This window comes from Typopeltis vanoorti, chromosome 5 (assembly GCF_054136105.1).
Source record: "Typopeltis vanoorti isolate ZY-2024b chromosome 5, IOZ_Tvanoo_1.0, whole genome shotgun sequence".
NCBI classification, from domain to species: domain Eukaryota; kingdom Metazoa; phylum Arthropoda; class Arachnida; order Uropygi; family Thelyphonidae; genus Typopeltis; species Typopeltis vanoorti.
In genome coordinates, this window is record NC_143553.1 from 73,379,980 (window position 1) to 73,452,068 (window position 72,089).

A 72,089-nucleotide genomic window follows, 5' to 3' on the forward strand; every position below is an offset into this window, starting at 1 on the left:
AACATTTTTAATTATTTCAAAAATGTAGTTATAAAGACATATCTGGCTGTGTATGAAGATAAAGAAGACAAGATATTTAGAACTAAATTTAATGAGCCGAAACATAAGACAATAAGAGAAAGGTGTTGAAAATAAAACTCAATTATGTGACCTTGAAAATTAAACAGTTTCAGGAAATTTCTGTATTGCCAAACTGAATATATGAACAAATTTCCCGTTACTATGGTCTTGGTGCTAAAATCTTAGTGCTGAAGCATTTGTGTTAACAGAAAACATTTTCAATATTTTCACTTAATACCTTACATTTTGGGACATTAGCAAGTTAATACTGATGTATTAACTTGCTAAATGTGGTTGAATACTTGTGTTGCATATGCATAATAACTGTAGAAAGATTTTTCCATTTGTTACAAAGATAATTATACTATATTCATTTTAATCATTTTATGAAAGCATAAGCAAATAAAGCTTGCACATAAAGAAAGTATCCTTATGAGTGGACTAGTTGTATATAGAGACTGTTGACTTCAGGTCAATTGCCTCAGCATTCCATAATACACAGTAACATTTCCTTTCAGACATGTATATTGCTATGCATTATGGGAAAGGTCACTATCCAGACTGGTTACTCACTACCTTTGGGGCTTTCCTCATAGGCTTCAGTATATCTAGTTGTAATTCATTCGATTGTCGTTAGTGGTTTTCTTTTATCCTTGAGCCTCATTGTAGGAGTTTCTCCTGCTTTCTTATAGATTACCTACAAGTCATCTGGACATAAAAACTTGACCGAGGAACCTGAAAAAAACAAGTTTATTTGTGTTCCCTCTTTATAACACAGAATAGGCAGTCAATGCCACAGTTGTTGAAATCAACAGTCACCTGCAAGGCTTATTTCTAAGTGTAGTAACCTGATGATAGATGGAAACTTATACCTTACGGTGCTTCTGTAGATGCTATAGGTTAGTTGCTCCTTTTTCTGAACTTGGTGTAAATGAAATGCACAAGTCACTTGTAGTCAGAGGCAATGAGCTGAAACAGAAGTAAAAGGGGGTTTGACTGTTTCAATGGAGTTACACATTCCAGAATGCACTGTCAAAGTTGTAGCATTCATCCAACTGACTGTGAGAAAGACATCGCAATGTATATCTTTTGCTGTTATTAAGATTTCTAAAAGCAATTTTGATGCTATAAGTTAATGGAAGAGTTAATAAGTTAATGAAAATCCAAGAAATTTTTTGTAGATTGTTAAGTTGATACCCTTGCATTGGGTCTGATGATGATGTTGCATAGAAGAGTGCAGTACACTGGTACAACCGTCTGCAGTCAGACTTCTATCGCTAGTGATTCCAAACAGGGGTAGAGAGAATCCTAAGTAGTATTTGATTAGTATGCTAAAGACATGAGTGGATCCAGTGCTTTGCAGATGACTTGTAATATTTTAAGGACTCACAAGGCTGTAACTTCCTTGATTTGTGGGTAGAGATAAAACCTTCACCTGTTTTTGGAAGTTCCAGAAAAAGTTCAGAAGTCTTCTGTATAGTACTCCTTGTTCCTCAATATTTGTGACATGGAAGGAAGGATTATAGTTTTTAAGACAGTGACTCTACTATAAAATGATGTTGTTCTGCTTTCCAAAGCCTATTACCAACTCTTATCAAATTATATGATGTGTCTGCAGCTTAGCATTTCTATAACGACATCCGTGGAATTGTTATGTGGACTTCAACTATAGGATCAAAGTTCTGAGTTTGGTCTTTTCAGGATTGGCACACAACTTTCCAATGCTGCTAAACTTTTCTGCTAGGTTGAAAAAGCAGTAGATGGAATCTGGATCTCTTAAGGTTAAAATAATATCAGCATAAATTATGGTCTTTATTTGCTGTAATGCTAGCAGAATAGTAATGGCCTCTGATGGCTGAACAATTTTGAATCTATTGTATTAAACATTTTACTGCCAATGTGAAAAGAAAAAGGCTGAGAGGACATCCCTGTGACTCCTCTGTGTACCAGGGGGTCCAAACAATGTTGTTGCTTTCCTACAGACTTTAAGTATAACTGTGGTAAGTCTATGTTCATTTTACCAGGTATGTGATGGAGGTATTCATAACACATGCTATCAAAAGCTTTGTTTAGGTCAATTGACAGTAGTACATAGGAGCTGTTGCTGATTAGTAGTGTGTGTGTTATATCTCTAATGAGAAATAGATTAAATTTAATCATTCCCTTTGGAACTCCATATATTGGTATGCTTCTGATCCTCCTGTATATGTTTATTCAGGTGTTAATGATTTTCATGAAGACTTTATAATCTGTGTTAGTCAAGGTTACGGTTCTCCACATTATTAAGCCTTTGTCTTGTTTAGGAAGGAGTATAGTGTAACATTCAAATTGCTCTGGAATGTCTCCATCTGTTAATGTATTGTCAAAATAGTATGACTGAGAATAAAAAATTCCAGATGATATGGCAGACCATTTATTCCCACTAAATCAGGACTAGGAACCTTGTTCTTTTGCAGCTTTTGAAGGTTATTATGATTAGATGTTATGAATTGAACCTGTCCTGAAACACAACAGAATGGTGTTCTGAGAAAACTTGAGTGGGCCATGTTATATTATTTTGCAGGGGGATTGGAAAAGAACTATTTATATCAGGAGGCAAAAGCATTTAAGATATCCTTCGTATTTGTGAGATCACTAGTTACAGAGATATGTTTCGTTACTGTCTTCTTGTGATTTGATCATTTGTCTAAGACAGTAGAAGGGGTATCTGCAGATATCTCAAGTGCAGCCTGGTCTTGAAGTTATATTTATCAACGTCTTCTTTACAGTTTACTTATATTTCTGCAGTGTCTTCCTACTAATGCCTCTACAGTTGATTCCATTTCTCTGCACATTCATAAACCTTATTTCATATTAATTCATAAATGCCAGCCTAGTTGGCTAAGTAGTTAGCATATCTCTAGCCAAAAGGCTGCGAGTTCAAATCCTGCCATGGGCATGGATGTTTATAATTGTGAAAATATTAGTGGTGGTGGTTGGCAGTAGTCGCTCAAATACTAATTGAGTGGTGGAAACAGTTGTAGAGTTGGTACGCTCCCTCAATGAGTCTTTGGACTCCCTGGAGGTGTAATGTAATAAGAATAAACAAAGGACTATCAACAAAGGTTGCCTTTGTTGTTAGTATTGTTCTCCCTCATTGAATTAGGCACCACTTTACTATTATTTTGAAGGAGAGCCAATTTCCCCAATTCCAGTTGATCGAGGTTCTACTGTGCATAAGTTATTTAGTTGTTTTCTAAAAAAGCTCAGGAAAGTTTCCTAGTATTCTCTAGGATTCTGAGCAAGTTGCAACCTCATCTTGATCTGTGGTGCTAGTTCCCTGGATCAAATTGATATAGTAAACATAATTGACATCACACTGTAGATTAGTGTGTGTGTGTTTGAATATCTAGGCACACTTGTGTCACTGAACCAAGCCAAGTCATTTCCCTGTCACTTGGTTTTTTCCTCCCTCCTGTTCCTACAAATTTTGAGTTCTGATTAATGCTGAGATTCCAATGCTAATCATTAATTTTTGTACTGACTGATAATTTTCTGTATGACTTTGTCCAAGGTTGATATTTCCTCATTGGACAATTTTTTTTTTTTTTTTTTACTAATTTCCCTCAAGGAGATTTCAAAGTCCAGGACAGTTGTATTGTGGAGATTTGAGATCTGCTTCTCCCTCTATTTGAGGTCAACTGATTGGATTTACAAGTCTTTGCCCTCTGTAATATAAAACTGTAGCTCTGTTTCTTCTCTTAGGGGAATTATATTTTGGATGATTGATTCTTTGTTGCTAAGATTTTTAATGATGACATGTAAACCTTTGATGCTTTTGAGAGCACAGCAAGCAGTTTTAGATTTATACCCCTCCCTCCCTTCTCTATGGAAAGCTGATGATTGTAGGACTTCATTTTTGATATTTTTTTGTTGTGCTCATTATGGTGGATGACTAATTTACAAGCACCTTCATATTCTCATCATGATGAGAGGAATCTTAATATGGGCTTTTTCAACTGAAGATGAGTTAGCTGATCTCATATGGAGGTAGCAGGATTTTTTCTCCCACAAACTCAGGTGTTTTATCCTGTATATGAGCAAATCAGCCAAGAACACACACAATCCACAGACAAAAAAATACTATTTGTGGCAGCTGGTAGATAGCATTGTGTGTTGATAGTAGTAGTAGTAGTAGTATCATTATGTGCTGTTGTTGGAGGATTAAGTAGGGGAGACAGTAAGTTGGATGTAGCGAAGTAGTATGCCCTCCCATTGTGGGAAGACACACTACTTCACTACACCAAACTCATCTCTTCTTGATTTTTATTTGCTAGCTGTTAGCTTCTTATTTTGTCAAACTTCTTAAAATCAATGTATTTTATGAGAAGCTAATTTTCTGCTAATTTAGTCTGTACTGATTGTAATGAAGCTACAGGTTCTTTTCTTTTATCTTGTTCTTCAATATCCCTGGGAAGAGAGAGGTACATCCTCCATACTAGGAGCTGCCAGATTGGTAGTTTCATTTGCTGAGGAAGTTTCCTTTCTAATGTTCTCTAGGATAGTTTTCTAAAAGTGTGTTTTTTTTTCTTTTGTTTTCCTAGCTCAGGAAACTCACCATCTGTAGGAATCATATTTCTTTAGATAAAGAGATTGGTTCAATTGAACCTCCAATCTTCTCTTCATAGGTTAAATGTGGGCAGGTGTTAACTTTAAGCATGTTCAGGACATTGTCCTGAAATGTGCCCTACTTCTTAGCACTGAAACATTTTGCTCTGCCCAAGGCAGTCTGTGCCTAAATGGTTCAAAAGCACCGCAATGCAGACACTTCTGTAAAACACTCAGGCAAGTGACTACCACTTGAACTAACCCTATATACACCAAATTGGGGGCCTGCTGCTTCATTCATTTCCACAGAAAAGGAAATGCTACCTGATTTCCACTCTTTTTCTAATAGACATTCTCTTCATATGTCTAACTGTATTTATAGAAGACTTTGTAAACAATCTCACAGTTATCTGTACATTCTGTTAGGAATCTCTCTATTCTCACTATACACTACCTGACTCCCAATTATTATAGAAGTAAGTAATCTATCTTACACAGGAAAGCTGAAGAGTTAATCTCTTATGACAAGATCATGCACACTGAACCTGATAACGACCACTACCAGGTCTGAAGGTAAACTTTGGACATCTCTAATTTTATTTTGTTTACTGATATCAAAATCAAGAATTTTTCTCTGGGGAAGAGAAATCATGTAATCTTTCTGGGTGCTGAAAGAAAGTCTGTGAGGCCTAAATGTTCTCAACACTAGTATTTAAAAGGAGAAATAATCCCACACTGTAATAGCACCAGCAGAAGAAGAAAAATTCCACTCAGAGAATGAGCCCACAAATGTACAAAATAGAAAATTAACACTAAGAAAATGCTTTTCCCCAATACAGAAAGTGAGCAGAAGTGAATAGCAATCTACAAGGCAAAATGTGTCTTAGCCAGAGGACCGGAAAACATAAATCTGTAACCCCACAACAACACAAGTCACGATAAAGTGAAAGAACTTACCAATCTGAGAGAGGGGGAGCAAAGAGGCAAAGCCAGCTGACTTTAGCTGCTGTGGTGATAAAAACTACAATGATAGAGAAGCCCAGATAGTGAGATCTAGACACAGGAAGATACTGAGATTAAATCAATGCAGAAGTCATATTTTCCATATATAAGGTAGTAAAATTGGTATATCATCATATTAAAATACTATGAATCGAAGGTAGTTGTTGAAAGTTTTCCACTTAGTTGCAAAGTAAATTATAGAAGAAATTATATTATTTTTTCATTTTAATTCTTTACCCAAGCATAAGTAAATAAAGTCTACATGCGAAGGATATTCACAACTAGACCACTTGTATATAGATGCTGTTGACTTCATCTGAAAGAAAGTATTCTGTACATTATGAGATACTGAAACAATTAATATGAAGAATACTTTATTTCAGATGAAGTCAACAGCATCTATATACTGTTGGTTATTCACGACTAGAATATAAATTAAATAAAAACTCTCATATTCCCCCAAAAAATTATCAGACATAAATCATGACATATTCACTTTCATAATACACACAAATCACATATGGGCAAAGAGTGCGAGATTCATTCAAAATGTTTCACTGTCCCATATGCACCATCTAAGAATAGTGAAGTATGGTCGGTTATGTTTCTTGTTCTATTGAAGAATGGTTCCATCATCCCCCTTCCCAATGCACACACATTCCTGGAATATTCACATGCCTTGAATAGTTTAGAAGTGAAAATCTAAAAGTGAGAGAAACATTCTTTGACAGAACAAGAAACATAATTGGCCACCCCCTGACCACTAGAGGATGAAAATTTGTGCATGAATGATCTACATGGGATTTATATCCTAATAATGCCACAGTGCCTAAGGTGAAATAGTGAAAGCTTATTTAATTACCATTATCTGTGTTACAAGTAACCATTATATATTTAAGTGTGGTATTTTACATAATATAACATTAATTGTTCAAAAAACACATCAACAGAATCCTCCTTTTTTTTCTTCCTAATTATTGCTCACACATGGCAACATTGTGTTATAGATTTTGTGCCTCTTTGTATTATTGTAAACATAATGATGTGGCAAAATCTGAATTATATAGGATATGCAGATATGCTTGATGCTGTATTCAGTGATATTAAATACTGTATTATAATGAGTTACATTTTGTTTTTAGAATTTTTTTTGAATATCATATTGGCCAGGGGAAGAAAACCATATAAAATAAGTGGATATTGGATTAAGGGTCTTGGATTTGGTCATTTGACACCTAAATGAGGTGTCAAATCATCCACCAATTGGTGAAAGTGACCATGAGGTGATTACCTGGATGGTTGCCAGCAGTGCAAGGATCCCTGTGAGAAAAGGGTATATGTGGAACTACAAGGGGGGGGGGGGGTGATTGTGAAGAGCTCAGGAGACAGCTTGCAGGTGTAGCATGGAATGAGGAGTTAGCTGGAAAAGAGATCAATGCAGCTTGGGGGATTTTCAAAAACTATCTAGTAGATGCAATGTCTAAATGTATTCCAAGGGTGAGAAAGTTAAATAAGGTAGGTGTGAGATGGATGAATAAAGAGATTAAGCATGCGATACAGAGAAAAAGGGCATTGTGGAGGCAGCATAAGAGAAGTGGAAGTAACCAATTTCATGAGGTCTACAAAGACCAGGCAAGGAGGGTGACTTGGTTGGTGAGAGAAGCTAAAGAGAGGTATGAACAGCAGTTAGCTAATGAAGCCAAAAAGAATCCTAGGGAGTTCTTTTGGCATGTAACCAGCAAAAGAAAGAATGATTATGGAAGGATGACATTGATTGGAGGAAATGATATAAAGACAACTGTTGCAGAATGTGTGGTGGAGATACTTAATGAGCAGTTCATAAAGATCTTTCAATCTTGTGAATGTGACTTCATGGAGAGATTGAGAGCAGTTGATGATGGGGAGGAGAGACTGACTGTAAGTGAGTAAGAGCTGTATGGGGAGTTGAGTAAACTAGATGTAAATAAGGCTGTGGGACTTGATAATATATCACCGCGTATTTTGAAGGAATGTGCCAGAGAGTTGACATATTTTTTTAATACGAGTCTTGCACTTGGTCAAGTTCCTAAAGAGTGGAAGAAGGGCAAGATTGTGCCACTTCATAAAGGAGGTGATCGAACTCAAGCATCAAACTATAGGCCTATCTGTGTGTCAGGTGTTGTGGTTAAGTTGTTGGAGAAGCTTGTGAGAACTAGGATCCAGAATTGGTTTGACAACAATGGTATAATTTTTGATGGACAGCATGGATTTGCTAAAGGGAGGTCATGTTTTAGTAATCTGCTTACTTATTACAATAAAGTGACTGCTTCCTTGGACAGAGGAGAAGGATACACAGTAATATACTTGGATTTTGCAAAAGCTTTTGATAGAGTACCTCATGATAAGTTGACAGTCAAACTAGAGCAGATGGGGTTGGATATTAGATTAGTGCATTGGATTGGAGACTGGCTATCTGATAGGTATCAACAAGTTGTGTATGGGGGTGCGATATCCAGGAAAAGGAAAGTCACTAGTGGAGTGCCTCAGGGGTCTGTTTTAGGGCCATTATTATTTAACTTGTATATTAATGATATTGGCGAAGATTTGGATGGAGATATTCAGTTGCTTGCAGATGATGCAAAGTTGAGAGTAGTGAAGATGTTGTGGCCTTGCAAGAAGACTTGAATAAATTGAGTGATTGGGCACGGAAATGGGGATGTGAGTTCAATGTTGCAAAATGTAAGGTTTTAAAATTTGGAAAACAAAGATGGGATGCAGAATTTATGTTTAGTGAGAATATATTGTTGGAGGTAGAGGAAATAAGAGATCTGGGGGTGATAGTGGATAAGGATCTAAAATTTAGGGGACACATCGCCAAAATTGTGAAGACAACACAAAGACTTCTGGGAATGATGCGGAGGACACTGACGTGTAGAAGTAGGGAGATTCTTGTTCCGTTGTATAAGGCTTTGATTAGGCCACACATGGACTATTGTGCCCAGATTTGGTCACTGGGTTTTCAGAAGGATGAAGAGATGTTGGAAAGGGTCCAAAGGCGACTGACTAAGGTAATTTCGGACCTCTGGAATGTTGAGTATGAGGAAAGATTGAGAAGATGTAATTTGCAGAGTCTGGTGGAGAGAAGGAAGAGGGGAGATATGATAGAGACCTATAAGTTGGTAAGGGGTTGTTATAAGATCAATGGTGGAGAAGTTCTACAGAGAATAGTAGGAGATCAGGAGAGAACCAGAGGTCATCCCTGGAAACTGTATAAAGAGGGTGTGAGTAGGGGAGTGAGAGGCAGGTTTTTTTCGTGCAGAGTTGTGAATGATCGGAATGCCTTGCCTGAGATTGTGGTGTCTGCAAGGAGTTTGAGTGTGTTTAAGACACGGTATGATGAGATGTGTGTGTGTGATAAAAGGACCTCCCAGATGAGTCTTTGACTCCATGAGGTCTTGGGTAATAATAATAATATTAATTCTGCTATAAACACTACAGGACCTAAAAAAGATTATAATGTTGAGAGTTTATAACACTCCTTGAGGACTAAACTAAATAATGAATGGCAAATGTGAATGCAGAAATGAGTCATAGAAGATCAGGAGAATAACAGTAACAGTCAAAAAAAGAACACAATAAGTTGTGAGCTTGAACAACTAGAGAAACATTTGATGAGGGGTACAGAAGAAAAGCAAAAGAAAATGAATAGTCAGAGAAGACACACGAAAGTGTGAAAAAAAAAAGAGAGAATTAAGGAAAGAGTACTATATAGTGATTTCAGGATAAGAGAAATGCTTGATGATAAGTGTGACAAAATTGTTCCTTGGTGTAAAGATTAAGAATATTAGGCTGTTAGATTGCAAGAGGGAAAGTAAAGAGTTAATTGTTTTGGCAGGTATGAATGATTTGAAGGCCAAGAAGTATGGTAAGAGAGAATATATAAGAGAGAGCTAGAATAGTAAGAGTGAAAATTGTAACTCTGCTGCCAAAGTACGATAGAAGTGAAGTGACTGCAAACAAGTCAGTGTATAGGTTGTGCAGCAGGAATAGTGTACAGTTTGTAGATTTTTTGATCTGAATTTGATGAACAAAAGGAGAGATGGAGAGAGTGAACTTGGGGATCATTCCTGGAAGCTAAGTATGGGTGTAGTAAGAAAGAATGTGAGGTCAGGGTCTTGTTCTTTTCATGGCATACAGTGAAAGGAATAAGCGGCAATTGGACATTGAGTGTTACGATAGCAATCAATGGAGATTTTAGACTATCCTTCCTGCAGGCATGTAATGAGGTCCTGAACTGTTGTATGGCAGATGTCCTTTGACTTCAGTAGACACTCCAGTTCATCCCACAGATGTTCAGTAGGGTTGAAATCAGAACTCTGTGGAAGCCAGTCAAGTGTGGTGACACTCACATCCACAAAACATGCAGTTACAGCAGCAGCCTTATGACACGTACATTATTTTGCTGAAAGAGACAATGGTCAGTTCATAGAAATGACACATTAGAAAGTATTGCACTGTCCAGAATGTTCAGATAGCTCTCGGAGTTCATTGTTTGTGGCAACACAAACAGAGGTCCAAGGCCAAACCATACCATCACACTGCCAACTCCAAATTTCAGAGTTGGGATTATGCGCTCAGGGAAGAGACGTTTACCTGGTATCTGCCACACTCATCCATCTGATTGGTAGAGGGTAATATGTGATTCATCGCTCCATAATACAGCTTTCAAGCTTCCATTTCCCACTGTACGTGCTCCTTGCACCACTGAAGACGACACTGCATGTTGGTTTGGATAATGTGGGGCTTATATATGGCGAATATTTATGCTGCAATTTTTATTGCCTCAGTTCTGAATGTTTTTGTTCAGATTCATGTTCCAGTCAATGCCTAGCATTCTGCATTCAACGTATCAGCTGACGATTGGCAGTTATTACATATTATCCTTCATAGCACCCTATGATCATGTTCAGTGAATGTGGTGGGTCATTCACTGCTAGTAGCACTTGCAGTTGATTCCCTGCACTTCCATCTTAGTATGGTATCACCGATTGCTGACCTGAGATGGCCCAATTTGTCAACAATTTGCAAAAGAGATAGGCTGGCAACATGGCATCCTATCACAACACTTCTTTCAAACTCTGTCAATTCCCTTCTCACAGCCATTTCACCTGGACATAATTGCACTGATTTGGGAGTGTCCCTTGACTTCTTTCCAAGCAGTAGTGTATGTATGTGTGTGTGCATGTGCACATGTGACATACATTTCATAACTATTATTTTTCAGAAAATCATCATCATCATCATCATCATGCATATCAAGGATTTAGGCCTAGCATGGCCTGTTCCGGCCATGAATAGATGTCATAGAAGTCATCGCTGAATCGTTTAAGAGGACGTCTGGTTTTCTTTTTACTAATGGCTTGTACTTTAAGACTTGTTTTGGTAATCTTTCTATTTTCATTCTTTGAACGTGTTCCATCCATTTATGTTTATATTTTAGATTTTTTCTATTACTGATTCTTGGTTTAATTCTTTCCTAATTTCTTCGTTTCTTTTGTGATCAAATAGAGTATACTTTGCAGTTTTTCTCATAAACTTCATTTCTGCTGTTATTAATGGAAATAATGTATACTAAAATATTATAATAACTTTAATATTTTTCTATATTCCAGCAACATTACATTGCCATTATCAGGGATCACAAAAACAATGATATGTGCACTAACACTGGACAAATGAAGCTGAAGAAAGGTAAGCAAAGTTGGGCTTAGAGTCCTAAATGGTGCTCTCTAGTGGGCTAAATTGGGTGGTCTTGGCCATTGGGCTGAAGATCTGAGGATAAGTACTTCCCATGAAATTTAGATGCATGATAGCAATGCAAGTTTTCTGAAATATAGGAAAGTATTAATTAAAGTTATTATTAATAACATATTAATAATAATTAATATAGGAAATATAGGAAAGTATTAATTAGTTATTATTAACAACATATACTAAAATTGACATTTTAGTATATGTTATTTCCTGAAAAATAATAGTTATGAGTAATCATTATATAAGCTTGTCTACAAGAATGATACATTTCACTTGAATGGATGTTGTTCAGTGAATTTAGAAACGCAGATTCAGGGAAACTAGAGCTTTTAGGAGAATGCAGGCAAACATGTTTGCACCTTGGAGACAAGTGTGCAAGAATGATTAAAAATAAAAAAAAAATGCCGAATCAAGTTACTCAGGTGTCAATTCTGATTGGAATAGTCAATGCAGGATGTAAGTGTAGTTGCAGACCCAAGGAACCACAATTTATGTAAATTAATACTAGGTGCATCTGAAATAAGACGAAAGGGTCTTGGTACTGGTTAGTTCAACTTTGGCAAAAGTTATAGGCATTAGTGAAATGGTTAATGAAGGATCATATAATAGAATGTAAAATGTATAATATTTTAATGGAAGACAGAACTGAATAGGAGAGAGGGTACAACTGATGATAGCAGCCAAACTAAGAGTAGAAGTTCATCAGGAAGAGAGAGGAAGATATGGAGGAAAACAAATATAGCATTATGTAGCAAGTTGCTGCTGCAGACTAAAGACATAAAGGAGAATGTGATGTATGCATTGGCAAATTAACACAACAAGTGCAAGTTAGATAATTATTACAGCAATGCAAATCCATGGAAGATAGAACATGTGGAAAGACATCCATCAAATTTATGCAACTGTTAAAAGATTATTACTTGAAACAGCATGCAATGGCGAAAACCCGGGATTTGAAAGCAGTACATCGGTCATGGGCCAAGTGACTAATAGGTCCTTATTCATAATGCCCGGCTGTTATGAATAATGACGTAAAATGGCCGTGCAGCCTGATAAATAATTGATCAATTTATTATATTGACCAGACATTATGAATAAAGCCACATTCCCTCTGGGCAATTTGATTTTCAAAAAAAAAAAAAACTCCTAACCTAACCTAAATTACAATCATCTCCCTTGTAATATTTTTATATTTCATACTTAATTCTCCATGTGGTTTCTGCCAACCATGGTCAATAGCAATATGGGCATTGTACAATATCTGAAGTATTTCTTCAGTGTGAACATAATATTTAATCAAATTGCCATATGCATATTACAATATCTGTATATGATGTTTATATGTTATAGGAAAAGTCACTTTGATTTTTGACTTTCACTTTTTCTATCATTGTCAGATATGCTCATTTTGTAAAAATCTGAGTAACCTGGGCAAAGTTCCCTTCACATCTCCCGACAAAAAGAAATCCAAACAATCTCTCCTCCGTGAACCCCCTATCACTTCTAATACTGCCAGAAAGGTATCATTATTATCACTTTGCACAACCAGATGATAGCAGTATTCATAATGACCTGTCAGTGTGATAAATACGAAATGTGAAATTTATTACAGTGCCCAATTATGTTTGTCATTATTCATAATGGCTGAGCATTCACTCCCACCCTATTTTATCCAAAACCAAGGTAGAAAGTCACATATAGTGGCTTTCTACCTTGATTTATGATAAAAAGACTGTATGGAGCAGAAGCTGAGAAGGAAGAATATTAACAGTTCACGAGAAATAGTCAAAGAGTATTTGAAGGAGATATGAAAAGTAGCTAGCTTGCAAAATATGAGTGAACAGTACTCTGCTGGAGAGAGAAATTTTTTTTTTAATTGGGACAAACATGAAAAGGGAATGCTGAAGGTCATTTGTGTAAAATGCTAAGTGTTTAATTTTTTTTTTTCATATACTATGTAGCTTTGAATTCTGTCCACTTGTACCAAATACAAGCCATACAGGTTATTGTTGATTAGTGTATTTTGTTTAATCCTTTATTACAATTTTTTTTTTTTTTTGGTCAATACCACTTTTTGATCTGTCTGTCAACCATCTGCTTATTGAAGTCAATAGTTTATATTCCAATTTCATAATCTCCAATTTATGCAACAGCCTTTCATGTGGTATCCTATCAAATGCCTTAGCAGAGTCCAACAGTATCACAGTGTATCCATTTTAGCCATTACATTGTTATAAAATGTAAGCAAACTGCTAAAACATGACCTCCCTTTAGTGAATCTATGTTGAGTATAGCTTGTCTGTCAACCCATTTCTGTATGAGTTCTTACCAACTTCTCTAAAATCTTCACCACCACTCCAGAGATACTGACAGATCAGTAGTTAGACATATCAGTTTCTGCACTGCCTTGTACAATGGAATTATCGTACATACTTTACATCCGCCTGGATATATCTTAGCAAAGTGAGCACTCGTTATATGAATAACCTTATCTGCTTCTGACACAAGGGTACCATTTACATTCACTAAAGTCATTGTTCCAAATGCATTTTTTTCTTTTATTTACATGGTGATAATTAAACAAAATTAGTGTATTTTGTTTAATTCTTTATTACAATTTTTTTTTTTTGTTTAATACCACTTTTTGATCTGTCTGTCAACCATCTGCTTATTGAAGTCAATAGTTTATATTCCAATTCCATAATCTCCAATTTATGCAACAGCCTTTCATGTGGTATCCTATCAAATGCCTTAGCAGAGTCCAACAGTATCACAGTGTATCCATTTTAGCCATTACATTGTTATAAAATGTAAGCAAACTGCTAAAACATGACCTCCCTTTAGTGAATCTATGTTGAGTATAGCTTGTCTGTCAACCCATTTCTGTATGAGTTCTTACCAACTTCTCTAAAATCTTCACCACCACTCCAGAGATACTGACAGATCAGTAGTTAGACATATCAGTTTCTGCACTGCCTTGTACAATGGAATTATCGTACATACTTTACATCCGCCTGGATATATCTTAGCAAAGTGAGCACTCGTTATATGAACAACCTTATCTGCTTTTGACACAAGGGTACCATTTACATTCACTAAAGTCATTGTTCCAAATGCATTTTTTTCTTTTATTTACATGGTGATAAAATTATTTCTGAGTTGCCTTTAGCTTGCACAGCTACTTTCTTTACTCTACAATATTAACTTTTCTGGCCTACATATGTTTTATAATCTCTCACTCTTATTCTCACAATATTCCTTCAACGTCCATTTTACTTCCACCTTATTTGTTCTTTGAACTCGAGGAAGAAATTCAGATAGAACCTCATTTAAGCACCTTTTCAAATCTTTCCATTTTTTTGTTGCATAGGCTGCTGCAGAGACAGAAGATACTAGGAATATGTTTTCTCGACTACTTTCGTAAAAATTCTTTTGTTTCACTTCATCAGGATAATTACACAAAAAAAATAGATAACAAGTAATAACAATTAACTCTAGTGAAAATATTTGAACATGAATAACAATGGAGAGCTTGCGTTTGCTCTTATGCTGATTCATGGGTTGTTGTATACTACTGGTAGATGAAAGTGTGTTGTAATGAATTATGAAGACCAAACTTGATGGAAAATCATCTTTTTTTTCCCTCTCTCACTATAGAAGATGTTTCATCATTTCAGGTGATTCTTTGAATGCTCTTGAGGGGAAAAAAAAAAAAAATCCTGTAATCTTGCCATACTACTTGTTTTGTTTCAGTTGTATGTGCTTCCAGCCCTGATTTGTGTCTCATTTTGTTCTCAACATCTTTAAAATGTTCTGGTTGGATGCCTCTGGAGACCATAACTACAATGTACATTGGGTTTTTTTAGTAACAGATGTGGAGGTCTCAGGTGATGATTAGAGATCTTGTTGATTGGTTAGAAGGTAACTTATATTTTGTTGGTGAAGAACCTTGCTATTTTATTTGTGACCGATTGTGTGTGTGTGTGTGTGTGTGTGTACACACACACACACACACACACAATGGAAGAAACTCCTCTAAAGTCTTGGTTTTCTTGTTTATCTGATTGTTTTGGTGGTTGAAGAACTTTTTTTTTTATTAATGTTTATTGTAGCCATTTTTTAGTTGGACTGAATTCAGGTATTATATGGTTCTTGGTTCTGTTTTTCTGTGTTGGTGAAAATTGTGTAGATCCTGTCATGTGAGGTACAGATGATGCTTATTTTGCATTGGGTGGTGATGAGATATGGCATGTAGATAACATCCTGTGTTTGTTGGCTTCCTATAGACTGAGAAGTTGATTGTGTTTTGTTCGGATACCTAAACTACTGTACCCAAAAATTATAAAGACCTGTTTGTTTCTAATTCAGCAGTGAATTTATTTTGAGAACAAAGGTTGTTGAGGTAGGCAATGAAATCTTCTAATTGGGTAATAGTACCAGGCCAGATGATAAAAATGTTGACATATCTTGGCCAAATTTTAGGTTGTGTTCCTTTCTTTGATACTGGAGAGCTTTTTTTTTTTTTTTCAAACCACTCCATGAATATGTTATCTAATGGGGGAGAGAGAGAGAGAGTCCATTGCTAGTCCTTCCCTTCAAATATTCTAAGCTCACTAGGATATCAATATCATTAACAATTATATTTTCAATGGAGCTTTTAAAATGGGAAGAATTTTTCATGTATGATTTGTTATGACTAGTAAGGTGGGGGGGGGGAGAGAAAAGATTTTTCTGACTGTTTGGATAATTTATAGCAGAGAGAATCAGTGGTATCTACTATTGGTCTTAGAAGGGGTGAATCTTAGGCAAGCCATATATCTGGCAGGGGAGGGGCACAACTGAAAGGTTTGAGTTTTTTTGTGTTATCAGAAGGCCAGGAAGAAACTGACTTTTTATTATTATTATTATTCCAAGACCCCCATGGAGTCAAAGACTCATCTAGGAAGTCCTTAAACGCACTCAAATTCTGCAGACACCATGCTCTCAGGCAAGGCATTCCAATCATTCACAACTCTGCATACAAAAAAATCTGCTTCACTCCCCTGCTCACACCCTCCTTATACAACTTTCAGGGGATGACCTATGGTTCTCCCCAATCTCCCACTGCTTTCTGTAAAACCTCTTCAACACTGATCCTATAACAACTGCTTACTAACATGTAGGGCACTATCATATCACCCCCCCCCCTTCCTCCTATCCACTAGACTCTGTAAATTGCATCTTTTCAATCTTTCCTCAGATTCGAAATTTCAGAGATAAGAAACTATCTTAGTCATTCGCCTCTGGACCCTTTTCAACATTTCTTCATCCTTTTGAAATGATGAAGAAATGTTGTTAACCCATTAGGCCACACATGGACTACTGTGCCCAAATTTGGGCACAGTAGTCCATGTGTGGCCTAATCAAAGCCTTATACAATGGAACAAGAATCTCCTTACTTCTACAAGTCAGGCTTACTTTTACAATTTAATTTCTTTAAATTTTATTTCTTGATTTGCAATTTTATGGGATCATAATCTAAAGGTCTGTAGGTGGAATAGTCTAAGAATGATATCCATTTTCTTATTGTATTCACTGATGTTGAGGTAGTAGTTCCCTTGTCAGATCTAGTGATGACTATGCTATTATCTTTAGGTAGTTTATTGAGGGCACTGAGCTGGCAGGGAGATAAATTTTTGGGAGCCTTGAACTGCCAACATCAAGCCTAATGTTATTAGCTATCTCAGGAGCTAAGTTAAGGATACTGTTCCACTACAAACAAATCCCCCCCCCTCAGTTCCAGGTGTATATAGTTTCTTGTTCCTACAAGTTGGCCTACTATGGATAGACAGGAAGATCAGCTACATTATGAAACTTATGGATATAACTACCATGTTAGAGTAAAACTTTAGGTTAATATAAACCAAAATATACATTCAACATTTTGACCTTCACATTAAGGTCATCTTCTGGAGTATACGTATATATAGAAAAAAACAAGCTGCACTGCAATCTACATGGCATGCTAAAGTTACTGATCAACAGTCAAAACTATTTGCCTGAACTCTTGGTGTTAAAAAAAAAAAAAACCCTCACCACATCAAAGCTAGAGTCCTGTTATTATTATTATCTATTAGGTTACAAAGTTAAATTATGTGGAGAGTAACATGTTCATACAGAAAATAATAGATAAATAAATAAACAAAAAAATAAAATTACTTATATAAGTATACCTATAAATTGCAACAACTGGTATGGATAGTGGCCAATAAAAAATTGCTTAGAGTCCTAAAGTCAGGGTTTGCTGGAAACTAAGTGGCTGAATTTGTGCCATCCAAATTCTTGGGATTTTTAAGCCCCCATTATTATTAAGATTAGGGTGGTTAATCAAAATTTCACAGTGTTTAATATAAACTTTATTTTATATTATACTCAAGTTTTACTCTAACATGGTAGTTGTATCCATAAGTTTCATAATGTATTCTGATCACCGTTTAAGCATGAAAGAAAAGATCAGTTACCATCCAAATGGAACATAAAAAATATAGAGTGTGGATAAGAGGGTGGCTGATGGACAAAAGTAATCAATAGAAGAGGAGGCAAGTGACTAGTGCACTGCTACACAGTTTTGTATTTGAGCCCTGCAAATGGTATAGTAAATGATTTGAGGAGAAATATTCATGTATTTGATGATACAAAACTGGATTAGACAATCGTTAAAGTTTATTAGACACGTATTCACAAGAATATAATAATTTTATTACTACAAATATTTCAACCAGAAACTAACTGGTCATCATCAGTGTATCAGCATAATCACAAGGTGAAGCTGGAACAAAGAACATTAATCCTATTTACAACAGAATTAGTTACGATAAAATAAGATTATAATTAAGGCCCAAATTTAAAACTAAGTGATCTGAAATTAAATTTAATTAGAATTTTTTAATTCTAATTTTTTTAAAAAAATCAAACAGTTAATAAGATTATTATTATTGCAAGGGTACCTCCATGGAGGCCTAAGACTCATCATGAGAGACCTAAACTATCAACACAATTCTATTGTACCTGTCCTTGAAACTATTAACAGACAGAACACTCACACTCACAACTGACTCAGGCAACCAATTCCATTCATTCACTTCTTAACTTCCAGGGATTACCTTTTGTTCTACTCCTCTAGCCAAGTGCTGAAACATTTCCCATCCATCAATCATAAAATTGTTTAAATAACTTAAATGTAGACAAGTTGAGTCCAGGAGAAGGCAAGTGACTAGTGGTATACCACAAGGCTCAGTACTTGGTCCTCCATTGTTTAATTTGTATATCAATGATATAAGAAATGATTTGATAGGAAATATTCAATTGTTTGCCAATGATGCTAAACTGGAAAGAGCAATGGTAAATCAAGGTGATGCAGAGATCCTGCAGGAAGACTTAAATAGATTAGCAGTATCCTATCCTGTGGCCTCCTCTCTATTGAGAGGATTGCAGCTAATTACTAGGGAGATGATTATGAAGAAAGGTGGTTTCCCATTGCCTTCCTTGCTGTAAGTATTTATGACTATAGCTGTGTGTGTGTGTTCACAGGACCAGTTTGCCTGTTTTTAGGGATGAAAATCCCAAGTTACTGGGAGAAAAAAAACCTCCACAGGGGACTGGTTAACTCACCATTAGTCGAAAGAGACCAGATAAAGGTTCCTCACATCATGGACAAGAATTGAATCCAGGGGTCTTTCCGACCAAAGGACTTCATCTATACCGACTGAGCTAAGGAGGCTCCAGACTAGCAGTATAGGGGGAAAGGTAAATAGCTGTTGGTTTAATGTGGCCAAGTGTAAGGTGATGCACTTTGGAAAGAGATCAAAAGCTGTATACTATATTGTACCGATGAAATTGAACTGCAGGTAACTGATGAGGCAGGGAGTTGAAGTTTAGAGGGTATTGCAAAGGTAACCAAAACAGCACATTAGATTGTGCACTGAAGAACATGCTAACAAACAAGGATAGAGAGGTTATTATTATTATATTATATATAAGGCTTTAATAAGGCTACATCTGGACTACTGCACACAGATCTGGACCACCAAATTCCATGGGGATGAAGAAATGGTGGAGAGGGTCCAGAGGCACGTGACAAAGATTGTGGCAAGTCTATAGAATGCTCCCTATGAGAACAGATCGAGGGACTATAGGTCTCAAACATTAGCTGATAGGCAAAAAAGAGGAGATATGATTGAAGCATTTAAGTTATTTAAAGAGGCTTTATAGGACTGACACTGAAGACTTTTCTTCAGTACATTGGCAGGAAGGGAGAGAACAAGGGGGGTCACTCATGGAAATTGTGTTAAAAGTGTGGTTAGTAAGGGTGTCAGGACTAGATGTTTTGCTTGCAAGATGATGAATGGATTGCCAGAGGTGGTTGTGAGTGGTTCATCAGTGAAGAGGTTTAAGGAGAGTATGATAGGCATTGTATGAATAAATCTCCCACAATAAATCTCTTGACTCCATGAAGCTACCTGTATAATAATATCTTCAGTTTCCTGGAGTACAGTTCCCTCAGTGTGGTACACAGCTTGTATTATCTCAAAATGCATTACTTTACACTTTTCCACATTAAACTGACATCCATTTTGTTTTACCTGTACTGGTAGCCATATTCAAATCATTGTGCAAACTCTCTGCATTCACCCTGATTAACTATTACCCTACCCAACTTTGCATCACCAGCAGACAACTAAATATCTCTTCAAATTATTTCCTATATGTCTGCGCAGTTAGCCTAGTGGCTTTGCGCTTTGCAACCATTTGCCTGGGGGAAGGAGTATCCTGGGTTCGATTCCCGTTGCTGACGTGAGGAGCTTAAGGATCTTCCTCAGCCATAGCCAAGTTAGCCAGTCTTGGGCGGACAGCAGGGTTCCCCCCCCCCAGTTTATCTGGAGTTTTTCATCCCACAAGCAGGCAAACCGGCCCCATGAATACACACGGATCTACAGCCATAAAATACTTACCCCCCCCCCCCAAGATGGGGCTCAACTCACCCCAATAGGGATGGGGGAGAAAAGGGAGGAAACTCCATATGAATAAATAAATAAATTTCCTATATCATTAATGTACAAATTAAGCAGCAGTGGTCCAAGTGCTATTAATCAACTGCCTTCTCCTCTTCCATACACACTCAATTGACAAAACATTAGAGATGGGATGATGGGAAATTGACACTGGCATCCCCTGCAGAGAGTGAAATGTATCCAAACCGAACACAGACAGTGAACAGGCAAACATCAGGGCTTCCCAACAGTATATCATAATCAATAAATATGAGTAAATGTGGCAATCTTAGCAACTTTGATCATGGACATTATCAGCGCAAGACAGATGGGTCATTCTATCGCTCGAGTTGTAAGAACTCTAGGGTTCTCGAGGGCAATTGTATCAACGGTTTACTGTGAATATACTATCAATAGATGTACAAGCGTCCTGAAGCAAGTAATGCCCAACCATATGCCATTGATGACTGGAGGTCGACGTAGAATGTCCAGGCTTGCACAGACCATCCAGGGTCCCAAGGTCCCCAATTTAAATCCAATTGAATCTTTCTGGAATGCCATAGAGCGAGACAGATCCATATATATCCAGGACCAATGTCTAAGGCACAGTTGTGGACAATGCTGCAACAGGCATGGCTGGAATTACCTCCAACATCTGGTTGAGCCTTGGAGAGTATGGGCTAGAGGAGGACCGACACTATTAGGCAGGTATCTCTAATGTTTTGTCCATTGAGTGTACTGCTTTTTGGTATCTGTCCATCAGCCACTCTTTTATCCATATTACCAGTTCTATCCCCATTTGTTGCATGAGTAACAATCCTGTCAAACACTTTTGCATAATCCAGCAGTATCGTCGTGTAATTATTCCCTTTATTCAAATCAGCTGTCACTATTAGGAAAAGTTAATTACTAAAGGCATAACCAATCCTCAAAGTACTATTCTTATCCATCCATTTCTGAATTCTCTTTTTGAACTGTTTCCATTACTTTAACCATCACTCCTGGGATACCAATTGGTCTATAATTTGCTACCATAGACTTACATCCTCCTTTATGCAAAGGAATTATTTTGCCCTCCTTCCACTTTCTTGGAACTTTGCCAGAGCCGAGACAAATTAAAACAGCCTAGTCAAAGGCATTGCCAGTTCCCCTACATATTCATATTTAATGATAGGTATTGCAATCACACAATACCTATCATTAAAGCACGAGCCGACATCCCATCCAATTCCCACAGCTGTATTCACATTCAGATTCTATAACATCCTAGGTACCTCTATCAACCTCTGTTATGACATTAGTACCTGTCACCTCTGCCATAACAATATCTTAGAAATGGGTTAACAGTGAATCTCTACTTTGCAATGAACAACATGGGTTTACTATGGGAAGATCATGTTTTAGCAACTTGCTCACATTCTATAATAATGTTACCATTGAACTAGACAAGGTGAATGTATACACCATGATACTTTTGGATTTTGCTAAGGCTTCTGACAGAATACAAAATGGAAGACTGTTGCATCAATTGGAGAATATGGGTTTGGATTAAAAAATATTAGCGTGGATAAGAGGATGGCTGAATGACATATCAAAAAGTGGTATATGGGGGATGTGAATCTGCAAGATTTAAGGTCACCAGTGGTGTACTACCACAAGGATCAGTGCTTGGTCCACTGTTATTCAATCTGCACATTAACGATATTGGGAAGGATTTTACAGGCAACATACAACTATTTGCTGATGATGCAAAGATAGGTAGGATAATCAGGAATACTGCAGATACAGTACTTAGTACTTGCAGAATGATTGAGTAGGCTGGAATTGTGGGCAATAGGAAAATGGATGTCAGTAAATGTAAAGCCATGGACTTGGGCATGATTAGATATCCAATGTCGTATTATATTGGTGGGATTATGCTAGAAGAAACTAATCAGGGGATCTCGGAGTGCTAGCAGATAGGAAGTTGAAGTTCAGGGGCCATGTAGCAAATATTACAAATACAACTCGAAAGACAATTGCAATTCTGAAACGAACATTCACATGCAATGTTGAAATGAACATTCACATGCAATGCTGAAATGAACATTCACATGCAATGCTGAAATGAACATTCATAAGACCTCACTTGGACAATTGTGCACAAGTCTGGTTTCCATTGTGATTCTGATACAGTGGAGATGTTAAAAAGGATATCAGGATTGTGGAATACTGATTCTGAAGACAGCTTGAGAATTTGTAGACTGCAGACACTAGTAAACAGGAGAAAGGGGGATGATATGATTGAGACTTACAAACTTCTGAAAGGGTCATACAGGATTTCAGTTGATGGAATTGTTCATTTTATGGATCGTGGGGAAAGGACAGGAGGCCATCCTTGGAAGCTGAGAATGAATGCTGCTAAGAAGGGGGTAAGGGCTATATTTTTCTCTCATAGAGTGTGCACGATTGGAATGAATTGCCATTGGATGTTGTGTGTGTGTGTGTGTGTGCAAGCAGTGTGAATGAATTCAAGAATAAGTATTAGAGATGTAGTATAATGTATGTAGCCTTCCTCAGTGAGTGCCTGACTCCCTGGAGGTCTCTATAATAATGATAGTCACTCAGTAGCCGAACAATTTCATCTGTCTCTGTTATCACTCTACCATCTCAACTCAGACACATCATGAGTTAAGTGAGACTTAACTCATGATGCCTATAACTTTTGACAAAGTTGCATTAACAAATGCCAAAAATTCTTCCCTTTTATTCCTGATGCTTTTAGCATTAATATACAGAAACTGTAGCTATCCCCTTAAGTGCCCAACCACATTTACATCCTGAACTGACTACCTCATTCAATATTGTTGCCTGAGATGATGGGGATCTGGCAAAATTATTTGACAGTATGGACACAATGGTTGCAAGTTTAATTTGACAAAACATAAGGTTTTATGTATATACACTTTGATGAAACTACAACACATCTTTCCCAGAGATTTGGAGGGTCATGGTGAACAAGGAGATGAAGTTGAGATGATATACTGCAAAAGTAGGCAGACCAAATTATTCAAAGGATGACATGACTGATGAAGAAAACGCTGACAAGTAGAAATAAGGAGTTTATCACTACTCTTTATATGACACATATCTAGTCTACAAGGGTGGTCTGAAAAGTTCTCAGTCTCAACCATAGATGGCAACATCATTGGCAAGATTTTTTTTTTCTAAGTTGGTACATCTGTCATAAGCATCCTTGTGAAATTGCAAGTCATTCTATCAAGTAGCAAATGTTGTCTGTATCCCTTGAAATGGATAAAATTAAGTATTGTGCGGTTATAAAATTCTTTGTAAAAGAAGGTTTAATGCCAAAAGAAATTCATTCGAAGTTCATAAAAGTTTATGGGTACTTTTCTCCTTCATTTTTGACAATTAAGAAATCGGCTGCTGAGTTTAAACGTGGCCATACTAGTCTTGAAGATGATTCACGTGAAGGACGTCCAAAAAAGTATAACAACACCAGAAATCATTGATCAAGTGCACGATATGGTATTGGATGACCGGCAAGTCAAAGTGTGTGAAATTACTGAGACTATAGGCATTTCAAAAGAACGTGTAGGATATAATTTGCATGAAGAATTGCAAACTAAAAAACTTTGTGCGAGATGGGTGCCATGCTTGCCACAGCAGATCAAAAACGCACTCGCATGAAAATCTCTGAACAGTGCTTGAAGAATATTAACAAGAATAAAACTTATTTTGTTTGTTGATTTATTACTATGGATGAGACTTGGATTCACCATTGACACACCAGAATCCAAACAGCGAACAGAAGCCGGTTGTTCAGCATCAAAGAAGACAAAGTCGGTTTCATCAGCAGGAAAGGTCATGACATCGGTGTTTTGGGATGCTAAAGGCATTTTGTTATTAATTATCTTGAAAAGGTAAAACAATAACTGAGGAATATTATTCTGATCTTTTAACCAGACATTATGAAAAAATTCGTGAGAAAAGACCCAGTTTGCAGAAGAAAAAAATAATCTTTCATCAGGACAATGCACCTGCCCACTTTGGCAATGGGAAAATTAAGGGATCTGCACTGAATTGTTAGAACATCTGCCCTATTCCCCAGCTTTTCTCCCTCTGACTTCTATCTCTTCCCAAAACTAAAACTCTTCCTCGCTGGTCAGCATTTTTTCTTTGAATCAAGAGGTGATTGCAGCTGCAGAGGGGTATTTTCCAGATCTTACTGAGAACCACTACAGGGACGGGATAAAGGTGCGCAAGCATCACTGGAATTAAATGTATTAGTCTTAAGGGAGATGAAGTTGAGATGATATACTGCAAAAGTAGGCAGCCCAAATTATTCAAAGGATGACATGACTGTTGAAGAAAATGCTGACAAATAGAAATAAGGAGTTTATCACTATTCTTTATATGACACATATCTAGTCTACAAGGGTGGTCTAAAAAATTCTCAGCCTTGACCATAGATGGCAACACAATATGTTGAAAAACAAAAATAATTTTGAAATTATAAATTCATTTTTTCATTGTTAGGCCAAGAACTTTTCATACCACCCTCATACTGTGCACACAGATTTGGTTGCCAGGATTTCTTGGGAGAAAGGTAGCAAATGAAGATGGCAAACTGGGTTCCCTACAGGTCCACAGGTTGCAGGAACTATTCAACATATAGAAAAGAGGATATGATAGTAACTTATGTTACTAAATGTTAAGATCTCAGATGATTAAAACCTGGAATTGATGCAGAAGAAGTTTTTCACTGCATGACAAGAACAGAGAGAGAGAGAACAAGAGATCACCTCTGGAAATGCAAGTGTTTAGTCAGAATGTGAGGGCTGGATTTTTTGCTTGGAGAGTTTGTGAATAAATGAAATGGATTGTTGCAGTCGATGAATGAGTACAAGAAGTATGATAGGTAAATTATACTAGATATGAAATTATATTCTTGTTTCAATCCTTTATCCAAACAAAAGTTAACGTGTGAAGTAACTTCACATCATTTGCCTCATTACAGTCCATCAAAACCAGGAATGAACTGATGTCTTTTGGCACATTCAGAGTAGACAAATGTCTACTCTGATGTGCCAAAGGTTATATTCTTATATATAGCATTCTGGTAAATTCTAGAATGACTGTTAATATGAGTCCATTGATAACCCTGTTGTTCAAAGTTAGCTGAAGGTCATTTGGAAACCCCAATCACAAAGTATGGAATTAAGTGTGTATTGCATTTGACTTATCACTATTTCATGAGATTCTGCTTATCCTGAAGATTCTTTAAAAATAATATATATATATATATATATATATATATATATATATTATTATTATTATTCCTGATACCTCCAAGGAGTCCGAAGTTTCATCACAGGAGGACACCTACAACTGTCTCAACCACTACACCGAACCTCTACTACAAATCATCTCCATCAACCGCCCACCTCCACTACAACTAGTATTTTTTGTCTGTAAATTGCATGTGTTCTGAAGGGCCGATTTGTCTGTATGCAGTATGAAAAACCAGAATTTCCGGGAGAAAAAACCATGCTACCTCAGTATGAGATCGGCTAACTCACCTTCGATTGAAATCATCCAGATAAAGATTCCTCCCATCGCAACGAGAATCGAACTTAGGCCTATTCCAATCGAAGGGCACAATGTACCGTCATTCTTCCAATTGCACTATGGAGGCACTGTTATATATATATATATATATATATATAAAAAGGGAAATAAAACTGAATGTGAGAATTACAGAGGTATTTCTCTACTGAGTGTTCCTGGCAAGATCTATGCAAGTATACTTGAGAAACGGTTGAGAAGAATTGTGGAAGAAAAGCTTGGTGAAGAACAAGCTGGATTCAGGCCAAATAGAGGCTGTCAGGATCAGATCTTCACATTACGACAAATAGTCGAGAAAGCATGGGAATATAACAAAGATCTGTATTTAAGTTTTGTCGATTTGGAAAAGGCATATGACAAGGTGCCAAGAGAGAAGCTATTCAATATGCTGCAGTTATATGGTGTCAGTGGGGCATTATATCAAGCAATACTTAGTCTTTATTTGAGTTGTAAGTCAGCAGTTAGAATTGAAGGAAGTACAGGAAGATGGTTTAATATTAAATCTGGTGTGAGACAAGGATGTACATTATCCCCTCTGTTATTCATTATCTATATGGATCACATTATGAAGGAATGTGGTATTAAACCTGATATCAAAATTGGAGATGTTAATGTCAGCTCTTTGCTTTATGCGGATGATGTTATACTTCTAAATAAATCCGCTACAAGTCTGCAAGATTCTCTGACTAAATTGAATAGCTGTTGTAATAGATATGGTATGAAGGTCAGCAATAAAAAGACAAAGACAATGAAATAGGCAGAATCATTGAAAATGTCAACTGTGTTGTGAATGGAGAACCTGTGGAACAAGTAAAACATTTCAGCTACTTAGGCACGATTTTTACTGAATATGGTAAATTAAATATAGAAATAGACAACAGAATCAGCAAAGCTGGTATGGTGGGAAGTCAATTGAATAAATTCATATGGAATAAAAAAGAAATTAGTCGGAACACTAAATTAGCTATACAAGACAGTGTTCAAACCAGTTTTAACTTATGGATCTGAGAGCTGGGTCAGAAGTAAAACACTTGACCAAAGACTAGAGACCGCAGATATGAGAGTCCTTAGAAAGATTAGAGGCGTGAACAGATGGCATCAATGGCAATATCATATTAAAAATGAGGATATTAGGAAAGAACTTGACATTGTCAGCATCCAGGAATGTGTTAGCAGAGCTAATCTCAGGTGGTATGGTCACCTAAATAGAATGGGAGAGGAAAGATTAGCAAAACAAGTGTTCTCTGCCAGGTTGGCAGGAAAACGACCCAGAGGAAGACCAAGATATAGGCGGATTGATACGGTACAAAGTGCCTTAGACGATAGAAATATAAGATCTGATAATGTTGGAGTCTTGACAAGTAACAGACTGATTTGGAGGAAAATTGTAGATAGGAAGTTAGTAATGATGTAATTTTTTCATGTAGTACTATCATATCCTGTACACCCCTTGAAGGTACATGGCAGGAATTTGATGATGATGATGAACAAAATTTACCTTTCAGGGACCAAATTCATGGAACACTTTTGGACAAATTAGATATATTTTGTTGGGAGAAGGAAAGTAAAATAAGCCTAATAGAAAATTTCACTGCTATGGAGAGACATGTTTATTGCAGAGCAAACAAATGGATACAATAAGTGCAATATTGGACAATGTGGCAAAAGTCTGTATACAATCATCAAAGCTATCTGAAACACTAACTTAACACTTGTAATTCTGAAACTTTCATTACTTAAAATCTTTTGTCAGTATCTGTGCATGATGTTAAAAAACAAATGTTCGTATATATTTGGCAAGCTAGTATTACCTCATTCCACAGAAAAGTTGCTATTGCAGTGTGCTTCATGTTAGTTTTGAAATCATGCTCTATTAATCATTTCGAGTTCCACTCAACAGCTAGATAAAAGCAATCAAATTAAAGATTAATGTATAATATACATGACTTCCAGAAGTATTGCATTTTAAATGCAATTTTTCTTCTTAAAACCAAATGCTTATCACCTGACATGCAAGTTGTTCACCTACTCAGTTTTGTATGCAGGTGCATCCATTCATCCTATTCTAATTAGTAAATGTGAAAATGCAAAAATTCACACAAAATATGAATGCAGTTTACAGACTACTCTAACCATGATGATATGTATAAAGTGATAGAATAATCATTTAAAGATACTGATTTCAACATTCTCCCTTCCTTTTCATGTTAAGCTCAATGGCCTGTCATGGGCAAGTAAATTGACATCTCAGTAACCGACTATTTAGACTTATATGCTGGTTTGAATTCATTTTAAGGTTTAATGGGATAAATACAAATAAATAGACAACACATTTAATCACTCCTATATTAATATCATCCTATAGTTATTTATTTATATGTACTTTATTCCATGAAACCTTAAAAATGAGTTTCAGAAACCTGACTACTGCTTGTGACAGCAGTTAATTCTATCTACATTGTCTTGCTACATCTATAAATGTGCCTCTTTCTGACTAGTTTGCCTGTTTTGTTGTATGAAAAAAAAAAACTGAGTTTCCAAGAGAAAACCCATGATGCCATCTGCATATGAGAACGACTAACTTACCTTCAGTTGAAAAACCCTGATAAGTGCTCTTCGCATCCAAGACAGGATTCAAACCAAGGTCTTTACAATCAAACATTAATACAACTGAGATACAAAGACGCTGTTAATGTTGATAAATTTAAGTCTGTAGGATGTCTATTTCCCATACATTTATAGCAGAAAAAGGATCAATTTCCTTGCCATCTTACAGTTTATCCTTACATCCTTGACTTTTCTCCCTATGAGGTTAAGTAATGGATGATAGAAGCATATACATCAAAAGTGTATATACAAGAACTCAGTTATAGGTTGGATGTATACCAAGCTATGGAGTTTGTATTAAATTTGTCTACTCTAAACTGTTGTTTGCAATATCTGTTATGCTGTATTTTTATTTTTTTCAAAAATATTTGCATTTAAAATATGTGCATTATTTTGATTTGATGATAGACATCAGCAAAACTAATCCCAACAAACAAGCCAAACTAAGCACAATATTATGCTATGTGTGCAACACCCATAGTATAAACACCAACAAATTGTGTACATTATTTACAAAGATCGAAGATTAGATATTTTACTCTTGATAGAAATCCAAATTGAAGCTACATAAACCACAGTACACCTTCATATCCAAATAACATGCGTCATGATTCCTTTCACCACAAGGGTGGTTGTACGTATGCCTTTGTGAGATCCAACATTGCTTGCCAGAGAATATCTAATTCAGAATCTCATGCTTTTTGTGTCCTCTGATTCAAGGTTTATTCTCCCATTCAGTAACAATGATTTGCTGTGCTTCAAAATTCCAAAAGCCACTCAGACCTCTTCACATTCCTATCAGTCACCCTTCAGTCCAGCAATCCAGCAAAAAAAATTTATCCTAGGTGATTTTAATGGTCACAACTCCAACTGGCTCCCCTTGTCAAGCATCTCTAACCAATCTGGATGTACGTAAAATTTTTGTAATAAGCAATATCCTAATGCAAATATAACATCTACTTACTCAAATTCCTGATGACTCTCTCTCTTTCTGTTCTACAAAACTGCTAAAATAGAGAGAGAAAATGTGTATTGCATTTGACTTATCCTGAAAGTGTATGCATTTTGTTTAAAAAAAAAGAAAATCTAAAATTGTGAGTTTTCTTTTGAGTGAACAGAATCACAAACCAGTTTTGAAACTTAGATCATAATCTTGTGCAGGTCCCAACAGAATTCCTTCCCCATCACTCCAACTCTTATGTCCTTTAGCACTACAAAGGTACCAGGTGACATGGCTTATGAAACTTCTCTTTCTTTCTTAACTATTACTTCTGCTCTTCTGACCTAAACATCAGATCTCAGCGAGTCACAAATTAACCTCAGCAGCATGAATATGAAGGTCCTCATTCCCATTCTACCTGAAATTTTCTTTCTCTCATTTTCCAAGCCCTGGTTTAATAGTTGTTGGGGGGGGAAAAAATCAGTTTACTGCAGGTAGCTTGCAACAAGAACTTTGGGTTCATACTCAGCCTATGCTGAAGCATACTATAAATAGAAAACAACCATCAACAAACCCAAATTTCAACAGCAGAAAATTCACTTGCCTTCTGGTCCCCATTTCCCTTCAAAAGCCCATTAGATGTAACCTCTGCTCATCTACACTTCCACCTTTAATACCGATATTACCATCATTATACGACCTAAAGATAAAGCGGACCTCTTGGCATCACTCTTTTCCTGTAACTCCTATATAAATGACTAACCCTATTGTTTCTGTAGTTTTTTGGCCAAAAAAGATTTAAGAGGAATACTAAATCACTTGAACATTAAAAGGTCTTCTTGTCCTAATGGCATCCTTCCAATTGTGTACTCAATGTTGTACTCCAGAGCTAACACCCATCCTTTATTGTCTCAGCTGGCACTTATCCCAATACATGGAAGAAAGCATATATGCAATCTATTCCAAAAAACAGAACGAACATAAGTCTGTCATCCAACTATCAAGCATTCTGACATCAGTGCTTGCCAAAATAATGAGTCATCAACAGTCAACTTCGCTACCTAAAGGCCCACCAGTTAATCATCAACCAATCTAGATTCATGATCATCTCACCACTGGCATGCACTGTGGAAAGGTTTGGAGAAATGTGTTGTCACTCTTGATATTTCCATGCTTTTGATTGCATTTTGTATCTAGCCTGCTGACCAAATTGTCCTCTAACAGAGAGCCAGCATTCTCACTGTTTTCTGTTTACCCTCTTTTGCTAGACATAAATAACATACTCTTGATCAACACTAACCCTATCCACAGCTTTTCTGATGATGTACACTCCATTCATCCCACTCATTTGATAAACCATGCACTGCTCAGACTTCTGAATCATATTGCTTTTTTCTTACAAACAGGATATTAGCTCGCTTCTTTACCTTACCCTTCGCAGTAGATCTGTTCCCTCTCCTTGGACTGGCATTTACTTCAGCCTCTCCTGACATAAACATATATCTTCTTCAGCCTCTAAAAAGCAAAGCAGTCTTTTCCACTAAAAATGCTACTTTTCTCACACAGCTACTAATTCTGTACATATGTTTTGGGGTGGTGCACCTAAAACCTCCCTAATTCTCACTGCTGTCTAGAGAAGAGCAATTCAGCTCATAGGTGTTTGCTCCTCACAGATTCACTTCAACTTCTATGTCAAAGATGCACTGTTTCAGCAGTCTTTCCTGCAGGTACTTCCATGGTCATTGCTCCACTGAACAGTCACCATTCCTTTATTTTCTTGGACCTGTTAAAACCTGTGCAGTATACCTTTTCAGTACAAGGTACAAACACCAAACCTGCTTCTCCTATTCCTTATTTATTCCATCTACCTTTGTCCTCTGAAACCACTTCTTCACAATGTATTTCTAAATAATTACAATTAACTACAACTTCCAACTCTTCAAGAAAAATGTCAAACTTCTTTGCCAACCCTCACCTGCTGTATCCTATATGGTACTGATGTGCAATGGGTTCTTCTACTCTCATATTTGGGATCAATTTAAAAAATCATCATCATCATCATAATGCTAATTATGGATATAGACCATATTTTTCTTTCTTTTAGTGTTGCACAGTGATCAGCATTCATTTTAGAAATTATGGACTTTACAACCGTGTTATAACGCTTTTAATTTCCCGACATTTCGATCTTCATATTAAGATCATCATCTGGAGTATATACAAATATACAAGGACAAGCTGAGTTACATTACACACAGTAAGTTAGAGAAACAATGATTTGATCACTGGTTATTCTAATGGCATGACCTCTAGTGGGAAAAAAAATGATGATCTTCATATTAAGATCATCATCTGGAGTATATACAAATATACAAGGACAAGCTGAGTTACATTACACACAGTAAGTTAGAGAAACAATGATTTGATCACTGGTTATTCTAATGGCATGACCTCTAGTGGGAAAAAAAAATACAAATTAATTATTTATAAATTACATCAAAGCTAAATTCTATTTAAGGTAACATAAGAAAAACATTCTTTCTTATAGTCTTCTTTCAGTAACAATGATGTCCTATTTTTAACATTATAATTGTTATTTTAGATTTAGGATTCTAGATTACCTACAGTCCTGTTTATAGTTAACTCTTAGAGAGAAAGGTTGAATATGTGCCTTCCATATGCTTGGGATTTTTAGACCATCATTATTGTTCAGATTGGAGTGGTTGATAAGAATCTCACAGGCTTCCTTAAATTTTCGTTCATACCATGTTTTGTAATGTAAACAACTGGTGCTTTTCCAATTTTGCAGGAGGTTTAAAGGTGGCATTGAGGTTGTATTTATGTAGTATTCTGTTTTTATTTTATCTTATGTCCCTTTAATGTGAGGAATGTCCACATGGTTAGCCTAGTGGCTGTGCGCTTCGCAACCACATGACTGGGGAAGGAATGTCCCAGGTTCGATTCTTGTTGAAGACGTGAGGAATTTGAGGATCTTCCTCAGCCATAGTCAAGTTAGCCGGTCTTGGGCGTGGGCAGTAGGGTTTTTTATGCGAGTTTATCTGGCGTTTTTCATCCCGCAAGCAGGCAAACCAGCCCGTGAACACACACTGATCTACAGCCATAAATACTTAACCCCCCCCATGAGGGGGCTCAACTCGCCCCAATAGGGATGGGGGAGAAAAAGGGAGGAAACTCCATATGAATAAATAAATAAATGTCAGGAATGGTTATAGTTTTATTGTAGTCTGGTTTATCTGTTTTTTTATTGAGGTCTGTAGAGAATTTTGTTAATAGTGTTTTGGTGTAACCATTTTTTTTTGACAGAACCCTATCGTTCTGTTCCAGTCTCATTATCCATCCAATATATCCTTTTTTGAGGTCCACCCTGCCTTCTCTTTCTAATTGGCTTATATTTCAGTATTTTATAATAAATTTAGTTTAATCCTTTATCCAAGTGTAAGCAAACAAAGTTCAGATGCAAACTTTGTTTGCTTACACTTGGATAAAGGATTAAACTAAATTTATTATAGTCTAACCAAGTGGAAAAAAACTTCCAACATTTCAGTATTTCTTTAGGATTAATTTAAAGGGAATAACAAAAAATGAATGCAAGGTGCATTTCTAAACATGGGTACTTCTGAAAATGAAGTAGGTAAAATTCTAATTATTGTATACTACGTTGGTCAAAAAAAAAAATTAGTAAAACTAAGCACATTTATTGCTTTCACATTAGTTCAAAGTTCTTCTATGAGAATTGCATCTCCTGAGAAAAAATTTAATTTTTAATGTTTTTTTTTTTTTCTTTTTTGCATACAACAGTAATTCACATAATAAACTAGCTGTTTGTACTGATGGTCATTTGATAGTCTAGAAGCTGCTAGCCTTTCATCAATTGTGTAAATTATAGTAGACAAATTATATTCTTTTAATCATTTAACCAAGCTTAAGCAAACAGAGGATCGCCCATCTGGTAATGCAAACTGATGTGAATTCAGCTGCCTCTAAGTAAAGTAGTCCATTTGTGAAGATACTTCACATACAATCCTGTGTTTTTGCGTGGGTAAACGTTTAAAACAGAAATACAATTTCTTATAATTTACTTTGTAGCCAAGCAAAAAAAAAACTTGCTACCTATCAACTGAATATGTCCACACAGGTTACCCAATTTAGTTCAAACCAAAAAAAAAAAAAAATTGCCAAATATCAAGTAACTTACTGTAATGTAGAGTACCATATACGAATGTATTCTAAGTCATTCGACGGCGCTTTAATGACTAAGGAATGCTTTTGTAGCATTTATATTAAAAAAAAAACAAACATTACATTACAGTATTATGTGTAATGTTTTTTAAAGTGGCACTTTAAAATATTGCATTAAAAGATTTATTTTTTAATCTGTTAACATAGCAAAGAAATGTTGATTTTGTTTTAAAAGGTGATTCAGGAATTTGGATGATGTGCTATAAAAAAATTTAACTCCTCTGTATGATAATAAAAGATAAGGTATATCTTACGAAACTATGTTTTATTACTAAGTTGCTAGTCAAAAGATGTTTGACAATCATTTGGACATTGTATATTTCTTTTAAAAAATATATAAAATGTCTAAGTTTCATGGCAGTATTATTACAAGTTTTGCATCTTGTGATAAACAGATATTTATTGATGAATACAAACAATAATAAAGGATGAAAACTTCTAGAAGAGCAGACAAGAGGTTGGAAAAATTCTGCCTGGAGTTTAATAAGCAAGAAAGATGGTTGGCTAAAACCAAACCTGGTTATCACAAATGATCTTACTAGTTTATATTTTCAAGATAAAGGAAAAAAGTTTTCTCTCAGGAAAAATCTTACCAAATACACACACACATATGGTTACAGCATTTTATGATGTCTATTATACCAACAGAAATTAATATTTGTATCACAGGTAGCAATGTGATGCTTGGCCATAGATAATAGTAAAGAATGTGTCTGCAAATGAAAGTTATGAAAATGATGTGGTTAAATAGATTTGGCTTAATAATTTGGGCACCACTGAAATCGGATTCAATAAATTAAATACAGTAATGGAAAAAAAAAAAATTCGCATAGTATATATGGATTGGAAATCAATCATACTGAAACCTGCGCCTTCTTTATTGAATAAATGTTCTATTAGTAAGCATATGGGGGATATTACAATGAGCAGTAACGTGTTTTATTAATACCTCTTAGACTTTGTCAATATCAGTAAGGTTCATAGAAACATATGTTATGCATATAAAAAGATGCTTATTTCAATAGAATTTTGGTCATGAAATGTGCATTCCATAAAATCTAATAGAGGATGAGAATGAATTACTAGTTTTCAATAACCTATTTCATAAGTTATGCCTGTAGATAATTCATACTCAAGTTTTCGAAGGAGCAAATGAAAAATACTAACCTTTTTGTTTTTAAAATTTTTAATTTTGTATATTATATTATAATCTAAAAAAGCATCATCCACCACCACTAATATGCTTGTATAGCACTTGAAACCCCTTCTGCTACATTTTAATATCTATATTGTCTGTAACCGGGGCTAAATTACATTTGTGTAGTACTTTGATACCACCAGTTTCATACAGTACAGGTGGCAAGTTTTCGAAAAACTTGCCTTGTCTGTTAACCGCAGAACACAGTTAACAGACAAAAACTGCGTTGTGGATGAATCACGCACTCTACAATGGCCTCCTACGATGAGTGTTCTTAAAACTGAACTGATATAAAAGCTGTTTGTAATATACGCTAGACAAGCTTTCTCGTGTATTACTCAATTTTTTCATTGTAATTCTGGATGCGCGTGAAAATTACCTTACACTTGATGACAATTTGATTTCCTAAAATATAACTCCATAAATGTATCTTCACCAGATTAACATTAAACACATTCATTCCATTTTTAGAAACTTATTCTTGCAGTACTAAATTCACCTTTAACAAAAGAGCCGATATGTACTGCAAAAAACCGTATCCTGGAAATGTTAAAAAATGACGGATTTAATATCAGTCCGAAGGTTATTTCACTTTATTCCAAATGAAGAAGTTTCTACAAGAAACACTTATGAAATATCGGTATTATTTATTACTGTTATCCAGTAATTTGATTACATCAAAATTTTAACAGGGAAAGTAATTTCGGATTAACGACATACGTATAATTCTGATTGAATTATACATATGGATATGTTCCTTCTTTCGTTTCTCGAAATACCTAAAATTGATAAGTATATATACTTTCCATGTGTTCTCTGTTCGTGCGATAGCAACCAAAACTATACTTTACGCATATTTACTTAACGACAGTCAACATAACATACTGATCCATTCGAAAAATCCAAAATGAAAACCTTCTGTGCCTACGAACTCTATACTCATGAGACTATAGCAAACGTTAGCTTGACTGTGTCAGCTTTTAGAGTTCCTTTTGCCTGCATATCATTTAGCCTCTATACAGGGTGTCTATAAATATCAGCGAATAGCAATGAGATCCTGTTTATAATTCTCAACATCGGAAGCACCCTCTTGAATCCTGATTGGTCCGTTTTGACGTCAGCTGTGGCAATTCCTATTACTGACGTCACCACTATGCGAGCGAGAGAGAGAAGAGGAATAAAAACACTAAACAGTCGACGTTAGTAGCGAGAGATAAAATAGTGTGTGAAGTGCCACGTCGGCGGGCGACGCCGTTGTTTGCCAAACTTTGCCGTCCAGCGACCGAGAGAGGAAGGAAAAAGAAAGGAAAGGATTGAACATAGAACGACGTTAGATGGGATTGTACCACTGTCTGTGATTTAGTGAGCTTCCTGTGACTTATAAGCCAAAGAATCAGTTCATTTTCTTGACGTAGAGACAAAGGAGTCTGCTCAGGGTGTAGCCAAAAGTCGCCATATTGTCTCGGCTGTTTCAGGACACTACCACGTATCGCCTTCAGCTATCCCACCGTATTAAAGCTGGCAAGTCAAAACGTCTTCAAGCTGTCGGAAATACGACGAATTCGCACACAATGAGACTGGAAATAAAGAGTGCTTCTCAATTCCTTGCTAATCTTCTAAGGATCGGCAATGGTAATTCCTTAAATAATCAACAACTTGAACTGTTTTCTACGAAGCTTGAGGAAATGCTCAGGCACCATTACCAGCAGCATTGGTTTCCTGAAAAACCGTGTAAAGGCTCAGGCTACCGTTGCCTTAGAATTAACCATAAAATGGATCCCATCATCGCCAAAGCTGGGATGGCGTGCGGGTTAGATGAGGCTAGTCTCCGGCAATTGTTTCCCAACGAATTAACCCTGTGGATTGACCCTAGAGAAGTGTCGTATAGGATCGGTGAGAACGGAAGTATCTGTGTATTGTATGATGGCTCTAAGTCATCCTCGTCGTCTACGGACTGTTGGGAGAAAGTGAGCAATCCTTCTACCAACGGAAACGTCGCCGTCGCCAGCCCGCCGATTTATGACAGGTACCCTAGGCCTCCTACATGTAAGGAGAGTATGCGAGGAAGTAATGGTTGGGACTGTTTCATAATGGACCCCCGGAATATGAATTTCGAGAAGTTGGCGGCATACGTTTCCAGCTAGGTAGAAAATCTGCCAAGTTCAAAACTCCCAGGTCTCCTGGGAGAGTCCTATGTGTGATCTCGACAGTGTATTATATCGATACAGCCAAATTCGGATACGGTTAGGCCTAACTCACTCAAAATCGTTGGAAAAGTCGCATCTCAAGTACAATTACAGCATTTAGGGACCACCCAGTTGAACATTCATCTGTTTTCATAGGACTGCCCTTTTTACGGAAACCGACCCGGAATGGATACCACTTTGCAGGATTTCTCGTGGCCAGTGGATTTTTGACATCGGAGCACAAGGATGGAGTTTGCATCTCGCCTGAAGTGGGTTGATCTTATTGAACTGTGATTTATTTTTAGTTCTCATCCTACAATACCTCTACTCAGTATACCTTCTTCAGTGTGTAAATGGATTCTAGACCTTAGCAGCTTCATATGTGCCCCGCAAATTCATCCCTGTATTCCACTGTATGCCAGCTTTTCGAAGGTGATTTTCTTTCCATTGATTTGCCTATCTGCCATTAGCTTGTAACTTAGTCAGTTTTTGCACAGTTTTTTTTTCCTCTTTTCGTTAGCAAGAAATTGTTGTAAAGCCTTGTGTAAAAAATAAGAAAAAAGGAAAAAAAAATAGTCCTAGTGTTTTTGTATTGCATGCTCAGATTGGGCTTATAAAATCTGTAACAGTTTTTGAATTAATTTTCAATTTGGCTTTGATTTTTCGTTGTTGGTATTTGCTTGTAATTTTTAAAGGACCGATTTAGGCCTAATGTTTCCTCCGGAGGTGGCAGTGCTGTACAATTCTTCCTGTACAAATTCTGTATAAAGCTATTTTTTTCTGTACAGTGACAATAGGAGGTTTTGTACAGTGAAATAAAATGTGTATTAAGCATTATTTCAGCTTATGTTGCTTATTTTTTTTTCACTGTCAAATTATTCTTCAACGGGAATACCCCCAATTTTTTTTTTTTTTTTTTTAAGAAGCAAACCGATAGGGTGGAATTAATTTTATTTCAGCTTCTTCACGATGGATACTTTTAACACGCAAGTAAGTCTCTCATATCGACAAAACTAGAATATGCAAATAAATTACTTTTTTTTTGTATATTTTATATATTGTTTATTGGTTCGCGAATCATATACATATTTTATTTAAAGTGGACATAATTATTTGTAACATTCGATCATAATTTCATGTTTCAGAACAGCTCCCCTTGTAGCGCATCATTTCACTTGCTATCCCTTCGTAGTGCAACATATTAATTATTCAGTGTTAAATACTTTGTTTTCGTTTATTGGATCCGAAGAATTTCGGATTTCATGTGCAATTTTTGTAACTTATTTTTCGCTTTGTGAAAACTCTTTTACATATGTTATTAATAAATCTGCTCGCTGTGTTCGAAAGGTGAAATCACGGTGATCTCCAGTATTAGGAACTCTTGTGTACAATACCTGGCCGGGGAGAAAAATATATATTCATTCCGGACAGACATGAGCTGATCTGAGAAATGGTAATTATATATAAATTAACATTTCTCGATAAATCAGTTTATTTCCCCCTTTAATTACTTCTGCGTAACGTTCATAATTACAGCATTATAGTTTCTCGAATCGTAACAGACATATATTGCAAATCATTTCAAACTCTTGTCTATTTCACATCTGTTTATGCAGTTTCGAAACTGACTAGTCTTCCTAATATTCTAAGAAGGTTAGAATGATCACATTTCTTTAACTGAAGATGTATTCTAAGAGTGTTTATCATGTGCTAACATGATAACAATTCATCTTAAACGCTGCTCGCAGGTGCAGTTTCTTATTGTTTACATAACGTCTAAAAATGATTTTTACCGAAACTGTCCCTGAATATTCTGTTGCCTAATAAATCTAAATTATTTTCCCCCCCTCTTCTTAATGTGATTTGTACTGATTTCGGATTTAAGCGCAAGTAGTGAGGTGCATTTCAGAAACCATGGGAAGGCGCAGAATGTTTTTTTGAAACTTCAGATGATAAAATCATTCTATTTTCAAATTTTAACTATACTGTATCTTAATGGTGAATATGTGGGCCATGCAATATTGGATGAACATCATCAGAAGCTTGTGAAACTCCTCAGTAAATTTTTAAATCTAGTTTCGTAGTAGTCTTTCTGGAAAGATAAAACTCCAATGTTGGGAATTAATCAGTACTTAGTGAAGCTTTTTGTGAATTGTCTATAATTCTGTAGTTATTCTTAATTATAAATCTATAATTATGCAATAGTTTAAAGTATCATTCGCTTTTCTCGCTGTAAAATAGCAACTACTTTTGAACAGATTCCCGGTGAGAGGTTTTTTTCTAACTTTGAATGTTATAGACTCTGAGACACCTTTAGACTTATTTCCGCAAATTTAAGTAGTTATTATAATCCAGCAGATTCTTGTAAAAAAAAAAAAAAAAAAAAGTGAAGGACAAAGGGTGGCGAATAGCTATAAATATTCTCCAGGATAAATAAACATGTAAAAATATAAATATACATACAGTAATAAATATACAGTAAAAAAAAAAAAATATATATATATATATATATGTGTGAAGGACAAAGGATGGCGAATAGTTATAAATATTCTCCATGATCCTGGAGAATATTCATTCAGATGGATTTACAAGTGTGCAGAACTGTACATTAAGAGGTTAAACAAAGGATGTGATAAGTATCTTTTGGTATGGTAAATGTTAATTACTATTGTGTGAGATTTGTTTAATTTTATTTTACATGTTAAATTCCACGATTTCTGAATTAAAGCCAGTGTCAGTAGTTAACCATCCTCGGAACCGATGATCGGTACACGCTGCATTAAGTGGAGGATATGGCCTTCGTACTATTCCTGCCAACAACTTAAATTAACATTCACAACGATTGAATACTTTTAAATTATAATTGTACATTGGAGGTGTGCAAGTCTGCTTACAGTGCTGTTAATTATCACTCATTTCTTAACTAACAGTACTACTACAGTTGACAAATGGTCGTCCCGGTACTTCTGAGCTGATGTGACAAAACACAAGTGTGCAAAACAATATTTGTTAGCACACCTTCGGAACACTAGAATATAAATTCTGTTTAGTGTTTCGATGGTGTGCTAACAAATATCGTAAGAAAGTCCTCCATTGTGGGTATGTATTTTTTGGGTGGGATGAGGGTAGCTACTTGCAACTGGATCGATCGCAATTTAATTGGAGGAGCATTAAATAAAGTTGGGAGATTCGAATTGCGTAGCAAGAAAGAACGGACAGTCGACCTGAATCACTCATCAAAATAGATTCCAACACAAGTCATTTTTGTAATTATTTCTGCGAAAGTTTGGTAAATTTTATTTATTTATATAGATATTTCATCTTTTTTTTTTTTTCTCAATCATTAAAGAAAGTAGCTAAACGGAAATGGTTCTTGTATTTAATGAAAATAATACTTCTTGAAAAGCATCCAGGAAAAAGTATATTCGCTTCAATTATATAATCTAGTTCTAAAAGAATTTGTACTAAACTTTTTACATTCATTCTAGAAAGTTTTTTTTTTTTTTGTCAAACCACCTCTATTGATTTTGCGAATTCCACAAAATACAAAGCAATGAAAGTAGGGTGTTTTTTAAAATAAACTGCATACCCTTTCAAAAATTTGAAGTCGTTCATTGTTTAATCTTCATTTAGTAGATCAGACTTAAATACGGAGAATTGTGGTGATTATTTTTCAGAATAATCTCTACACTTCATAGTGATTAGAAAAAATTACAGCTAATGAAATTTTCCATCGCGCTGAAAAGGTGGCGAATAACCGGATCAGAGAAGAAACGCCAACTGAAGTTCGCACCACGACATCTACACATTTCTTATTGATAGTGAATAAAAGTGCGTCCTAGGAAAAACTTCCAGGCTCATACGTTGACTCCCTTTATTGTTCATATGATATATATCAAAACAAGTAAAAGTGATACTGGCAGTGGATAATAATTTTTTTATATTAGTTTTGTAAATTAATTTTAATACTAAAGGAATAAAAGTTTGATATTTAATACATAATGTAATAGTGTGACATCTGTGTTTTCAATTCCTTAGTACGACCCATCATAAATTCGTGTCAAATTTTCAAAATCGCCTTTTAATTATAAATGGTCACCATTGACGTTGTAGGTACTACATTTTTTTTTGTTTGTTTGTTTCGGAGTTAGTGTCGTACTATCGGAATTAAAACTATGAGGAAAAATGGGCGACTCGTGAATTCGCTATTGCAGTCGGCCGGGAAGAGAAACGCTTTTTTTTTTTCTTCGATTCCTTAAAACTGATTTTTTCGAAAAATCATAGTTTAAGGAAACTTGACGTATACCCTGTGATGTGATCATTTCAATAATGTGATAAAGAAGTTCCGATTGTAAACTATCGTTTTCTGTGTATGTATACACTACCAATACTTTTTTTTTCTCGAACATGGCATCACCTGAATTAGACTCCTGTATTCCTTTTATTTTATTATTAATAAATAGGGTAAGTATATATATCAAACGGTTTTTTATTTTCACTCCAGAGAAGAAAAAGAAGTTTACGTAAGACACTGGAATTGCAAGTAAAATTCATCGTGAAATTCATCGCAAGAACTAGAATAATGAAAAACCATCTAAGTGAGATACCACTTAGCATCATTTAAGAATTAAAATTAATATACATTACATAAAACTTTGTAAATAAAGATCACATCGGAAGCGTCCCTTCCTTGTACAAATTCGTCATCCTCAAAGCAAACGTTTACATTTGAATCTAATTATTACTGGTGTCGGGCCATAAACATCTAAAATGGATTTTAGATGGTCACAGTCTACAAAGTGATATAAAACGTGTGTAGACAAAAAGGACACGCATTACTTGAAAAAATTTGCAGAATTTAAAAAAAAAAAAGTTTTTATACAATCTTTCCGCTGAAAATGCAGACTTCTGCTGTAGGGAAAAACTATCCAAAATCTTCGTGTATGCATATATAATTGATATCAGCTCTTCTGTACTTTCGAAATTCAAACCATTTTATTATTCCCGAGTAAGAGATGTCCTGATGCAGTTTTACGATATATGTATATATTTATTGTCTAGCAAATTCCATCCGCCTTGATCATCCAGATCAAGGGGGTGGGCCCAGAGTGAATGGAATGTCTTAAAATATAAAATCCGTGGGATTCGGCCACGGAAAGTAAGCAATTGAAATCCTTCCTCTCCGTATCTAATGCTTTAATAACCTCCCATACGCGTTTCCATTACAACCAAGTTTTTTTTTTAATTTATTGTTTTTATTTAAATCCTAGAAATTTTAATTTAAAATTGGAATCACTTGAACCAGATCATAATGGTTCGACCAGTAAAGCTGAAATACACAACTTGAATTATATATATATATATATACGTGTGTTCCGCCTTTGGTGATTCAACGTCATACATATATATATACAAACAAAAAAATTCACAAAACGTCAGATTGTGAGGGGATTTAGTACCTCATCCGTATATTTAGGCACATGTTTCTACTGCAACCAAAGCGATGACCAAGATACAGAAGTGAAACCATCTCGAAGATTCTACATCTGTGTTATCGCGAGGTGGAATACGTCCATAGGAATTATGTTCGGTCCAGTTATCTCAATATAAGCAATATCAGCCGCGTGTGCAAGCAGATCTGATCGCACGCTTAAATGTGTTATGTATGGTATATGGTAATCAAAAGGTAAATCACTAAAATGGCATTCTTATATATACAACATACGCGAAAACTGGGAATTCAAACAGTATTATATTATATTATTATAGAGACAAAGATGTGTACTAGAAAGAAAATTATTAATGGGCCTTAATTATTTTTTAAGACATATTACATTATATATATAAGAAATAGATCATTATCCGGATAGAGTTTGCGTGGGCGTTAATCCTTTCTGACAGCAACCCGTAGCCAATTATATGGGGGGGAGGCAAGTAATTCTTATTACTTGGCGTGCTAATTCCCAGCCTTTAGTGCTTCGTGCCACCGGCTACCTTTGTCAAAAGGACAGGCAGCATACAAAGAGGATTTAAGCGATTAGAAACAGTTGTATGTTCAAAGAACACGCTTATAATCCTTAAAAAACTAAGTAGCACTAATAGGAAGGCAATTAGAGGAAAGTGGACCATGTATATATGCTTTTAACTTTTTTAAAAAACATAGGTTTGTTAAAATAAATATTAATTTGCTTATTGTGGAAAATGAATGTTGTCCGTACGAGGTCGAGACATCTTTGCAATGAACATTGGTATACATGCATTACTCTGAAGTGGTGCATATATATATATATATATATATATATGGAAGTATCTTGAACAATTTTCGCCAAGCCCAGGGGATTTCATTAACTAATTATGAACTGAAGGTGAGTTAGCAAGTCTCATAGACGGGGTTTGTGTCATCCTGTCTTCTATGAAGTACGCTTCCTCTCAGAAGTCGATTCCCCCACAAAGCAAACAAATTGACCGAGAACACACGCAATTAACACAATATGTCGATCTCCTAGCCTTAGTTGTTTCCTTCATAATTGCAACTAACGAATTATGTATCTTAGAATGCCATATTACATATAAAATCATGAGCAAGTTATAAAATGGTTATAAGAGTGCCCTCCCGCGATGAGTCCTTGGAGGTGTCATTATAATAATTATGTTATTAAAATACCAGCTTAAAACATTTATGTGAAACATTTGTAAATGCTTAATGAGATTTACAAATACACTTTTATTTCATTCATAAAACTTTATGCTGCAATTACGGGATAGCACGATAGTTCTTATTTGTACGTTATATACACAATTCAGCGTGGTAATAATATACATATACGTGCATATGCATACATATATGACATCAGGAGAGAGGACGATCGAAATGTAAGAGACAGCATTGGTAATTTATTGACTGGCTCCATAACTAACGAATATCTGTCTCTTACTCCGAAGTAACTCGAAAAAACGCATTTTCTGACGAAATGTTAAAATTTGATTTAAGAAAATTATGCAAAAAATCTGGAAATTTCACAAGCGAGATTTTCCACATGCTAATACTCTTTTTCCCCTAGTATTTGTTGTGAGCTATGGCCAGTGTTTAGGAATAATAATAAACTAGGTCACTCTTTATTAAAGTTGGCCATCAGATAGCTTGTTAGACTTACGAGCCTTCAGAAATAGCCTAGTTGCACTGAGACATCCACTCATATATCCTACCCTAGCTGGATATGAAGATTTTTTTGCTGTTCCGTCAGATCTGCCACTAGTTGGTTCTTGTCATAAACATTTCGCTCCACCAAAATGCTCAGCAGATTGTGATCTGTAATTTAGGATTCAGTCTAAAAAAAAAAAAAAGATGAAGCCAGTGTTTTGTTCCAGTAATCATTCCTGGATGACATGTGACGGTGCGTTATCCTTTTGAAAAATGCAGAATCAAAATGAATGAATATAGTTGGCAAATGGAGATCATTCGTTTCCTACCGTTCCACCTGGCCTGAGAAGTACCAAAAAAACAGGCCACAGATCAGCTCATTGCTTTACATTATTGTGATCAAGCACGACTTTGTTACTTGTTTGGTATTAAAAGGTTTACTGTTATATTCCATAGGAGATGGTGTTCGATGCAATCAAATACATTTCCTCGCAATCTTCAGCTGTACCGCACAGCCCTTTGCTTTCTTTTGTCTGCCTCTCATCGATAATGATTCTAACCACATGCTTAACGTTGGCCTGATACTTTCTGTTCACCACGAGGTACTCGAGATAGTGTTGCATGTGGCCAGGCGCAACGATTTCCGAGATATCGTTACTGGTTGGCATGGCTTCAACCATCATCTCATTTTCGAATCCAACTCAGGATATTACTTTTTGCTCGTTATCCAACACTTCAACGAAGTTATGTGTTCCAGAGGCAACATAACTAATATGTGGTCGTTAGTCTCTTGTTACTGATTATGTTTAGAATGGAAATGTCTCTGATATTTGTCACTGAGTGTATAAGTTGATGAGAAGTACGCTCCATTTTTTTTAAAATAGTGAAATACAACAACATACGCCTTTGGTTTTTAAAGGAATGCAATTCTGTAGCTATTCTGTTTTAGTGAGAATAGTTGAGTCAGAAAATTGATAGGTTACCAGTTTTATTATTTGCAGTCCAACCCACGACAGGTTTTGGAACATTGTAAGGTTCTAGAGCATCTGAGCAGTTTGATGTAATCAGGGAAAGAAGACAAGGGAAAAAAAGTTGTTTGGTGTCCCCAAAGTTGGGGAGAGGAGTAATGGAGGGTAGGTAGTAAGTCAGAAAAAAAGTTATTTCCTGTCTTCGAATAGTCTGTGGAACTCGCATATAGTATTATAACACCGTGAATAGGTCAAAAAAAATTGTCATTTTGAAATAATTTCACTGTAATTTTAATGCGGAAAATGTTCTGATTGATTGTGTTCTTAGCACTGCATTGTACTTACCATTCAATTCATGTTGATGTTAAATACTGTATTTAGAATCTGAATGTTTTGATATAAATCGTCATAAAAGAACAAATAGATATTAGAAGTTGTATATTTCGGATTTTGTTGTTGAAGCGGAGCAAGGGACTGATATCCTTTTTACTTTTATGTGTTCCAAGGCCGTACTTCACTTTTCCCGAAGCGCTCCAGGGCTCCATCTCATTGTTTGGGGGCCCTTAAATTGGTCATAATTTTTCAGGGGTTCCCAGCTAGAGCTTGTGCATAAATACAGCCCTGTGTGTTACCTTTCTTTTCAACTCATTATAGTGTTTCTGAATATCAAAATAGAGAGCTGTGCGACCATGCGCCTACCTTCAAACGCTTTTTTTTTTTCATGGCTAAAAAACTACTTTCATCATAGTTTTTACATGTTATTGGAACAGTAGATTATTCATATTTCTAAGTGTGGCATTTGTTTGTACAGTACTGATGAACATGTTAGGCTCAGTGGCCTATCACGGCCAAGTGACTTTGCTTTATAAAAACCTAATTACTAGTTTCAATTGTGTATATATATATATATATTCTTTGGCCTGTTCGTCTGTCTTGTGGAAGTAAAACCCTGCCACCTCGTGACTCGCTAATGTCCTTTTAGTCGAAAAAAGCTTTTAAAAAAAGATGTTCGCAACTCAAACGTGATTCGAATCCAAGCTTTTCCACTCAAAGGGCATCATCATGACCGAATGAGCTACGGAGGCTCTAGTACTGATTTTTTTTTTTTTTTTAATGCGAACTCACCGACAAAAGACAATTACCGTATAGAATACTATTATTAGTACCGTGGTTTGACTAAGATATATACATATGCCAGAAATCCTGCTCCTTTTTCAAACTACTTCAGGCTTCTGCTAAGCGAATTAATATACATTATTTGCATAATGATATAGAACCAAAATCGGTTATCAAAGAGATCCCAAGCTGCTTTGGGAGATTAAGGTTGTCCATATTAGGAGATTACGAGGGGAAAAAAATTGGAGATTGTGCACTTAAATCGAAGTTTTAGTTGTACAGCCAAATATAAAAATGTATATACAGTACTTCTTGTGATGATGTAAGAATTGTAAGATATACTCTTTAAAATAGGAGATGATGATGGCCTTCTCCCAAATAAAGTTTAAATGAAATTGAGTGTACAGGTGACTCAACAGATGCTCTTCAAAAAAATAAATAATTAATAATAAATAAAATAATAATAATAATAATCTAATTAATGATAGTCTGTGATTTAGATGAAGAAATGACAGAATGACATGTCTGGGGAAAAAAAAAAAAAGAGTAAAGAAAAAGACGAAGCGGGAATATATCTTTCTTATTATGAAGCATCTAGAAAGTGAATATCAGACTCAGTGGCAGTTATGTCTGGAAGAAGATGACAAAGCATATTAAGAGAAAATGTATACACAACGCCATTCTGATAGTTTAAAAAAGCAATAACAAGATGATGAGCCTTTTATAAAGTTCTCTGGAGCGACTTTTTCAAAAAATATACATATTGCAGGCGAAATTCTATGTTTAACATGGTAACTGGAACGTGATATTAAAAGATTTCTACTTCCGCAAATATTTAATTAAAAATAATAAAAAAAGGTTTGAATTATTTTTTATCTTATCGCCAGAAGAACACTATAAGCGTTTCAACGTATATTACTATTTTTTTTTTACCAGTAGTGTAAATAGAATGTTTTCTCTGCCGTGTATATAAGCCATGCATATAATTTTTTACTATTAAAAAAGTAAAAGTGACAGTAAGTCTACGCTTACTGTAACTTTTAGTGAAATCACATGCTGAATGTATTTTAATTAAAAAAAGAAAAATACATAAGGAAACTCTCGACAGCATGCCTTTCAAATTCAATTTGTATACCAATTCTGTCACTGATTAAATAACAGATTTCAACTATCCATTAAAGATAAACGCAGGAAGAATTAAAACTCATCCGTTTTAAAATGATATACTGTATTTGATAGTTAATATATGGGGAAAGGGGAGTTCTCATAAACAGGAACAGCAGCTAATGACTGGTTTGTGCAACAAAGGATTCTTTTCTCAGAGGATTGTAAATGATGCAGCAGCGTTATAAGAAGTGTATAACACTTTGTGAGGAATATGCAGAATAATGTGTAAGTGACATGGTTCTACCTCAATTCCTTCATGGTGATTATCACAATGTAATGTATATTTCATTATTATTACATAATAATGAAATATACATTACATTATTATGTAATGTATATTTCAGTACACTCTCGTGTGTGTGTGTGTGTGTGTGTGTGTGTGTGTGTGTGTGTGTGTGTGTGTGTGTGTGTGTGTGTGTGTGTGTGTGTGTGTGTGTGTGTGTGTGTGTGTGTGTGTGTGTTGCTTTAAAGCATCAGTTTAATGAAAATATGAAGTGTGTTGTCACAAATCAATAAAGGATTTAATTTTATTACTGAAAACCATTTATTACAATTTATAAGTATAGTCAATTTTTTAATGTACCACCTCCAAATTCTTGATGACGGCACTGACTATATTTCATTTATTTACTACTTGGCAAGGAGATGGATGAAATATCTTTCATTACATTCCGAAATAATAAAATCAGATATCTTTCTCATAAAAGCCTAAATCGGAGCCTCTCAACTCGATTTTTATTTGTATTGCTGATTATGGCTATACTATAGTATGGTTATAAAAAGTGGTACTTTCCTCATTTTTGACTTTTGAATGTAGTTGTATTTAGTTACCGTCAAGAAAAAGTTTCAGAAAAGACTTGATATTAATCAATCCATAGTCCGGAGGGGATTCTCCTACGGAATTAAGAAATAAGCTACTCAGATCCCTCTGAGGATTAAAGTTTGCTTAATCATTAAACAGATTATCTTTATTGCTACATCCTGAAAAAAAAAGTTAAGGAGTGGCAAGTTGCAGCTTTTCTTTTATATGATGACATCTTTCATAGAACTGTTCATAGCGACTAAGTCTATATATATTCAACGACTTTGTATTTCGAAGAAACTGGTTTAACCCTTACACGGATTAAATAATTGGGCTAGTTTTTTTTCTACAGTATTTTGATTTTCAGTTTATTAAGTCCAACAATCCGTCTCTTATTTTTCATGTTAAACAACTTTTATTATATTGCTATCTCTAATTTCATTTTCAAAATGCACTTTTTTCGATAATGATGAGTAGATGAGCTAAAACTGTTGGGACCAGTATAGAATGATGATGTTGGGGGGACCCACTCTTATAATACATTTTGTGTATCTTTTCTTCTATTCAACGACTTTGTATTTCCAAGAAACTGGTTTAACCTTTACACGGATTAAATAATTTGGGGATAGATTTATATATATATATATATATTTCATTATTCTGCCTGCATAAGAACATATGTAGCTGTCTTTTCGTGTGCTCATGATTTATAAGCAGATGTTGATTCAGTACCTGTGATAATAGAAATACTGTAGTAATTTAATTAAATGCATTTGAACTCATTTTTTTTAAATGCTTATTTAGTCTTTTTTTTTTAGTTTGAAAAAATAAATAAAAATACATATGGAAATTTTTTAAACCTATAGTAAACAGTTTCGGGGCGAACCTCAGAGAACAGCTCTGGACATTATAAAATTTACTTTTTATATTAAAAGATAAGTCTTATACTGTGTAATATCTTTTTTCTCCGTATCCTTCGCACAAAGCTTCTCTTTTTTATCCACAGACCTACATTGAGCGCATTATAACAAGCAATATAAGCCTCAGCCAAGCACTTATCAATAATACCAGTCTGTAACACTCGCTTGGAATTAGTATTTTTCTTTAGACAAGTTTCTATTGTATCACATCCTGCCCGTTGCAAACTACTGAACGAAATATTTGTTGTGGCATAGTTTACAGAGCTCTTGAGATCTCATATCATACGACTCGAAGAATATACTGTATTTCCTCAAGTGTCTGAAGGGTTTCGTTGTAATACGAGTCGGTAATGTATTAATTCGTATCTAGTATCTGAATCGAATGGGAACTAAAATGCGAATACAAACTGACGTACTAGGAACTAGTAACAGAAACCGCGTTGATGACAACCATCTCTGAAATAGGTTTAGATTGTTAAATAGTAATTTTCTCCCAAATTGTATGGGCATAAAGGTCTCACCTATAAATTATTTGACGATTTCAGAATAAATTAAGCTTTTGTAAATTAAACGAACCACAATCCATTGCAGCTGCATATAGAAAGGGTCTAATTTGTTAGAATAAAAATATTTTTGTTCGTGTTTGATCTTATTAATGTCAAATATTCAGAATATCTCTATCAGCTGCTATCATCTTAAAAATAAATAATGAAAAGAAAAGAAATTGGAAATTCCTTATCCCCTCTCAGTAATTACTATTGACTTATACTTACGATATAATAAACAGAATTATACAACGAGTATTTGTTTTTATTTTATCTTATTTTGCGAGAAATTATTGTATAGCCGATCCAAAAGATTGGGCTATCACCCCCCTCCTAGACAACTAGTAAAACTCAGATGACTGATGGTTTAATTGCAGTGGTGAGACAGGCCATTGTAACATTCCAAATCTTGCTAGTTAATAATAATAATAATAATCTTTAGCAAAATGGTATGAACACTGATAATTTAGATACTTGGAAAAAATTAATCAGAAAAATGTTATAGTTAGAGGAAGATACAGATGATTAGTATGTAGTTAGTAAATTATTCTTTCATTACAAGTGATAATTATTTCAAAATACTGATAGAGTTAGTATGTTCATAATAAATTAATGTTTTTGAAATTAATTGACCTCCCGAAATGAGTCTATGGACTCCCTAAGAGGTACCCTTATGTAATAATAATAATGATAATTGGATTAATGTGAACTAAATTAGAATGGTTTATATGAACAATTGCTGAATGCATTGTTAATTATTAATATGTGATGAATAACTAAATACAGCACTACCGAATATGTTGTTTCGGTATTGTTAATTTTTAAGGGCGATTTTTATAGGATGGTAAACTAGAATAATGTACTAAGCAACTAGCATCATTTTTTTAAAATTATTTTTATATATTGTTGATTTCTTCTTCTTTCTCATCCGTCAGATGAAAGGTTGAGTCCCCTATGTGCAAGTCTTTCACGTCTGGTTCTATCTCTGGCCAATTCTGTTGTCTCTCTGAAGTCGATAATTGTTGATTATTGAGATTTAATATTAATATAGCGATTGTTATGAGAATAATACAATGATTCATAGGAAATTGATAATATCGTTGAACCTCTTGATATTGTTGCATATATAAAAATAATTAGGAAAAAATGACAAACAAATAAAGTTGAAAATGAAAAGAAGAAAGGGGTAGTATGAATGGGAATAAACACATGCCAGCCTACTATACGAGATTTTTTTTTTTTTTTGGGGTGGGGGGCAGAGAAAATTCCGAGTTGCAGTTTTGTTTGGCCATTAGTGGTGATAGTCGTGGCTTGGTTTACCTGTCAGAAACATAAAAGTTGTTTATTATGTTTTTCTGACAGGTAAACCAAGAAAAACAAAACCCAAACTACACACACACGCACGAGGCACATTTCAAAAGTGTTCTACTGGCTGTATTCCTATTGTTAAACCAAACATTTACAGGCCTAAAATATAATCAATATTCTGCCTGCCTTATCACTGGTATTCAACATTTAATTAAGTCATTCTTCTCAGAAACCCTTTTTGTTCATGGTTTGATAAGTCGAATTATTTCAGCAGTACCTTCGGCTGTTTCCACACAGCGGTTCTTCAGCTTAGGGAACGGATCGAAGTCTGGAGAACTCATGTCGGGACTGCACTTGGGGGAGGAGAAATGAGTCATATTCTTTACTGTATTTTGAAGTCTTATTTTCGCAGAAGGGAATGGATCAAAGTCTAGAGAAGTCATGTCAGGACTGTACTGGGGAGGGGGGAAGAATGAGTCATATTCTTTATTTTGAAGTCTTATTTTCGCAGAACAGGAACACTAGAAAGAGAAAACCAGCATATATGCATTTTATTCGAGTTTAATAATTACACGAAAAGTATGGACAAATAGTCAGAAAACAGGATTTTTTCATCCTGTAGTTATCTGCATATTATAATGCTAATTTTGCTGTTTATGGACGGGACATGATTTCACAATGTGTATGTGTGGAGATTGTACAGTTTTCGTTTTTTTTTTTTGGTGGGGGAGGAGGGGGGAGGAGGAAGTAATTCAACTTTATATAATAGCCCAAATTTAAACGTAGCTGTCCATTGTTGGTTTGAATTTGAGTACCTGTTAGTAAAAAAGTGGTAGCACTTTTCTTTGTATTTATTTACTAAAGATTGTATTTTAAAATTTAAAAGATCTGCGCAGTTTTTTCACTAAGTGAGCAAGATATAAGAAAACTATATAACTTTGTTTTAGGGTGTATAACATTAAATTTCATTTCCTTGATAGTCATTTTGAATATTCCTTCCCCGCCCTATTTAATGTAGTCTGAGTAGTATTATGTAGTTCATAAATGTCATACTTTTATCGGGTGGGGGGGGGAAGGTGAATCTAGAATACTATGTCACAAAAAAGTTGGAATCTGAAGATCATTTAAAAAGTATATACTATATGTGGGGTCTTTCCTCTTAATATATATATTAAGGGACAAGACCTTAGGAACCTGTATATACGTTTCTTGAATAGCTAGAGTTATAGTCCTGTGGGAAAAATAGACTGAGAGAAGCTGTTCTAATAATATAAGGTTCTGATTAAGTATTATATTATATTAAGTAGTATATTTTCACTAGGAAAGTGAAAATTCTACGAATCCAGTTGTTTCAATCTTTGCATTTTATTTGTTAACAGTCGGTGATTTTTAAAGAATTGTCGTACATTATATTTTAACCTTAGGATTAAATAAATTAATAAAACTTGAAACAAAAAGTCCAAACTTTTGAAAATCTGTATATGTTATTTAAGGAATATATCGAAACCTGTTTTCATTTTCTCCAGATGTGTCCTTTTTTTTTATTTTTTATTCAGCTTTAGATATGCTGCATATGTTCTTGAGATGGGGAGACTGTAAACATTTTTTTAATTTTTGTTGATAAATATTGAACTTTTAATCAATGTAAAAAATATAAATATAGTAAAGCATAATTTTCTTTCTCCCCCTCGATCTTATTCTTAATCTTGCAGTAATCCTATGGAACAGTAATTAATTTTAATAAACATTTCGACTGAAATCAAACTTCAGCTTTAAAGAATTAACTTTTTATTTTAAGTATTCAGTTTGATAAATGTCAATTAGACTGAATTGCAGTTTATCTTACTGCGCAACGGACAATCGCTTCTGAACAATTTGTTTTTTTTTCCGCCCGCCCACGAAATGTTGGGAACATATCCCATTTTGAACCTTAGGTACGCTATGGCTAGGTAATCCGGGAATTGGTCTGTAGAACAAACATGGTACTTTTTGAAAACTATTTCAGACTTTCAAAAAGCATGATGGTGTTCTTACATAGCATGATGTAAATCATTTCCCTTAGTCGTCATTCTTAGCGTTTTGTTGAGCTCACGTAGTTTCTAAATACATTCTAATTAAGTACACGAGTATCATGGATAGATTTGTGGCTGATGAGCTATCGATTTTTTGGTTATTGGGATTAAAGAAAGTAAATGATAAAGAAAGAAAGAAGTACTCTCGTAGTGCAACACTGACTGATAACAATAAGAAAATTGCAGTTTTGTAGCAATAGAAATCCGTCTAAGAATGTTTCCTAACAGAAAACATTTTCTCTTGTTTTTGAAGAAATACTCGCATTTGTTTTTCTAATTGTTACTTGAATGAATGAATCTTGACGAGAGGAATAACCAGTCTATTAACAATGAATCATTTTTTACTTTTTTTTTTTTTGAAAATATAAACATATGCATTATCAGATGAAACTTATATATATTGGATAGCAATTTCAAACATTCTGAGAGCAGTTCAGCAAGTATAATAAATCAAATATACGAAGTAATAATCATTATACAAGAATTTTTGTATGTTTTCATACTTTAAGTTATTAAGCAAATTGTTGATATATTATTTCGTATGTTATCGTTACTTAAATAATATTATTATTAAATAAAATTGAGAGCCTCCATATCTCATTCAACAACAAAGATGGCCGTGGTCTGGAAAGACTTGGGTTCAAATTCTGCCTAGAACATGAAGACCCTTTATAAGGGTTCTGTTTAATAATTGTTTTAAAATTAAACAAATAATAAATTTGGAGGCTAAGAATACTTGGCTGGTCTAGGCTTCAGGTGTTGGAAACAATCGAAGAAGAAGAATATTTGATTATATCAGGTACGAAAAAGTTACTCAGCCATAAATATAGATATTTTTCTTGCCCTAACTCGAGCTTTTCTTTCCAGAGAAGAGGAAAACCAACCAATGATTTTATGAATAAAGCTAGTATTTCACATACACATAAATTCCTTTATCAGTAGTGAATTAATCGGTAAAAATAAAATAATATATATATATATATATATATATATATATATATATATATATATTATTTTCGAACTGCAAATATACACATAATATTTAGCATCGCAATGAATTCAAATAGTTCTAAACTGCATTTGTTTCGTGAACATCTTTTATGGCATGCCATTGGAGCATTTCTGTTTGGAATAATAATAAATAAACTGCAATGAATTATCCGAAGTTTTCTTTATAATTTAAAGCAAAATTTATTATTAAGAAATTTAATCATAATAGTTCAAGATAAAATGTTCTACAAGGCAAACGGCAAAATCGATGTAACGCAGGTCCTTTAGTTAACTACTTTGTTGTCACAAGGAAAAATAAAAGTACAGAATTAGAATCGTGAAGTCTGCTCACGTTCAAAACAAAACCCATTAAATCAGCCTTTAAAAATCACACACACGGTGAGCTGTAATTCGTTGAAATAAACACATCACGTCAGTTGAAGAGGACCTAAATAAAATGAATGGAAACGAACATCGTACAGTGATATTAGCCAGTAGCAAATATTCTGGAGGAGAAAAAGAAAAAAAAAAAACGTCATAATTATATAAAGCATGTCTCTGTTGCGCATCAAATGTGTCAAAGCCTACTAAAAAATACTGGTTTTGTTTTTTTAAAAGGTTCTTTTTGAACACTAGATACAGAAAACAAGCATAAATCTCCCTGTATTTATTTCATGAGCTTGATTTTCTCTTAAACTTCACCTTTCGCTTTCTGAGCTACATATTAAAATTAAATATACTTCAGGAAATGGAGGGAATATTTCTTTTGGCCTGAAGGTGAAAAAATAGAACTGGTCCATTATTCTGACCAGTTCGAAATTCCGGCAGCCAGTGTTAACGAGGACCTTCCTACAAAGGTGAGCCAGCTACTGGCCTACATCTTTAGTTTTTTAGTTTTATTTCTTCCTTATCATTTTTATAGATATCCTGGTATTCTCGATTCATTTGTCCCCATTTCATTCATTCCCACTCAGTGTTCCCGTTACCTTTAATATCATGTTGATACCAAGTATTTGTCTACCCTTTCAACCCAGTGATTTCCCCATTCCAAAAATATTATTTTCTATTCCTGTTTTTTTTTTTTTTTTTTTTGTGTGTGTGTGGTTTTTTTTTTTTTTTTACACTGGCGTGAGCCTTTTGTGATGTGTGTTCCTAAAATATGCCCAACTCGATAAAAATAAGTATACTGTGTTACGATTTTTTTCCTCTACCAGTTTCTGTTATAGTTGCTTGTCACCCGAATAGAAACATGCTTCTATTTTTCTATTGGTAATAAAAACCGGTAGATTCATACTGATAACCAGAATAGAACTGAATTGCCAATCAATTAAAAGAATTTTATGTCCAAATAATTTCCTTTTCACAGTTCTGTTCTCTTTCTTTCTTAATTTCCGAATAAAAATAATAATAATTAACTCTTGAAAAACGGATGAAAATTTGAGAACTGATGCAAACAAATTGTACTGAATATAATGTACCTATATTGTTAACTTTTTTTTTTTTTTGTATAATATCTCGAACAGACCGTTACTCAATTCACCCCAACCTACAAAGTAAAGAAAATATTTTCTTTTTTCTTTTTTTTAGATTGAAAGTGTTATTTTTGAAATCTCTCTCTCTCTCTCTCTCTCTCTCTCTATATATATATATATATATATATATATATATATATATATATATATATATATATATATATATATATATATATATATATATATATATATTATAGATATATATATATATATATATATTATATTATAGATATATTATAGATATATATATATTATAAAATCTGAAAATATATTGGAATATCCTTTGAAATTATAAGTGAATTTATAAGTTTCAGTTTGCGAGGTTCTAGTATTGCTTATTACTGCGTTAAATATTAAGCCACGTGGCTTACATATGTAGGTGCTTGCATGCCGTATAATATCTCTTTTTTTTTTTTTCTTATGTAAACTAAAATTGATCAAATACAAAAATTTTCAAGAATTAATTTTTGATTGCCATCAGTTTATGAATACTTGGTAATATATATATATATATATATATTATATGTTGTATCTCTTATAAGATGATATTTTATATATCTTCTGTTTAAGGGAGAGGAGCAAATGGCAAGCTCCGAACTCCTCTTGAAAGAAAAAAAATCGTTCCTTTTTTTTTTTTTTGTTTGTTTGTTTCAGAGAAGGAAATAAAACTGAATATACATTAAATGAATTATGAAATCTCGATTAATATGAGTTCCTTATCTCAACATTTTTTTTTGTTCGTTAGTGAAAAAAAAATCACTTGAAGGTGGACAATAATGATGTGCTCTTAATAAAGCATGTAATTCTCATAATATTGCTATTTAGCCCCACTAAGCACTGCCATATTTTATTGCATATTCAATTTATTATTTATAAAGATTTATGACCTTTTTATTTATAAATAATAAATTGAAAAATGCTATCAAACATGGCGATACTTAGTGTGCACTAATGACAATATTTTAAGAATTTTATGTTGCATTAAGCACCCTATCATTGTCCGCTTCTAGGTGATTTCTTTTTCTATGAACGAAGAGAAAGTATTGAGAGGAAGAAACCATACTAATTTAGATTTCATAATTTATTTATTATTTTGTGTGTGTGTGTGCTGCTGCTCCCATTCAAGAAACGTTTTAAACCTATAGTACATTAATACCGTGGATGGGCTAAAGATTTTTTTCTACGTTTTATTAATTTTTGGATATATTTATATACGTGGAAACCCTACTCTAGAGGCTAAAATGGAACTTTTTCACACCACTTCAGGCCTCCAATAAATGGGGTGGTGATGGTCTCATGGACGATAAAATTCATCTCCCACCTAATGACAATTGCACTACGGGATTCGAACCCGCAACCTGTTGATTTGAGAATGGATAACAGTAACCAGGCTGCAAACATTCAAAAATGTATATATAATTTTATCTCCTTCCGCAAATAATTAAAAAAAAAAAAAGAGAGAGAAATGTGGTTTTCGCTGTCAAGATAGGTGAAGTCAGAGTTTACCATTTGCTTCCCCCCCCCTTTTTTTTTCATATTTTCTGGAACTGTCCTTTTCCTTAAGTACGTTTCATTCCCTTCCCATTCCCCTATGTCCGCTCCTGTTAATTTTCAACATTGTCATTCCCCGGGTCCCATTGCGTATTATTTATATAGTATATGCTTATTAATTAGGCACAGAAGAAGGCTTGTTTCCTGTATTTGATAATCCTCTAAGGCATCATTCTACCTAATTCCTTTATGATTATTTCCATCAGCTGTCTACTGGAACTATCCCACTGAGTACGTAGGTTTGCGATTTCCTAACAAAAAAAAAGGAAGAAAAAAAAAGCATTCTAACTGCAGTGACAATGCAGGTTTAGAAGAATTACGTAATAGTCAGTCTGTACGGCCAATTTCGTAAAAATAGGTATAACGAATATAATTACGATCATGTGATAGACGATGCACACAAATGCATTAGATAATAATGACTGTAGATTGTCATTTTAAAATACCTCGCGAAATCACAGGAGACTGGGAAACCCCATACAAAATTTCCATGTCTCGCTGCTACTTGATTGTTTGTACCATTATTTATTTTTAATATTAATCAGATCTTAATTAAGAATGAAAAATTTATGCATTGACCTCTCCATAAATTATCTAACGCTGTCATGAGGATTTTTAGGTCCACTTCATCATCCTTCATGGATTTGATAAAATTCTTTGTTGATAGTTTAATAATAAAAATCGTAATCGTCATCATTATTATTGTATAGTAATAATATATGTTACTTATTTTATAAATATACAATTGCTAGCCTTAAGCAACAAGGGATAGAATGAATAGTCACAGGGTTTTATACACAGGTTTTACACACGCTTACATACACTGAGTGGTCAACTTATTAAGTACGCCTACTTAATAGCCAGCGGTGCCAAAAAGTATTCTGCAGAGAATACTTTTTCTCTGCCAAGTGAATAAAGTGAATTCATGAAGTAGACAATTTTTATCGCTCACTATGAAATTACCGCCACCCTTATTAATTAGTGGCCTAAAACGGCTCGAAAAATTGCGATATTTGATCAATAGAGCAGGGAAGCTGAATTATCTAATCCCTATTCCTCATCAACAGTACCTGAAATGTGCGATGTCGATAGATTTATTTCCTTTCGTGGATAGGATTTATTGTTTAAAAAAAAAAAAAAAAAAAATGTCATCTTCATTTCGCAGCCGTGAATTTACTCTCTTCGATTAACCTAAGCTTTATCCTCTCTAGGATGCAAAGAATCGTTCTAAGTGTGATTCGGCTGAAGGTGAATTAGATGGTTTCGTATGGTTATTGTAGAATTTTTCCTCTCGGAAACGCTGATTTTCATCTCACAAAATGCAAACCGGTTTGAATATACGCCCAGTAAATAGTTTCGTGACATTAATTGCTTCCATTTAATTACAACCAACCTCTAGATTCTCATCTAGCGTCAGTTGTGATTACGATGTTCATTCGAAATTGCTGATCGACATGGGCAAAGGACCGAACTGATGGACTAAAAGGGCATGATTGTAGGGTGGTAGTATCCAGGAAACTCAATATTATAAGCTGTTCGCGGAATGTTGTAGTTAAGGTGTTCCAAGAGTGGAAGGATACTGAGCAGAACAGTTGATGCCTATCCAGTAGCAGGCACCACACCTTCAAATCACGTGGTGAACGTAGGTTGCCCGCCTTGGACAAACTCGTACACGAAAAACTGTGGAATGGCTGAACATGCAATTCAACACGGGCCCAATGGCGTATTTTTCCTTACTACAATCCAATGTATCCTCCTCCTTATGGACCTCCGAAGTAAACTCTGGGGGTCTAAGCCACCGTTGCTTACGCCTAATCATCATTGACTACGTCTACAGTCTGCATCTGAGAGACGTAGTTAAACCATTAAAGACTGAAAAAAGTTGCATTTTCTGATGAATCTTGTTTCCAGCTATGTCTTGTAGATGGTAGGCGGAGAGTTAGGCGAAAACCTGGAGAGAGTAGTCAGCAGGATATATTCCTGAGACTTTCTTGCAGCCCTGATACCACTATACCGTATTATGAATGCTGCAACGTACCTATCCATTGTGGCTGCCATTCACAGTGACTGTCTTCCATATGGCACAAAGTGTGTGTTCCAGCAGAAAATGCACCCATCATTCTAGAATTATTCGCCGAACACGCCAGCGACTTCCAGGTGTTACCGTAACCGCAGAATTCTCCGAATTAAAATCCCATATTCGCGTAATTCAATTTCTGAGATTGTGCGGATCGATAAATCTGCTGCTTGAATCTTCTACCCCAAACAGGGCCGTAGTTACACTTTTCCCAAGGAGGGTGGCACCCGAGGCGCTAGAGTGCTCCGGGACCCCTCTCATTGTTTGGGATCCCCTTAAACTGGCCATAATTTTTCGTGGCCCCAGCTAGAGCCTCGTGCGCCTGTACATAAATACGGCCCTGTCCCTAAACACTCATTTATTTAAAGGAAGCAATCTTGACCACGTACCACACATTTCTGCAACGTTCAAAGATCTTTACAGTCCGTGCGATGCAGCGTAGCGGAAGTTCTGGAAGGAAGAAGGAACCTACGAACTATTAGAACAGTGGTCATAATATTTTGACTGGACTGTATGTGTATGTTCTGCAGTATAATTATTGATTCGGTATTTTATTAATTTTCAGATCTCAAGAGACCCTGACCTCATAAAGTTGTTTTCTTCGATGCATCTGTCGATGACTGCCATGTTGCACTTAGTCACTTAATTGTGCTATCATAGCGTTGAATCTCTCTCTCTCTCTCTCTCTCTCTCTCTCTCTCTCTCTCTCTCTCTCTCTCTCTGTCTGTCTCTCTGTGTGTGCGCGTGTGTGTGTGTGTGTGAGAGAGACAGATTACTGTCTTCATTTTCTTAGTATCAGTGCATACTCAAAAATTTTAAGGGAGATTTAATTTTGTATATTATTATTTACCAGTGTCTTACCAACTAGTAGCAGGCAGAAATTCAGCATAAAAATGTACTAAAATGAAGTATAAATCAATGTACTGTTGTTTGTTTCTTCATCTTTCAGCATGGAGGTATTTCTTTCTTTCTTAAGGGAAAAAGGTTCAGATTCACTCCATAACCATTTTCCGGCGCCTGGGTTGATGCTCTCAGTTGGCAACATATTTGATTCTACTGTTTTTATGACGAAAGTAAATTCAGTTTTTACCAAGCCTTTTAAGGTTGCCATAAGAATTGCTTGAGAGGAAATACAGCAGCAACTTTCCTTCCTGCTGAGTCTGTTTACATCCTTTGCTAGGAAAAGATCTGTTCCGCTCGAGCGCTTCCTTCACATTTCCTACTTCAACCCCTACCTTTCCTTTAACATTAATGCAGGGTGAAGTGTAGAATACACTTTGTGTAATTATATCTTAATATGTAATAACAAAACTTAAACGAGATCTTCTCAGCTTTCTCTTTGGACGTTCACATCAAGAATGAATATATTTAAAATTTTTGAAGAATATATAGTTGTAAATTATGACAGAAGTTGCCAAATATAGTCAGCAGTTCAATAGTTATGGTAGAAAAGTTATTTCAAACGCTTCATATTTTTCTAAGCGATAATCAGCGAAAGTAATAATATAATACTATCATATTATCCTTGTACATTCCTTATGGGTACGTATCAGGAATTGATGATAATTATCGGTCACCATGGAATTTGAAAACTGATCGCTTGACACAACACCACACGATTACTCTATCCACCGTAATATTGCACAATCCAGCCTGTCTTCACTACTTCATCTACCGCCCACTATGTAGTATTTTTGTCAGTTAACTGCCTGTGTTCACTGGCGAGATTTGCTTGATCTAGAAATACCCCCGTCCTCTTGACAAAATGCATGTACATTTACTCACTCAGTTGAATGTACTTGGTCGGCAATCTTTTTAGAAGAAACTACACTGAGGGACATCCCCTCCCCCAATCCTAAGTTATACAATTGCCGCTGTACTGTTTTCAGCAATTCATGAAAACAGTACAGCGGCAATTGTATAACTTAGGATTGAGTTAAAGGTTTAGATTAGATTCAAAATTTTGTAATAAAACCTCTGCTTTGTTAATTTATTTTTTAAGCAAATGTGTCACCATGGCGTAGTTAAATCTTGAAATCTGTTTGCTAACTAGAATTCTTATGTAACTATGAAATACACAACCAATCACTGAATTAGAAACTTTTATTTATTACCGTGTTTCGGTATAGGAATGCGACTGCTAATACTGAACCTCTTCAATTCCCTGCGTATAGTTTGGTGAGATTGGAACAGCCTTCATTAAATGCTCGGTCGATTGCTGCACACGGTAAGTTTAACCTTCTCAGACGACAGCGATCTCGTTTCTGACAGACTGTCTCTTAGACCAGCAATGTGGGTTATTTTTCCACTTGTTTATACTATAAATTAAAGATGCCAAGAAATTATATTCTTGGTTTAATTCTTTATCCAAACAAAGCAAACAAAAAAACAAAGTGTAAGCAAACAAAGTTTGCGCCTGAACTATTTTCAGGACGGCGGGAACGCGTATATAGAAGCTAATGACTTCACATCATTTGCCTTAGTATCCCATAATGCAAAGCATATATCCTTATGGCCATGTATAATGCTATGCATTATGGGAAGGGTCACTAATCAGACCTCAATAAAGGTTTCGACCTTTATTAAGGCCTCATCAGTGGGAGCCAGATCCAGAGACTAAGGTTAAAGTAATGCAGAAGTCATATTTTTACATACATTTTTTACATGCCAAAAGATGTCACAACTTATTATTAAAATACTCTGGATTAGAGATAGTTGTTGGAAGTTTTTCCACTTGGTTATGCTATAAATTAAAGATGCCAAGAATTATATTCTTGGTTTAATCCTTTATCCAAGCGTAAGCAAACAAAGTTTGCGCCGAAGTATTTTCAGGAGACAGGGCAACTCGTATATAGAAACTAATGACCTCACATCTCTTGCCTTGGTATTCCACATCATCAGTGGGAGCCAGATCCAGAGATGATACTCAAGTTATAGTAATGCAGAAGTCATATTTCCCACTAATAAAGGTCAGAACAGGTCAGGGTAGTGACCTTTCCCATAATGCATAGCATTATAAATGTCCATAAGGATATTGCTTTGCATTATGGGATACTAAAGCAAGTAATGTGAAGTCATTAGTTTCTATATACGAGTTGCGCTGTCCTGGTTATATTTCAGGCGCATACTTTGTTTGTTTACACTTGGATAAAGGATTAAACCAAGAATATAATTTCTTGGCGTCTTTAATTTATTTTTGAGTAATAACAGTCAGCCCTGCTGTTTTCAAAATCGTGGCTCCAGCCTGACGGACACCCACAATAAGCCCTTTATCGATCTCCAAAAGCTCCTTTGTTTTTCTTCATTGCGATCAACACTACTAATGATTACTGAAGGGCAGCATAGTTGCCTAGAACACGTGGTGACGCACGTGACCAAGTATTTTTGCATATATGCTGCTTAAGTGACTTTTACATACATCTACTTAAAGGTTTCTAATTCAGTGGCGGTATCTGTGGGATATAGATAGGGAACTTTGAGACTCAAGTCTTGGTTTTGATATGCATTAACAACCGTATCATGTAAAATGACCAAAGGAAGTTTTACATGATTGTAAAACGCATGAGAAACCATGGGACTTTGCTCAAGTTGACTTTGTGTCACACTAATCAGATGGATTGGATATGTCAAGAACAACAGAATGACTCTGTCTAAATTTTTCGATAGCTCTGAGATGGTTAACATAAGCAAGATCATTACATTGGCTACTCAGAATATGCATGAGCCATTGTTGATTAAATGAAAGACTTCTAGGTAACGACAGCTGCTGAATGAGTTCTTCATTATTTAGAAAAACGTTCAGGTTAGAGAAGAGTGCTGCTTAAGTGATGTTTGCATATATGTTCAAAGAAATTTAAACTAGTGCTTTCAGTTTGACAAAAATATAACAAATTGAATCTTTTAAGTTTTCTTTCTGATATTTTTTGTTATTTCTCCCATTGTTGTTTGTTGTTATTCTGAAAAACAAAAAAGTCATTATGATTGATTGTCTTTGTCCTCTGAGTTCATCATCCAAACTTATCATCGTACGTCAGTGTCGTTTGATTATTCCCTTCTCAATTTAATGACTGCTTACCTTATTGAGAATTATCATTTATACTATGCAAGCTGCCAAACAGGCATTTATAAATATTAGTTGAACTTTTTTTTTTTGTTATAGCATGCAATTTTTATACGACTGGCAAGAAAGATGGATGTGATTCCTTTCCTCTGTCCAAAATTTGTAATGCTATTATCGTATCCTCTCTCCATCCAAATAGATCACGGTTTCGAATCCCACCGTGGACACGGATGTTTGTGATTGTCTTTAGGTGGGAGATGAATTTCATCGACGGTGTAAGGTTTATTGAAGGCCTGAAGTGGCTTGAAAAGTTCCATCTTTCGGGCTTTGTAAAAGAAATAAAAATGCCAAAAAATTAATAAAAAAAAGAATAAAAATGCCAAAAAATTAATAAAAAAAGAATAAAAATGCAACAAAATAATAAAAATATAGAAAAAAATCCTTAGTCTACTCGCGGTACTATTGTGTTTACAACATTTCTTGAGTGGGAACCACATAAACGAAAATTAAGCAAGATGTGATTTTTGCTTCCGTTTTAATCTTAACTTGTAGATATTTCTTGTCTCAAATATATCAGATTTTCTAAGTGATCGGAATAATGCTGAGAATCGAGCTATTCAAATTCAGATACTAGAACTAGAGTGCCATGTTTATCCATATTAATCGCTTCAGCCTGATATTAAACTTAATTACGCATCATTTTTTTTTTTTTAATTTTAATGCAATCCCACCCCACGCAAGGGTAGAAACTGAACTTGGACTTTTGTGTAGGCCAAGTGTTAGATAGATAGATAGAAGAAAGTTATTGATGTGTGTGTGATCTGTTATCGTAGTTAAGGTGAATTAGTGACGTGGGTCAAATGCGCAGTTTCTCATTATAGGTTATAATTGGCTGGTTTTTATCCACTTTTCAATAATATTGGTGATAAAATCGCATGACTGCATATCTGTTTATGCCTATAATATGAAACTGATTGATGTCATCACCACGTACTTTTTAAATAGGATCGTGGTGATATTAAAATAGAAATTCATTTTGTACTAAGCATCTGATGATAAACACTATGATTTTAAATAGCAAAAAAAAAAAAAATGTATACGCGTTTACGTGTTGTTGTTTTTTTTATTTTTTTAAAAATAATTTATCCTCAAACAGAAATTTCTTATCTTCCTTTGTAGCCTTATAAGCTGTTAACGAGTGACGACAGTTTATAAATAAAAAGTAAATAAATTAAAAAAACCTGTTAAGTGCTGTGAAAGTTATTTATTTTATTTTATTTTATTTTATTTTTGTCATGGTATGTCATTCTGTTTAAAAAATTGTTCTTGAGAATTCACTATGTAGGTCACGGCGTATACACCTTGGTTAAAGGTCTGGAAGTGCGTCCACGACCTGAGGCTACCGAAGGTCATCCTGAGCTGCTTTTTTGAAGGATCCACTGCTAAAAGATAAAATAGAACGTGACCTACGTTTTTCTTTCGACTTTAGATTTGAGTGAGTTTTTAGATCGAGTGACTTTCCACTTGGCTTCATCTCACCCTGGATAAAACTGGTAAAACAATAAAACTGTCACCTTCGTAGAATACTATTTAGTTAAGAGTGAAAAAACCCAAGTGACAGATATTTATAACTTAGGTTACAGCTTATTCTACATTGCGAATCTAGTCGTTGACTTGGTCAGTCTTATCAGTGCTGTGTGTATACGTGTGCGCGAGCGATCACCATCAAGTTGCACTGTTTGTTGAAATCATTTCATGAATTTATAGAACAGTTCTATGCATTCGGTTCCACAGGATAAACGATTCTGCTACATCAGAAATCTACAAATTTATTATATACATTCAGTAACTTTAACTATCGAGAGAGAGAGAGAGAGAATAAACTTTAAAAATCTCATTCCTCTTTTCAATAGCTTAATCAAAGATGCTATACTTTGAGCATCTTTGATTAAATTATTTTCTATTTTAAGTAACGAATTAATATAAAATAAAATATAACAAATACACTGACTTATTATTATTTATTTTCTCTCGGACAAATACAAACATCATACAGTTTTTCGAATCGTGTGCCTCACTGCAAGATATGCAATAAATTTATTGCATATCTTGCAGTACGTACCGAGTTAAAAGTTATGGTTAAAGTAGGGAAAGTATAGGGTTTGCGTCCATCAACTTCTACAGAAGCTTTCCATTCAAATGAAACAAACTCTAATCTGTATTGTCTCGGCCAGCAGCTTTATTAAAATTGCAATATGGGGGAGACAAGCTTGGGTTGCAAATATAACTTTTGCACGAAATGGTATTAATGTGATGTGATCACCCTTTTATGTATGCGACTGTTATGGAAGAAGAAAAGTGTGTGGGCGTGAATATTCATCACTATAATTGATCAAAAGTGAGAGAAGTAACTTTGAGAAGGATATGATATAATTGTACTCTAGAGGGGATGGTGCATCACTGAAGAATGTGGTATTCACGCATAGCAGTGTGCAGAACGTAGTGAAAATAGTCTGACAACTAGAAAAAACATTCAATTAACTGCAATCGTGTGGTTGATGACTCTTGTTGACGAGAAAGGCTGACGAAAATCACAAGAATTGTGCGATCTAGCAAACCAGCAACAGTTGACCATACAACAGTAGTCTGCAAAGTATGCAAAGGAGTATATGGAAACTCACAGTGTGTCACATCCTCTAATGGGATTCGCCTGTCCAAATCATGCTTTCAGTTGTTCCATGCTGATCACAGAATACTGAAATAGCCTGGATCAATAGACACAACTGAAGGCTAGTAGTGATGTGAGAATCAGGGAAGTGTTATCTTGGTACATGTAGGGGCGCCCTGATACTATTAAATGCCACGTATACTTAAACACTGTCTTAGACTAGATGTATTCCTTCGTGTTCACAGTTTGCTCGTCTAGTCAGAATTATTTTCAGCAGGGTATTGCGTATGTCGCAAGATACGAATCGTTCGGAAATCGATCCTGGAACATGAGGATGAATTTATTTTAGCTCTGCATCCAGGTCTATTGTCGGTCACATGACAAGAGATCGGATTCGAATCTATGAATTTGAATTCTGCAGTTTCTCTGCATTCTACAGACAGACCTGCAGACGAACACACACACACACACAATTAACAGACCTAAGACGCTGGCCTCATAGTTGCTTCGGCCTTAATTTAAAACAGTTTACTCCATTTCATCTGATCATAGCTCAATCGAGCATGTGGGGAATCAGGCGTAACGAGCTACTCGCAATGTGAACCCTCTGCAATCTATTTACGGGATATCCACAGCATATGATGACCCTTGGGCTATCATCCCAATGGAACGCTTTCGGCACCGCTTGGATTCTCTCCCAAATGTATATGTAACGGGAGTACCTGATAAATAATACCTCTATCTTATTCTTTCCTTTTTTTTAAAGGAGTATATGAAACAGTAATGGAGTGTAGATGAAACAGCGTACAGTAATTGAGTGATCTGAATTTCCACGAATTAACAATCAGTGACAAATGAAAGTTGTTTATTTACATTGTTTTTTATAGCATCAAAGGTGTAGCACATTCTGAATTGTGTTTATTGGCATTCATTACTCTGAGCAACACTGGAGAAGGTGATAGCGCAGATTTGAGTTCATCCTACCTAACATGCAATGCGTTTTCCTTTTCCTCCTACCCGAAAATACACAATCTCCCACAAAAATACGAACTAATATAATGAAACGACTTCAGTTTCACTGACTTATCCCTCAACCTCCTCCATCTGTCATACTTCGCTCTACCTGACTTTCAACATTTTCTCCGCAAAACTGGAGCTTCAATTTCGGTGTTATGGCTACCTCTGACTCAAACAAATTGTGTTTGTTGTCTTACTTCTGTCCTAGAAACTAACTGTGATTTGAACCTGTTCCACTTGTGACTGTTAGTAGAGAACTAAAAATAATGTGCATTATTAACATTAGTTCTAATTTCTTTTAAATAAAATTTTTCTAAATATTTAATTTAAAAAGTGTGGTAAAATAATCATACTTCATTTTTCACAGTTCACGCACGATTAAAATATAAAAAATAAATAAATATTATAAATAATAAAATGCAAGCACGTCTTGTTCGATCAGATTACTGAAAATCAGCATGTCTTATGTCTAACGAAGCCACACACACACACACACACACACTGCAATTAAAGTAGATATAAAAATGAGGAAGCTAGAATGATATAAAAGCAGGAAAGTATAAAAATAGAGCATAAGCAATGCGACATTTAAACCGGTTTCATAGCATTCGTAATACAAAATGGAATAATTGTTGTTTTTCTTCCTCTATCAAGGATATTCCCCTGGAGGAAGAGAATATACTTGTTTATCAGTATGTTTTCTTACTCTTTCTTTAGCAGATGTCAGTCCTTTTCAGAGAGAAAGAGAGAGAGAGAGGGGGGGGAATATTAGATATTATTTTTATGCAGGTTTCGTATAATCGCGATTCATTTATACTGTATTTCTAAAGAACTTAGTTGTTATTCTTTTGTATTTCTTTCGTGGAAATTTTGAAATGCATTTTAGAAAATGGCATTTAAGAAAGCTGAATCCTGAATTAATATTTATAAAACGCTTTTAAATTTTCAAATCAGAAATAGTGCGAGAATTTTTAAATGAATCAATAAATCCACACATACTTCGATTATTATCACTAGATCAGATAATAGACCACCAAGCATGATTTCATAATGGGTATAGCAACAAAAACAAAAGATAAACAACTTTTTTATTATTATTTTCATACCGCCCTCAAAACCTTCTAAACCTATAGTACAGAGGTTCCCAAAATTGGAACGTCCTCCCTTGTAAAATTTAAATTCGCTAGCAATATAACATACGAGAAGCTGACTCTGTGCAGCAATACTTTATATTTAAAAGGTTTATATTTAACTTTATAATAAAAATAAGTATACTCGTAGCTAATTTTCATGTTAAATTTTCTTATTTGTACTTGTCGTAGGAGGGAAGGAAGAAAATTTATAAACTATTTTAACACTTTCATTGCCAAGCTGAAGATTGGAATTTCGTGTGGTGGCTAATTTTTTTTTTATTTTTTATTTAGTTAGCGAGTTCCACGCGATAACGCGTGATCGGTCGTTTGGTGAGAGCTCGCATCGCGCGATATCGCGTGATTGGCAATGAACATGTTAAAGGGAACTTAAGGTATAAAAGTGCGGGAATTTCTGTTATAGTACATTGGTACCTTCAGGGTTAGATAATCCGAAAAGCATGCTATGCTGACCAAACATACAACCTTTTCCTGGCCTCCTCCTATAAGTGGGGTACTGATCTTGCGCTGGATAGTGAGAAATCATCTACTACCTAAAGACATTCACAAACATCCATTTCGCGGCGAGATTCGAACTCATAAACTGTTGGATGGAGAATGGATTGAGGATGGAGGTAATGGCATTGTTTCAATAAAGTTCGATGAGAGGAAGGATGTTGCTCATTGAGTTTGTTTTTGACGAATTCGGTATAGAAATAATCGTTTTTTGAAACGTTTAACTATGTTTACTGAGATAACTCGATGTCGATACGCCATGTTTTTGAACTGAAACGCTTTTCTCAAGGCAGAGATGTTTCTTAATGATCAGAACGATTTAGCCATCCAACATTATAATATTTAGAGTGGTAACCAGAGGCCGTGAACTTAAGTTGTATATATATATAAGTTGTATGTATATATAACTTAAACAAATCGACCGATTTGCACAGCTCACTCGACTTAGATCGGCTATGTTTGGCTGTTAAAATGGTAGTAGAGAAACAAAATTCTTATGGCGCATGCGCACGCACACACACACGCGCACACACACACACACACACACACACACATCGGTTTCACTTTTAAGGAATTTTGTCCTCAGGAGATTACGCTTTACTCCCTTGAAGATATCCAAAAAAAATACAGATACCCCTTTCAGAATAGCTTTCTGAGAAAACGTGAAACAAACTACTAGGAGGTACTCATTGTGGTGGTAATTTTTTGGTTATAGATAATTATTAAATTCTAGCAGCTATTGTAATATTTATTGCATAGTCCTTAATATGTAGAGAAAGCCAAGCGACAAAACTGAGATTTGCTGATGAACATGAAATAGTTATACATGAAAGGATCAATATGCATTTCATTATGCAACAACTGTTTGAAATTATAGCGTTCACAGTGAAAGTCCCCAAACTTAGAAATGTTAACGATATTATTAATACATTGTTGTTATTAGTATGATAATCCATTGCTATTAGAATTTAATATTTTAGTAGCCAAGTTTATTTTCTCTCCATCTTACCATATAGCTATTCTGTGTATAGTAGAGAGCATTTATTTCCTATAAAAATTGAAATATTCATAGAAAACTCGTGGCAAATCTCATACAAAGATGGAAAGGTTTTCCGTTCTGGAAAAACACGTAATTAATGGACTCATAGCTCTCATTTTTGAAATTATGGATTCTACAACCGTGTTAAAATAACTCTTTTTATTATCCCGACGTTTCGATCTTCATATGAAGATCATCATCTGGAGCATACATAAATACACAAGACAAGCTGCGTTACATTTCAAACTGAAAGCTAGAGAAACAATGATTTGATCACATGCTACTCACTGGCATGACCTCTAGTGGGAAAAAAAATTACATCAAGCTAGATTTAATTTATGATTACATGAATAAACATTCTCGCTTACAGATAGTTTTCCTTTCAGTAACAGTGATGTCCTATTTCTATTATTACAATTGTTATTTTTGATTTAAAAAATTATTTATAAATTACAACAAGAATAAACATTCTTTCTTACAGATTTTTTCATTAAATTTTTTTCAAAAGTGATGCCCTATTTTTTAGTATTAAAGCTGTTATTTTAGATTTAGGATCCTGGATTTTCTACAGTCCTATTTATAGTTGTTTTTAGAGAGGAAGGATCCGTGGGAAGAATATATGCCTTCCATATGTATGGGATCTTTTGACCATCATTATTGTTTAGATTGGGGTGGTTGCTAATGATCTCACAGGCTTCCTTAAATTTGCGTTCATACCATGTTTTGGTGTGATGTAGACAACTAGTGCTTTTCCAGTCAAATTGACCCACCCCAATCTAAACAATAATGATGGTCAAAAAAACCCATACATATGGAAGGCATATATTCGTCCCACCGATCCTTCCTCTCTAAGAACAACTATAAGTAGGACTGTAGAAAATCCAGGCTCCTAAATCTAAAATAACAAATACTAAAAAATAGGACATCACTGTTAAAGAAAAAATCTGTAAGAAAGAATGTTTATTCTTGTTGTAATTTATAAATTATTTTTAAATCAAAAATAACAATTGTAATAATAGAAATAGGACATCACTGTTACTGGAAGGAAAACTATCTGTAAGCAAGAATGTTTATTCATGTAATCATAAATTAAATCTAGCTTGATGTCATTTTTTTATTTATTTATTTTAATTTTTTGTTTTTATTTTTTATTTATTTTTTCACTAGAGGTCATGCCAGTGAGTAGCATGTGATGAAATCATTGTTTCTCTAGCTTTCTGTTTGAAATGTAACGCAGCTTGTCTTGTATATTTATGTATGCTCCAGATGATGATCTAGATCGAAACGACGGGATAATAAAAGGAGTTATTTTAACACGGTTGTAGAATCCATAATTTCAAAAATGAATGCTGATCATCGTGTAATACCAAAAGAAAGAAAAATGGACTCATAGCCTTAGTTTCTTCGGTCGTAATTCAAAAAAAGCAACAACTTGAAAACAAATTTAGAGACATGAAAAAAAAAGTGCGAGGCGATCAGTATCTCTCAAAAATTATTTATAAAATAAAATTCCTTGATATATATATATATATATATTTTTTTTTTTTTTGTTGTTGTTGTTGTTGGATCCTTAATGAATAATCTCTAAAACCTTATTAGTATATGAGCACTCCGAAATAATTGTGCTTCAGCAGTCATTTGGTAGCGAATTCATATGTGCCTTACTTGAAAGATTTATATGCATTGCTTTCATTGAATCTGAGACTTGTATCAGTGTTTTCTAATACCTTATTTTTACGTGTAATGTATTTTCGACGGAGAAACGTTAGAGACAGTGAGAAATCTTTCTCCAGCACCTCTGCTCTGTATTTTTGTGATATCTGCTGCAGAGGAGACGAATTTGCGAAATTTTGTATTTAGCGGTGAGTAACAGAGCTCAGTAACATTCCGCATGGAGAACCAATAGGGAAAAGGTGGAAAAATTTTAGCAGAGATCGCAATCGAAGATATGGATCGAACGATTTTTGATATTTTGTCTAATCAGATAGCGAACTGTTTTTGCTTCTTTGATTGATCTCAGTGAGTTCTATCATTGCAAACAAACCACTTGATACTGTAATTAATGGGTTATCAAAAATAGGTCACAGATATGTCTGTATGTCCCTTTACTTGTAAGTACGTGCTCAACTGCACACAGAACCGTGCTGTTAAAGTTCCTCACTCAGTTATCTTATGTTGTT

At 35.0% G+C, this 72,089-nt stretch overlaps 1 protein-coding gene and 1 long non-coding RNA gene across 2 annotated transcripts; one reads left to right on the forward strand and one right to left on the reverse strand.

Moving 5' to 3' along the window:
* Nucleotides 1–11,255: 11,255 nt before the first annotated feature.
* LOC150106530 (uncharacterized) lies at nucleotides 11,256–36,057 on the reverse strand. Its single transcript, XR_016548313.1, has 2 exons — nucleotides 35,990–36,057; nucleotides 11,256–11,514 (listed from the first exon to the last, which is right to left on the reverse strand). It is a non-coding gene; the product is annotated as an uncharacterized LOC150106530 (long non-coding RNA).
* Nucleotides 36,058–36,298: 241 nt separating this feature from the next.
* Nucleotides 36,299–38,127, forward strand: LOC150106531 (protein BTG2-like). The gene has a single exon (XM_090393174.1). The coding sequence runs from the start codon at nucleotides 36,676–36,678 to the stop codon at nucleotides 37,246–37,248; it is 573 nt and encodes a 190-aa protein (XP_090249300.1). The 5' UTR covers nucleotides 36,299–36,675; the 3' UTR covers nucleotides 37,249–38,127.
* Nucleotides 38,128–72,089: the final 33,962 nt, after the last annotated feature.

Excerpts from the sequence above, each read along its gene's own strand:
- LOC150106531 (XM_090393174.1), top strand. The coding sequence starts at position 36,676 with ATGAGACTGGAAATAAAGAGTGCTTCTCAATTCCTTGCTAATCTTCTA.